At 48.1% G+C, this 72,089-nt stretch overlaps 1 protein-coding gene and 1 pseudogene across 1 annotated transcript; both read left to right on the plus strand.

The window, feature by feature from the left end:
* The first annotated feature begins 30,470 nt into the window (after window positions 1-30,470).
* Window positions 30,471-45,338, plus strand: LOC119931402 (vomeronasal type-1 receptor 90-like). Its single transcript, XM_038750047.1, has 11 exons — window positions 30,471-30,486; window positions 32,718-32,795; window positions 35,113-35,186; window positions 38,950-39,013; window positions 39,176-39,230; window positions 39,358-39,424; window positions 39,524-39,606; window positions 40,305-40,329; window positions 40,450-40,548; window positions 40,659-40,750; window positions 44,378-45,338. The coding sequence occupies exons 1-11, from the start codon at window positions 30,471-30,473 to the stop codon at window positions 45,336-45,338; spliced, it is 1,614 nt and encodes a 537-aa protein (XP_038605975.1).
* A 23,002-nt stretch (window positions 45,339-68,340) lies between these two features.
* LOC119931376 lies at window positions 68,341-69,283 on the plus strand (annotated as a pseudogene).
* Window positions 69,284-72,089: the final 2,806 nt, after the last annotated feature.

The raw sequence follows: 72,089 nt of genomic DNA on the forward strand, positions 1-72,089 counted from the left end.
GTCACACAGCAGACTTGTGGCAGAGCCGGGATTCGAACCCACGACCTCTGATTCCAAAGCCCGTGCTCTTTCCACTGAGCCACGCTGACTTGCCCAAAGTCACCCAGCTGACAGTTGGCGGAGCCGGGATTTGAACCCCTGACCTCTGATTCCAAAGCAGCATGGCTCAATGGAAAGAGCACGGGCTTGGGATTCAGAGATCATGGGTTCAAATCCCAGCTCTGCCAACTGTCATCTGTGTGACAGGGCAAGTCACTTAACTTTTCTGTGCCTCAGTTACCTCATCTGTAAAAGGGGGATTAGGACTGTGAGCCCCCCGTGGGAAACCTTGTAACCTCCCCAGTGCTTAGAATAGTGTTTTACACATAGTAAGCGCTTAATAAATGCCATTATTATTATTATATTATTATTATTAAAGCCCGGGCTCTTTCCACTGAGGCACACTAGGCTAAGGAGTTGGAAGAACGGAGGAAACTTCCCGTAACTGAGCAGGATCAAGTGGGTCATGCTGGGGGTGGGGGGGGGAAGAATTCCTCTGAGGAGGAGAAGGGGGATCCCGATCCCTTACCACAACTGGAACCAGCCTCTTTCCCGCGGGATTGGGAGGTGCCCCCTTAGAACCCCGAGGGGCAGCCCAAGCCCCTCTACTCCATTAGCAAGGAAGAGTGGAATTCTCAGGGGAAGGCCACCACCCAGATTACAAGCTTCAAAGCCACTGAGCTCAGGCAGGTCTCTAGAGAGTTTTCTCGGGACCCCGAGAGACCGGTGATAGGCTGTGTGGCCAAGGGATGGAAGGGAGCGGCCACCCGGGTGGACCTCAGCCCAAATAATAATAATAATAATAATAATGATAATGGTATTTGTTAAGCGCTTACTATGTGCAAAGCACTGTTCTAAGCGCTGGGGGGGATACAAGGTGATCAGGTTGTCCCACGTGGGGCTCACAGTCTTAATCCCCATTTTACAGTTGAGGGAATGGAGGCACAGAGAAGTGAAGTGACCGCCCAAAGTCACACGGCTGACAACTGGCGGAGCCGGGATTTGAACCCATGACGTCTGACTCCAAAGTCCGGGCTCTTTCCACTGAGCCACGCTGCTGAAAGCAGCCCCCTCGATTTGGGCCAGGGGTGGACGGAACCCACAGTCACACTCAAGGTCATACCCTCTGGACCCTCACGGTCCACTGGGCTCGGACAGTCCCCCAAAGTAAACAGGGAAGGGCCGGCACCCTCCGCTGGACCGACCCAGCTACATTAAACCAACATCTCCTGGTGCTTGGAATTGAACAACTCCCTATTGAGAGGGAGAAAACTCAGGAACCTAGCCAACCATCTTCTATTCATTCATTCAATCATATTTATTGAGCGCTTACTGTGTGCAGAGCACTGTACTAAGTGCTTGGGAAGTACCAGTTGGCAACATATGGACTGTGAGCCTGCTGTTGGGTAGGGACCGTCTCTGTATGTTGATCTACACGCAGTCCCTTGGTGACGTCATTCGCTCCCACGGCTTCAACTATCATCTCTACGCCGATGACACCCAGATCTACATCGCTGTCCCTGCTCTCTCCCCGTCTCTCCAGGCTCGCATCTCCTCCTGCCTTCAGGACATGTCCATGTGGATGTATGCCCCCACCTAAAACTCAACATGTCCAAGACTGAACTCCTTATCTTCCCTCCCAAACCCTGCCCTCTCCCTGACTTTCCCTACTCGTTCAAGCTCTCATCCTATCCCGTCTGGACTACTGCATCAGCCTTCTCTCTGATCTCCCATCCTCGTGTCTCTCCCCACTTCAATCCATACTTCATGCTGCTGCCCGGATTGTCTTTGACCAGAAACGCTCTGGGCATGTTACTCTCCTCCTCAAAAATCTCCAGTGGCTACCAATCAATCTGTGCATCAGGCAGAAACTCCTCACCCTGGGCTTCAAGGCTCTTCATCACTTCGCCCCCTCCTATCTCACCTCCCTTCTCTCGTTCCATAGCCCACCAGGCACCCCCCGCTCCTCTGCCGTTAATCTCCTCACGGTACCTCGTTCTCGCCTGTCCCGCCATCGACCCCGGGCCTGGAACACCCTCCCTCTGCCCATCCGTCAAGCTAGCTCTCCTCCTCCCTTCAAGGCCCTACTGAGAGCTCACCCCCTCCAGGAGGCCTTCCCAGACTGAGCCCCTTCCTTCCTCTCCCCCTCGTCCCCCCTCCATCCCCCCATCTTACCTCCTTCCCTTCTCCACAGCACCTGTATATATGTATATATGTTTGTACATATTTATTACTCTATTTATTTATTTATTTGTTTTACTTGTACATATCTATTCTATTTATTTCATTTTGTTAGTATGTTTGGTTTTGTTCTCCATCTCCCCCTTTTAGACTGTGAGCCCACTGTTGGGTAGGGACTGTCTCTATATGCTGCCAACTTGCACTTCCCAAGCGCTTAGTACAGTGTTCTGCACACAGTAAGCGCTCAATAAATTTGATTGATTGATTGATTGATTGATTGATGGGCTGCCCACCCTTATCATGAAGCTGCTCACTCAGTTAGGTGGACCAACGGCCCCAATCACCACGGAGCAGGGAAATTAGAAGGGGAATCCCGCGGGCCCGGCCCTCTCACACCCGAGTGCCCCCCGCATATGACCGTCCTAGTAAGTCATCGTCAGAAAATCTCCATACCGGTAGACACCAGGGCCCGGATATCTGTGATGAGGAAGGATGCTTGGCAAAGGAGGCCAACCATCAGTTACAGGAAATAATTCCATAATTGGGGTTCCTGGGAAACGGGAGAACCTTCATCATCATCATCATCATCAATCGTATTTATTGAGCGCTTACTGTATGCAGAGCACTGTACACAGCCAAGGTCAGATAGCGTGTTGAGGAGAAGGGGGTGGTCCACAGTGTCGAAAACAGCTGAGAGGTCGAGGAGGATTAGGACAGAGTATGAGCCGTTGGATTTGGCAAGCAGGAGGTCATTGGTGACCTTTGAGAGGGCAGGTTCCGTGGAATGTAGGGGACGGAAGCCAGACTGGAGGGGGTCGAGGAGAGAGTTGTTGTTGAGGAATTCTAGGCAGCGAGTGTAGACAACTCGTTCAAGCAGTTGAGAAAGGAATGGTAGAAGGGATATGGGGCGATAACTAGAAGGTGAGGTGGGGTTAAGAGAGGGTTTTTTTTAGGATGGGAGAGACATGGGCATGCTTGAAGGCAGAGGGGAAGGAACCAGTGGAGAGTGAGCGGTTGAAGATGGAAGTTAAGGAGGGGAGAAGGGATGGAGCAAGAGATTTCATGAGATGAGAGGGAATGGGGTCAGTAGCACAGGTGGCGGGAGTAGCACTTGAGAGCAGGGAGGAGAGCTCCTCTGAGGATACTGCTGGGAAGGATAGGAGAGTAGCAGAGAGTGTTGAGAGCCGGGGGGTTGGGGAAGCGGGGGAAGTGACTTTGGGGAGGTCGGACCTGATGGATTTAATTTTGTTAATGAAGTAGGAGGCCAGATCGTTGGGGGTGAGGGAAGGAGGAGGCGGAGGAACCGGGGGCCTGAGAAGGGAGTTGAATGTACGGAAGAGCTGGCGGGGGTGATGGGCATGGGTGTCAATAAGGGAGGAGAAATGGTTTTGTCTGGCAGAAGAGAGGGCTGAGTGAAGGCAGGAAACCTACCCATCACCCGAGCACCCAGCTCCTCGAGAAATTTGCAAGCTAAAGCATGGAGGTAGGAAACTTAACCATTTTGCCTTTAGGGCGAGAGTTATCAGACTGGGAGATAAAAAGGGAATTGCTTTGAGGGAAGGCACCTCCCTCCAGCAAGGGGTTTCCTCCCTGAGTCTAAGGCACCTCCCCCTAGAAACTACAATGGCGGTAATTAGGAGTGAATTGGAAGTGAACTTGCCATTGTTCTCCCAGATTAGAAACAGCTGGAGAGGTGGTGATTTAATCATTATTTCTGAACTGCTAACTTCAATTTCGCTATATTAGTAGAAGGTAAAAGTAAATCAAATACGAAAGTCATCCTGATATATTTGAAATGAATAATAATAGTATTAATAATAATGGCATTTATTAAGCGCTTACTATGTGCAAAGCATATGTGCATACTATGTGCTAAGGGCTGGGGAGGTTGTAAGCTGATCAGGTTGTCCCATGGGGGGCTCACACAATTTCAATCCCCATTTTACAAATGAGGTAACTGAAGCACAGAGATATTAAGTGACTTGCCCAATGTCACACAGCTGACAGTTAGCCTAGTCGGGATTCGAACCCACGACCTCAGACTCCTAAGCCCACACTGTTTTCCACTGAGCCACGCTGCTTCTCACAATCTCACTGGGAAAACCTGTACAGCTAAGACCGGTGAGGGCTGCCCACTAACTTTGGTAGAGGCTTGGAGACCCTCCAAGACCTATATAGACCCTTCTCTTTGGCAGACACCACGCCTGGGAGAGGGGGAATGACGACACATCGCTCTATGAAACGTCTTGGCCTGCTCGTCACTTAACGTGTTAAATCAATCAATCAATCAATCAATCGTATTTATTGAGCGCTTATTGTGTGCAGAGCACTGAACTAAGCGCTTGGGAAGTACAAGTTGGCAATATATAGAGACAGTCCCTACCCAACAGTGGGCTCACAGTCTAAAAGGGGGAGACAGAGAACAAAACCAAACATACTAAGAAAATAAAATAAATAGAATGGATACAAGTAAGATAAATTAATAAATAAATAGAGTAATAAATATGTACAAACATATATACATATATGCAGGTGCTGTGGGGAAGGGAAGGAGGTAAGATGGGGGGATGGAGAGGGGGATGAGGGGGAGAGGAAGGAAGGGGCTCAGTCTGGGGAGGCCTCCTGGAGGGGGTGAGCTCTCGGGCCTTGAAGGGAGGAAGAGAGCTAGCTTGACGGATGGGCACAGGGAGGGCATTCCAGACCCGGGGGTTGACGTGGGCCGGGGGTCGATGGCGGGACCTGCGAGAATGAGGTACCGTGAGGAGATTAGCGGCAGAGGAGCGGAGTGTGCGGTGTGGTCTATAGAAGGAGAGAAGGGAGGTGAAGTAGGAGGGGGCGAGGTGATGGAGAGCCTTGAAGCCCAGGGTGAGGAGTTTCTGCCTGATGCGCAGATTGATTGGTAGCCACTGGAGATTTTTGAGGAGGGGATTAACATGCTCAGAGCGTTTCTGGACAAAGACAATCCGGGCAGCAGCATGAAGTATGGATTGAAGTGGGGAGAGACACGAGGATGGGAGATCAGAGAGAAGGCTGATGCAGTAGTCTAGACGGGATAGGATGAGAGCTTGAATGAGTAGGGTAGCGGTATGGATGGAGAGGAAAGGGTGGATCTTGTTAATGTTGCGGAGCTGAGACCGGCATGTTTTGGTGACGGCTTGGATGTGAGGGGTGAATGAGAGAGCGGAGTCGAGGACGACAACAAGTTTGCGGGCTTGTGAGACGGGAAGGATGGTAGTGCCGTCAACAGAGATGGGAAAGTCAGGGAGAGGGCAGGATTTGAGAGGGAAGACAAGGAGTTCAGTCTTGGACATGTTGAGTTTTAGGTGGCGGGCAGACATCCAGATGGAGATGTCCTGATGGCAGGAGGAGATGAGGGCCTGGAGAGAGGGGGAGAGAGCAGGGGCAGAGTTGTAGATCTGGGTGTCGGAAGGCCTGGCTTACTACGTAGGCCCAGTTATTGATGGGCCAGATGTTAGGTCTGCCACAAGTCCCCCTTTTTGTTTTTGAAACAATTGCAAAGCATGGAGTTGAGTAAGAAGCGGGCGAAGGAAAACAGATAGCCATCGGGCAAGGCAGGGCAAGCAAAACAGGGCCAAGATCAACAAAATAATATATGGGAGACTATGAAGCAGCATTGAGAGCCAATTAAAAGGATTAACCGCCTCAAGGGCAGAAATGATCGGTGAAGCAATATCGGCAGGAATGGTCAAGGGAGGGGTATTTTGCATAGGATCGGAGAGTAAGGCAAGGTGTGACAAATCAAGGGAGACATTCGAAGAATGCCAGGCACCTTGGAGACGATTTCGGATCGCAGACCACGAAAACCCGGGAAATGTGGCATTATAATAATATGGGGTCACACAGGTATGAGGGTAACGATAATCACAACGTTGAAAAGAAAGTTGAGTGCGCAGAGCATCAACCTCATTTCCTAATTCTATAAGAGAATGCTGTAGAAGAGAGAGTCGAGCGGTAAAGGCTTTATCTAATAGTAACTGTGTTTGCAGAGCATCAGAAACATTTCTTGCAAGGGAATTAACAAAGGAGGCCTGTGTTATTTCAGTATGCAGGGTAATAGAGGATAAGGTGGTAGTAATAATAAGGGATGCCAAAGCGATAAACCCAGCAATTAACAATCCATCAAACCGACGATGTTGCCGTTTTGGAATACGAAAATGATCAGCTAGTATCTGCAGGGCAGAATCCGCAGGGGACTCAGCCCAAGGGTGGGATAATGAGGTGGGTAGTATAGCATGACTAGGTTTTTCTACTATAAGAATAGTAGCAGTGGCATCACGGGCAGAAATACATTGGGTAAGTCTACAATTATCACATGTAATATTCCAGAGGGAAGGGAAGGGGATAAGGGACGGGTAGCCAACAAGGAAGGCTTGCGGTGGCAATATACATGCTCTTATTTGCCGTTCTTCCATGTGGACTGGGATAGAATCGAAAGGGACCTGTAATCGAGCAAAAGCAAGTGTGATTGGACCCAAAGCAGCAAAAGCCCGCCAAAGGTGTAGGTACAAAAGGGAGGAAGTCCCTGCACGAGGGGAACCTAAAGCTTGGAAAGCTTCCGTGGGCAAGGACCCAAGATAACCATGCAAAGGGGATGAATAAGTAAGGTTATCATGTCCGCCCCAATTCAATAGCGTGGCTGAGAATACGTGGGAGGATAAATGAATAACCGTGGGAAAAGGTTGTCGACACGTTTGCCAAATAGGCAAAACCAACTCTGAAGGCGGCCAAGACGAGTTGGCAAACACACAAGAAGGAAGTTCGGGTACGGGGTGTGTGGTTCCCAGATGATGGGATACAGCAGTCAAACGGGTAATCCCACAGTACACCGAACGGGGCTGTGGTTCACGCAATTCTCTTTCTTGAGCCCAAGTAGTGAGGAGGAGCAGAGACAGACACGGACTTGGGGTCAGAGCTGCAGAGAAACATATAGGAGTGCGAGTAGCAAGGAGGGAGACATTGACAAGTGCCTTTTCCACTGGTCCTTCCCATGGAATCGCATCCCCCCCTACAAGATCAGAAGCATTAGTGAGAATATCTCCCACCGGGTCCTGCCACGTAACGGGCCGCAGCCACGGAGGGTACGGAATAAAAGTCCAATAGTCCTCAGTAATCACAACGGTGGAAAAAACTAGGATCAGGAAAGCGATCATCATTTTGGGGAACTGGGCCGCTGATCCTCCGGAGGAAAAGTCGCGGAGTCTGTCTCCTGGTTCTCGGTCAGCTCCTGAAGTACGCAGGGTGAGGGAGAACGCACTGTAGAAAGGACGCGGCGTATGTTCTTTGTAGGTATCCAGATCGGGCGGTCCTCAGTTTCTGGAAAGACACAAGCATAACCTCGGCCCCACGTTAATAAGGGATCTGGCCCTCGCCACTGTCGCATGAGGGGGTCCTTCCATTTTACTCTTTCTGGGTGTTCCTTAGTTTCCCTACCACCCCATTTTTCAGCGGGGGTGAGACCTTTGTCATCCATAGGTAAAACATTAAGGGTATATATAGCGGATTGTAATTGTCTATGGGGAGAGGTCAGTTCATCTCCCCCTTTCTGTTTTTCCAAAAAGGCTTTGAGCCAACGATGACGATTTTCGACAATGACTTGACGTGTGGGATTGTACGGAATACCCGTAACAAGGCGGATAGCAAAAGTATTACAGAAAGACCGGAACGCCTTAGAAGTGTATGCGGGGCCATTGTCAGTTTTAAATACCTGTGGGATTCTCTTAAAGGCAAAAGCAAGAAACAAATGATCCATAACATGTTTGGCTGATTCACCAGTGTGAGCCGACGCAAAAGTAAATAATGTACAGGTATCAACAGTAACATGAATAAAAGCCAATCTGCCAAAGGGAGGGTAATGCATGACGTCCATTTGCCACAGCTTTCTTGGCGCAAGACCACGGGGATTCGTGGCTTCAGAGGTCGCAGGTAATGTAGTAACACAGGAGGTACAAGCTTTCACAATAGCCCGCGCGCTTTCCCGAGAAATGCCAAATTGACGGCGTAACATTCCTGCCCCTTGGTGGAGGCGCCGGTAGCTTGCGAAGCTGCAGCTGTAGCGTCTAAAGGGAGAAGAGCCGGAGCCAACAGTGGTGCAACGAAAATAATCGCTCTTGGTACGCCAGCAATTTCCCTAGTAAGTAGGTCCGCACAAGCATTACCTTCAACCAATGGTCCGGGGCGGGACGAATGCGCCCTAATATGAGAAGTATAAAAACGATGAGAACGAGCGCGAATCATTGCTTGAAGTTCCTGGAACAAAGGAAAAATGGCTGCTTCGGAAAACCGGAGCGCAAGCAGTCTCAATGTAAAGAGTAACAAAGCATGCATACCGGCTATCTGAAATAATATTAAGTGATTGAGGGAAATCACGAAGGACTGACATCACAGCTACAAGTTCCGCATGTTGAGCGGAATGGAACAGAATGGGGATAACGCGGGAAGTGTCCGGAGGACAATAAGAGGCGGCTCGGCCTTTCTTTCCATCTGTAAAAACTGTGGTAGCCCCCGGTATTGGGTCCGGAACCGTGATGCAGGGGAATACCCATGCAAAAGGTGAGAAAACCTTTAATCGTGGAATATCTGGGAGACCAGTAACCCAAGCCCCGGTATGCATTGCCGAAAGGATCTGCCAATCGGGATCGTTGCCAAGAAGTGTGGCAAGTTGATCTGAAGTATATGGTTGGTATAATGCAGAGGGTCCGGTCCCAGAAAGGATGGTAATGCGCCTAATTAAACGACCCAATAACTGGGCTACCGAGGTCGGATATGGGGGAACAGAGCGGTGGGGCTGAGTGGGCAAATGCATCCACTCAACCAATTGTTGTTCTTGACATATAACCCCTGTTGGCATGACAGAGGTGGGAACGACAGCGGCGGATAAGGGTATCCCTGGGGTGACACGGTCCACCGTAGCCCGAGCCAATTTTTTGACTACCTGCTTTAACTCCTGGGCGGCTTGTGGTGAAAGGGAGTGGGGGGAAGAGAGCTCCGGGGCTCCTCGCAAGATAGCAAAAAGGTGAGATAATTGATCGGTGGGGATTCTAAGATAAGGGCGCACCCGGTTTAATTCCCCCAGTAATTTTTGGAAATCATTAAGGGGTTTTAATTTTGAAACATCCAAGGTAGGGGTCACAGGGGACACTGTCCGATCTGTCAAAATATGTCCCAGATAGGTGATCGGGGGCTTTGTCTGGACTTTCTCGGGTGCAACCCACAGCCCTCCAGATTCTAGAGCCGCCAGAAGAGCAGGCCGTAAGGCGTGTAGTTGGGTTGCGGTGGCACAAGCACATAATATGTCATCCATATAGTGAATAATATACGCCTCAGGATGCTTGACGCGGAGCGGCGCTATCAGAAGCGCAACGTAAGTCTGGCAAATTGTGGGGCTATTTTTCATTCCCTGGGGGAGGACCGTCCAATGATATCGTTCAGTAAGTTGAGTCCTGTTGACCACAGGGACTGAAAACGCAAATCGAATATGATCGTCCGGGTGGAGCGGAATAGAGAAAAAACAATCCTGAATATGTACTACTAATATCGGCCAATTCCTAGGGATCATAGCCGGGTTCGGGAGCCCAGGTTGCAGCGCTCCCATCGGCTGCATCATTTTATTAATTTCTCTGAGATCAGTCAACATCCTCCAGGCCCCCGAGCGCTTTTTTATCACAAAGACAGGGGAATTCCAAGGGCTATCGGAGGGTTCAATATGCCCCGCCGCTAATTGTTCCGCGACTATCACTTGTAAAGCAGCCAATTTCGGGGTTGGTAGCGACCACTATTAGATTCATTGTATAGGACGACTGTAACCCATAATCGCGAATACTTTTCCACAACTCCTTAATCAACTCATAAGAGAGAGAGTCCTACTGAGCAGGCCGCCCGGGAAGATACACCACCGGCATCGCTTGCAGTAGCTGTACATCCCCTGGGCGCAATGCCTCCTGCCGGCAGCCCGAAAGGGCCCCGATCTAGGCAGGCTGCGCCGTAGCAGGCACAGCATATACATACGGCGGCGCAGCAGACAAAGGGGGAGCAAGCGGGTGGAGGGGGAACGATCGACGAACGGGATACCGCCTGCAGGCACTGGGCCTGCAAAATGTCCTTTGCTGTGGGCACGGCAGCAGCCGTCGTTGTAAGAGGGGCTAAAAGCGGGTATAGATCAGATCCCTCCTCCCAGAGTCAGAAGGATCGCCAGAGTCATTATGATCCAGGTCCCGATACAAGTCCTCGGGATCCGGAACAGCAGCATACATCGGCTCCAATTCTTTTGTTGGAGGCAAAACGTCAAAGGACAGGGGATCCTCCTGATCACTCCCTGCCCCCAATTCGCGTGTCGCCAGCGCCTCCTGCAACACCCGTTCAGCGGGATGGAGCGCCCGCAGCGCCGTAAAAACAGTTTTCCATGTAATCAGTACCCCTTTGGGTAGGGACTGGGACACGCTTTCACGAGTCTGTAGCTCCCTGTAAGTCCTTGTAAGCATCTCGAAAGTGATTTGAACTGGAGGTCGGGTGCTATCATTGCGACGTGCTTGCTCCGAGCACAAATCAAAAAATTCTGCCTTCTAAAGCAAATAGTCTCTGCCATCCAGGACAGTCTTGGCTAAGGTTTGCCAATCATACGGGCAAAGGATTGAGGAAGCAATACTTTCTATGAGTGCTAGCATATAAGGAGCGGTGGGCCCACATGTCGTAGCACCCTGTTTCACTTCTTTTAATAGTTTGAAATTCAGGAGTTCGTGGGTACGTATTAATTGACCTGGATTAGCAGGGTCAGGTTGCTCCATCACAGGGAAACCCATCAATAATTCAATAGGTATCTCCTCTCCCCCTTCCATAGCAGCCCCCATCACTCGCTATAGAGGTGTTTGTGCTGGTTTTGGGACCCATGGAGGGGGTGGTGGAGGTGGTGGTGCGGAAGGAGCTGGCTCAGTGAAAGGATTCCACTTTCCTTCCTTTGGAAACCAAGGGCAGCATTTTTCCACACATTCCAAAAATTGTCCAATCTGGGCAGTGGTGATAATCAACCCACGAGCCTTTACGACATCCTTAAGTAATTGGATATAATGATCCCGAGAACGGAATTGAATTTGTCCCATTTTCTTCCCTGCTGTAAGCCTGGTGTTTGAAAATGAAAGTAAACTTAAATGCCCTCACCTTTTCGGTTCCTTAGTGAGTCACTGCGCAGTGATGAGTTGCTTCGTGAGGGTTGCGGTGCTGAGTCTGAGGGTCCAGGCTTCATGTCCCTGTCCCTGATCGGGCGCCATTTGTTGCCGTATGCCTCCACGCGTCCAGTGCAGTGGGGAGACGGGCACTCGCAACGGAAGAACGCAGGCCAGGCGAGTCTCAAGGTGGACAAGGAGACTGTTTATTGGATTAAGCAGCAAGACTTTTATATCTTTCAGTCACATTCTGTATTTTTCCATGTTGCTGTGTTTATAACTAACACAGCCATTCTGTAACCTTCAAAACCAGTAACAAGAACCACCCGTCTATGCAAGGCAATAGGGCCAATAACAAGGGAGAGCCTGTCCACAGCTCTCCTCTCAGTTCCTTGTAGGTCTTCCTGTGAGCACGGAAGGCCTGGCTTACTACTTAGGCCCAGTAATTGATGGGCCAGATGTTAGGTCTGCCACACTCTGGGCCTCAGTTACCTCATCTGTAAAATGGATATTAAGACGGTGAGCCCCATGTGGGACAACCTGATTACCTTGTATTCCCCCCAGCGCTTAGAACAGTGCTTCGCAAATAGTAAGCGCTGAACAAATGCCGTTATATGTACTGGATAAACCTTCGGCAAATCACTTCACTTTTCTGTGCCCCAGTTCCCTCATCTGTAAAATGGAGGTTAAGACTGTGAGACCCATGTGTGATCTAGACTTTATACAATCCGATTATCTTGTATCTACCCCAGTGCATAGTACAGCAACTTGTCTGCTATGAGACCTTGGGCAAGCCACTTAACTTTTCTGTGCTTCAGTAACCTCATCTGTAAAATGGGAATTAAGATTGTAAGCCCCATGTGGGGCAACCTGATTACCTTGTATCTACCCCAGTACTTAGAACAGTGCTTGGCACATAGTAAGTACTTAACAAATACTATTATTAGTAGTAGTATTATATTACAGTACCTGGCACATAGTAAGCCTTAATAAATACCATTTAAGAAAGAAGGAGACACTCACAACGCTGCACTTTGATTCTGGACCTCAGTCATTCTCACCGCTCTGTGGTGGCCAGGGTGACATTTATAAGGAAAGGTTTCATGTCCTTATCTCCCTCCAGGCCAATGATTTTCTTGTCACTACCAGGATCCTGACATTGTCACGTGCAAGCAGGAGATTGTTTGTCCCCAGTGCCCAGAAACCACTTGTGTCAGCCCATCATAATATTATTTTTACTATGATTGTTGTTAGTATCATTACCGTTATTGTCGTCATTACTTGACAACATTACTTGACATTACTTGACGTCAGCACTTGACCCCAGCTAAGGGAAGCGAGGCGGTATAGTAGGTGCTGTTGCATTTGGGATTTCTCCACTTGAGGGCACGGAGGGCAAACCGAAAGCCAGAATCTAAATTTGCTGCTCATCCCTGGGCAGACTCATCTAGTTCATCAGGCACTCGTACAGGTGGGTTTGAAAGCGGACAGGGACCGACCCATCTGAGCAGCAAGTATCTTAACCTGGAAGAGAGGCATGGCGATCTCACAGCGGGCTTTTCAGCCACCTTTGCATACATGGATAGGATCTTACCATCGGTAGAATCTTGGTTGGAAAGGAAGGACAGCTGGATTTATGTACCTGTGTCTATAATCCAAGAGTTAAGTACTTAGTACAGTGCTCTGCACACAGCAAGCTTTCAAGTCCTCTTGACTGAATCCACGGTTATGGAATGTGACTTGAGGCATTTTTCTGCCTGTCTGTGTCTGAGTTGCTCCACCCGTAGTCACTCAGTTGACAGCTGGGACTGAAGTCCTGTAGTACCTTGCACAGTGGGGAAACAAACTTTAGCCTCTGTCTTACAGGAAGAATATCCGGAAAATAGTGTATCATAATGGTAGCTTGTCCCCAGTGGTGCTAGAACTATCCCCCCTAGGTGATTAATTAACTTTCATTTTTCAATAATCAAATGTAAATTTGTCCATGAAAATGTATTTGAACAGTGAGGCTGTGTTTGCACCTCCTCTTGCCAAGCTTGCCACACCCCTGTCTTCAGTGCTAGTAGAGTTCCTTTTCCTGCTGGCCAACATATTCATTTCCCTTGCCAGTTCTTTCTGTCGGTGAAATTTGTGTTTTTGCCAGTATCACTGATCTGAGGCGTGGCTCATTTGGTCCAACTCCTCATTTGCAAAGACGGTCAGGGAACGGGCCAGAAGATAACATCATCGGGTCTAAAAGGATGTTTTCCTCCTCGGCCTGGGCCGCAGTCTCAGCCACTCGAGCCTCAGTGTTGTAAGAAGCGATCTAGGATCCCATAGGAATCTTAGAAAACTGTGCTCAACCAGACGAACAACACTTCCCCCCTCCTCACTTCCTCCCTCCTGATCCCTTGACTGGACTGACCATGGATTCGGTGTTCATTTCGGAGGAGTGTTTGTGCAGTGTGGGTGGGGCGGCATCGATGGAAGACCTTGAGGGAGCCTGGTCCAAGGGATGAGAGAAAGGAGGGAGCTGTTTTCTTCCCTTTTGTGTGTATCCGGAGGAAATAAAATCTGCACTGTGTCTTTGCCTTATTCCAGAGGCCCTGGCACGAATACGAGCACAACTTCCAGATCATGTACAAAGTGGGAATGGGGCACGAGCCACCTATTCCTGAGACGATAAGCCCTGAAGGCAAAGACTTCCTTTCTCACTGCCTGGAAAGTGATCCAAAGATGAGATGGTCAGCCAGCCAGCTCCTGGATCATCCATTTGTCAAGGTTTGGCCACTTGTTCTTTACAGCGTGGATTGTGGGGTTTTTCCAGGATCGTTACTGCCGGTTAAGCCTACGGGGAAATCTCTGAAGTTTTCCAAAGCTCTGTCGGCCGATCGCGTGGCCCAGTCGATGCAGCAGGGGCCTGGGAATCAGAAGGACCTGGGTTCTAATTCCGGCTCCGCCTCTTCTCTGTTGTGTGACCTTGGGCAAGTCACTTCTCTTCCCTGTGCCTCGGTTATCTCATCTGTAAAATGGGGATTAAGACTGTGAGCCCTGTGTGGGGCAGGGACGGGGTCTAACCTGATTTGGTTGCATCCACCCCAGCACTTAGTACAGTGCCTGGCACATAGTAAGCGCTTAACAAGTACCACAATTGAGGGCAAGAATGAAAGATCATTAAAATCCTGCCTGTGGGAGGAATATGTTTTAGCTTAAGGCCATAACTGGTGCAGTCACAATCACTTCATTCATTCAATTGTATTGAGTGCTTACTATGTGCAGAGCACTGTACTAAACACTTGGGAAGTACAAGCTGGCAACATAATCTGTTGGCAACTTATGTGCAGAGCACTGTACTATGCATTTGGGGGATTATTATACAGCAGAGTTGGCAGACCTGTTCCTTGTCCACAATGAGCTTACAGCCTAGGGAGGAAGTGAACTGGAAGTGACTTAAAAATCCCTACGCTCTCGAATAATTCCATATACTCTGGTGATTTTAGTCACACGGTACCTCCCTTTGGTTTTATAGACAGTGGAGCCTAAGGCAGTTCCAGCACTCATTCACTTTGCCCCCTCCTACTCTCCCAAGCACTGAGTACAGTGGTCTGCACACGATAAGCATTCAATAAATACGATTGAGAAATCTCTACGCTGAATTTCTCAGTTTCCCTCAGACCTGGTGAGTCTTCAGTTACAAGGAGAGTTATTTCCCCTTTCATTTAGCTGTGCTCTTATCTAGATATGATGACTTGTGATTCCGTGGAGGCTGGAGGCTGAGAATGCCACCGCCAATCATCTCCCCTTGCCTAACTACATGGCTCCCAATCAGTACAAGTGGAGATTTAGTCCATTCAATCAATGGTATTTATCGAGCAGTTACTGTGGGCAGAGTACTGTACAAAGCGCTCGAGAGAGTATATAGTACACCAAAGTTGGTAGAAGCATTCCCTGCCAACAACAAGCCTAACGTCGATTTTCTCTCATGTTTCCCCGTAGGTTTGCACGGATGAAGAATGAAGCTATTCAGTACGTGGACCCTTGTGTAAATACTCCGATGGATTCTCTCAATCACTTCTGTATGTAATATTTACATAAAGACTGTCAAGAAACAGTGTAAACATTTTTAACCTACCATGACTGAAGACTGCACAGGTGACAAGCGTCACTTCTCCTGCTGCTCGTGTCTATTTGACTTTGGCACATGATGCTCATATGATCGTGTCCGCAAGTTTAAAAGAAGCCTGCATGTTCAAGTAGAAGTGCCATTACTACTGTACATGGACCATTACCTTTTTCTCATCCTCTCCGTTTCTCACATGACTGAGAACTGTAATTATTAATATGTAGTATTTTTTGGTGACCTTTCTAGGTTCGAATGAAGTTGTAGTGTTATCAGGCTTCCTGGACCTTGTTTTTTAATCTCCGACTTGTTGAGTGCACTGACTGTGAACATTTTCTCCTTTTTTTGGCCTGCTGCGGATTTGTTACGCAAAAAGGCTCATTGATGAAATTGAAGAACAAGATGGGGTTTTTTTTCTCAATAAATGGTCTATTAAAGGAGGTTTGGGTAATGCTATTGTTCTTAATGTTTACATTCTTATTATTCTGGAGCCGTAGAGTCTGTCGGATAACCGATACATTGTGTAGCTTTTATTCACGACCTACCTCAACTCAGATAGCATTATCTAAAAGTGAAAGGGATCGAATCAGATACAAAATCTTTCTTGGAGTGAGAGGTTCTTGGTTTTTCTTACTTGCTTACAAAAATAAACAAAAATCAACAAACGGGTGTCGAGAGAATGGTTCCATTTTCAGAGACTTTAAGGTGCTCTTTCCAGAGCCAGCGGACATTGGACCTTTTATGCAATAGGGTCCTCTTCTACTCGTTTCGTAGGTCTGTAAAATAATGAATTTATCAGTTGAGTAATGCCAACAATAGATCTGACCTACAAATTAGACATAATATCTGTGATTGCTAAATACCTAGGGGGGGTAAGTATATTTTGAATTTGGGGAATTCAAATGCTTGGGCAAAGGAGTATCAAAGCTCCTGTGACTCTTCATTGGGTTTTTCCAGTGGCTAAGTGGAAAGAACAATCAAAGAGTGCTTCAACCCCTGGGCTAATGATAATTTCTTTTCTGAATGCCCTGACACTCCAACGAGAACGATAGCATGATGATGATGGTATTTGTTGAGCGCTTAGTAGACGTCAAGGACCGTACTAAGCTCTGAGCACTGTTCTGAGCACTGAGCACTGTTAAACCGTTATTCCAGTAAGATGACCTTCAGAGGCAAAGGTAAGCAGCAAAAGTAAGCAGAACTTCTAAAACAAAGCACAGTCGCGCCAACAACAGAACTGTTTGTTCCTGTTTGCCCCTCTTTCCACATGCCTTCCTTTTCCAGGTTTCTCAGTCTCCAGATCTGGGTCAGCAATGCCATAATACTAATAGTGCTATTTAACTGCTTTCCGTGTGCCAAATTTTGTAGTAAGTTCTGGAGTAGCAGATAAAATAATTATTACGGTACTTGTTAAGCCCTTAATATGTTCCAAGCACTGTACTAAGCACTGCCATTGTTGTGATGATAATCTTACTATGGTACTTAATAAGAATGGCATTTATTATGCACTTGCTATGTGCTAAGCACTGTTCTGAGCACTGGGGAGGTTACAAGATGATCAGGTTGTCCCTCGGGGGCTCACAGTCAATCCCCATTTTACAGATGAGGGAACTGAGACGCAGAGATGTTAAATGACTTGCCCAAAGTCACACAGCTGACAGTTGGCAGAGCAGGGATTTGAACCCATGACCACTGACTCCATAGCCCGGGCTCTTTCCACTGAGCCACGCTGCTTCTCTAAGTTCTTTAAGTGCTTATTATGTAACCACCACTGTGCTAAGCCCTAGAGTAGATACAATAGTACTTGTTAAGCCGATAATATGTGCCAAGCGGTGCACTAAGCGCTGAGATAGGTGTAATAATAAGAATAATTATAGTACTTAACTGCTTTTTATGTGCCAAGCACTGGGGTAGATAATGATAATGATAGTACTTAGAGTATTTTTAAAAAGAAAGGGAAGCAGAGAGGTGACTATCCTTGCCATCCTGGACAGCAAGGAAGCGCTTGGAACTTTGAACATAAAGGGTTGCTTTCCTCACAGGATCCTTTAACCCTCTTGGTACCTAACAACTGTGGTATTTGTTAAGCGCTTACTAGGTGCCAAGTACTGTACTTACCGCTGGGATAGATACAAAATAATTGGGTTCCACATGGGGCTCACATTCTAAGTATGAGGGAACACAGTCATTGAATCCCCATTTTGAGGATGAAGGAACCGAGGCACAGACAAGTTAAGTGATGTCCCCAAGGTCACACAGCAGGTAAGTGTCAGAACTGAGGTTAGAACCCTGGTCCTCTGATTCCCAGGCCTGTGCTCTTTCCACTATGTCACCCTGCTTCCCGTATTTGCTTGAAGGAAGAGCCTAGAAGGAAAACGAAGCTCCTCCCTGCCTTCCACACACATGACCGACCCCATGATAGGTTTTACATGTCAAATAGCAATTGCTATCCATAACGTTTGGGGGAAGTAGGGGGGAGGAGGGGGGAATTAATGTCCAGGCCGCTTCTTGGTACCATCTGACATAGTAGCTCAGCTGCTTATTTAGAGAAGCAGCGTGGCTCAGTGGAAAGAGCGTGGGCCTTGGAGTCAGGGGTCGTGGGTTCAAATCCCAATTCCGCCGCTTGTCAGCTGTATGACTTTGGGCAAGTCACTTAACTTCTCTGTGCCTCACTTCCCTCATCTGTAAAAATGGGGATTAAGACTGTGAGCCCCCCGTGGGACAACCTGATCACCTTGTCACCTCCCCAGCGCATAGAGCAGTGCCGTGCACATAGCAAGCGCTTGATAAATGCCGCTATTATTATTATTATTATTTTTCTTTTACCATCAGCTGCTTTCTGGAAAGTCAGTGAAACACTTAAGGCTCTTTCCGCACAGCTAATCATTATGCATTGATTATGTATGTATGAACCTGTATGAGGTTCATGAACTCTAACCCTTTAGTAACTTCTCTTGGAGAACTCTCACCGTTTAATAAACATCTCTTAGGAAATCAAGGTGAGGAAAAGATCCATTTCCAGGTGAGGCTTCAGGATACTTTTATCTAGTTTTCTGTATGCTACCTAATTACGGCAGGCTAGCCAATTCTCAGAAAGGTTGTGATGACTACAAATGTTTGGGGTGGTAAAGAAGTGTTTTTCTGTTGCTTCTTGAAGGATGAAATTGCTAGCATTAACCTTGCACACAAAGTAGTTTAACTGCAGTTACTGGGACAATTGTGTGAATTGCCTTTGGGATTAGCTAACTGCTATGCTATGTGCTTCAGTCCCCCAAGACTATATCCCTTAATGGAATTTCTTCTTGTTTTTCACCACCTTCCTGGCTCTCTTCTATAGGGAGCTAACAGTATTTCTGACAAGATGGTTCATTCATTTAATCATAGCTAGTGAGCACTTACTCTGGGCAGAACACTGTACTAAGCGCTTGGGAAGTACAGTTCAGCAACAGAGACAATCTGCCCACAATGGGCTCACAGTCTACAAGAGGGAGACAGTCATCAAAACAAGTAAACAGGCATCAGTAGCAATCAATCAATCAATCAATCATTCGTATTTATTGAGCGCTTACTGTGTGCAGAGCACTGTACTAAGCGCTTGGGAAGTACAAATTGGCAGCATATGGAGACAGTCCCTACCCAACAGTGGGCTCACAGTCTAAAAGGGGGAGACAGAAAACAAAACCAAACTAACAAAACAAAATAAATAGAATAAATATGTGCAAGTAAAATAAATAAATAGATAAATAGAGTAACAAATATGTACAAACATATATACATCAATACAGGTAGCAGTAGCAGCAAAGTAAGCGCTAAAGTATAGCTATATACACATCATTAATAATAAATAGAATTATAAATATGTCCATTTATACCCAAGTGCTGTGGGCGGGGAGGGGGTAGAGAGCAAAGAGAGCTAGTTAGGGCGTTGAGGAGGAGGAGGAGAGGAAAAGGGGAGCTTAGTCCGGGAAAGTCTGGAGGAGGTGAGCCTTCAGTAGGGCTTTGAAGTGGAGAAGTGTGATTGGTGGATTTGAGGAGGAGGGCATTATAGGCCGATAATGATTATTATAGGGGAAGGGTACTTCTTCCTGCCAGCAGTTTAGGGGGATTAAAAGCCTCATATACAAATCCATATACTCCATTCCTTCCCCGAATTTCCTTTCATGTCCGGCTCCTCCGTTGTTTGTTAAGTCTTGGGGATATGCGTTACAACTATCAAAGCCTTCCAAACACTTAGTAAGGTCCTTGAAGGTTACAAATCCAATTGCATAGGTGAAGGAGAGGGGAAAGGATGGGGGAAAAGGAGACCTTAGTCCAGGGCAGGACGAATTCATTTATTCATTCATTCGATCGTATTTATTGAGTGCTAACTGTGCAGAGTACTGTACTAAGTGCTTGAGGCAGCCTGTTGTTGGGTAGGGGCTGTCTCTATATAATAATAATAATAATGATGGAATTTGTTAAGCGCTTACTATGTGCAAAGCACTGTTCTAAGCGCTGGGGGAATACAAGGTGAACAGGTTGTCCCATGGGGGGCTTACAGTCTTAATCCCCATTTTACAGATGAGGTAACTGAGGCACAGGGACGTTAAGTGACTTGACCAAAGTCTCACAGCTGACAACTGGTGGAGTTGGGATTTGAACCCATGACCTCTGACTCCAAAGCCCCTGCTCTTTCCACTGAGCCACGTACTTCCCAAACACTTATTACAGAGCTCTGCACACTTCTTTCTCAGTCTCTTTTGCAGGCTCCTCCTCCCCCTCCCATCCTCTTACTGTGGGGGTTCCCCAAGGTTCAGTGCTTGGTCCCCTTCTGTTCTCAATCTACACTCACTCCCTTGGTGACCTCATTCGCTCCCACGGCTTCAACTATCATCTCTACGCTGATGACACCCAGATCTACATCTCTGCCCCTGCTCTCTCCCCCTCCCTCCAGGCTCGCATCTCCTCCTGCCTTCAGGACATCTCCATCTGGATGTCCGCCCGCCATTTAAAGCTCAACATGTCGAAGACTGAGCTCCTTGTCTTCCCTCCCAAACCTTGTCCTCTCCCTGACTTTCCCATCTCTGTTGACGGCACTACCATCCTTCCCGTCTCACAAGCCCGCAACCTTGGTGTCATCCTCGACTCCGCTCTCTCATTCACCCCTCACATCCAAGCCGTCACCAAAACCTGCCGGTCTCAGCTCCGCAACATTGCCAAGATCCGCCCTTTCCTCTCCATCCAAACCGCTACCCTGCTCATTCAAGCTCTCATCCTATCCCGTCTGGACTACTGCACCAGCCTTCTCTCTGATCTCCCATCCTCGTGTCTCTCTCCACTTCAATCCATACTTCATGCTGCTGCCCGGATTATCTTTGTCCAGAAACGCTCTGGACATATTACTCCCCTCCTCAAAAACCTCCAGTGGCTACCGATCAATCTGCGCATCAGGCAGAAACTCCTCACCTTGGGCTTCAAGGCTCTCCATCACCTCGCCCCCTCCTACCTCACCTCCCTTCTCTCCTTCTACTGCCCAGCCCGCACCCTCCGCTCCTCCACCACTAATCTCCTCACTGTACCTCGCTCTCGCCTGTCCCGCCATAGACCCCCGGCCCACGTCCTCCCCCGGGCCTGGAATGCCCTCCCTCTGCCCATCCGCCAAGCTAGCTCTCTTCCTCCCTTCAAGGCCCTGCTGAGAGCTCACCTCCTCCAGGAGGCCTTCACAGACTGAGCCCCTTCTTTCCTCTCCCCCTCGTCCCCCTCTCCATCCCCCCGTCTTACCTCCTTCCCTTCCCCACAGCACCTGTATATATGTATATATGGTTGTACATATTTATTACTCTATTTATTTATTTATTTTACTTGTACATTTCTATCCTACTTATTTTATTTTGTTGGTATGTTTGGTTCTGTTCTCTGTCTCCCCCTTTTAGACTGTGAGCCCACTGTTGGGTAGGGACTGTCTCTATGTGATGCCAATTTGTACTTCCCAAGCGCTTAGTACAGTGCTCTGCACATAGTAAGCGCTCAATAAATACGATTGATTGATTGATTGATTGATTGCACACAGTAAGCGTTCAATAAATACAATCGAATGAATGAATACAATCCGACAAAAGGCTCACTAAGGACCTTTTCCAGGTCCCTGTGTCTGCTGGGTTGTCCTGGGAGAAGATGGGGAAAGGAGGACAAACCACCAGGCTCACAGGCCACATCCCCTCCGTTTTCATCCCATCTCCCAACCCAACAGTTGTTCCTCTCTGGAGTCTTATTCACCAGGAGCAGTGACGTCTCTCAATTATCAGTTTCCTTCAAGCTCTGATCGTGTGTGTCTAGAATAACCCACCCTAAACAGATACCAAGCCCTCCCCTAAAAGACCAGTGATACCGATAACGAGGGCAAGGCCAACAAAGCAAACGGATCCCATTTAGAGCTTACTGACTAAGGCAATCCTGTAAACTGGCCCACTCAAAATCCCCCAAACTTCACCTTCCTGCCCAGGGCAAAGTTGAAATGGAAAGGAGAAGGAGGGAAGCAGGGAGGAATGAATGAAAGGAGGGGGGCTCAATCAGTGAATGCTGGCGGAAGGGGTGGGAAAATGGAGGCTATCAAAGGAGTGTGGGGGTGGAGTGGGGGGGAAAAGACATGTGTTTAGATGGAATTGGGGAATAATAATAATGGTATTAAGCGCTTGTGTGCCAGGCACTGTTTTTATGCTCAAGGGAGGGACAAGATCATCGAGTTGGACACAGTCCCTGTCCCACATAGGGCTCACCGTCTTAATCCCCATTTTATAAATAAAGGAACTGAGGCACCCAGAAGTTAACTTGCTCAAGGTCACACAGCAGACAAATGGCCGAAGGGTGATGAGAACCCATGGCCTGACTGACAGGCTTGTGCGCTAATCTCCGGTCTACTTATGTGGCCCTAAAAATGTGTGTTTTCACCTAGATAGCCCCTCTGAGAGGCGCTGAGGCCAATTCCATCTCCTCCCTGAGGCTTAATATCATTATCAAGGTAGGTTCCTTTCCCCTCCCCTCAGCACAGATGGGAGAGTCGGGCCTATAACCGATTTAGGGTCAGTCAGTTTTATTTTTTGAGCACTTGCCGTGTGCAGAGCACCGTACTAAGTTCTTGGGAGAGTCCAAAACAACAATAAAACAGAGATGTTCCTTGCCTACAGTGAGCTTACAGTCCTTGTGTCAAAGCCCGGCTCCAGCACTCGTCAGCTGTGTGACTTTGGGCAAGTCACATCACTTCTCTCGGCCTCAGTTACCTCATCTGTAAAACGGGGATGAAGACTGTGAGCCCCCCGTGGGACAAGTTTATCCTTTCCTGCCTTAACTCAGCCCTCTCCCCTGCCAGACAAAACTATTTCTCCTCCCTTATTGACACCCACGCCCATCGCCCCCGCCACCTCTTCCGTACATTCAACTCCCTTCTCAGGCCCCCGGTTCCTCCCCCTCCTCCTTCCCTCACCCCCAACGATCTGGCCTCCTACTTTATTGACAAAATTAAATCCATCAGGTCCGACCTCCCCAAAGTCTCTTCCCCACCTTCTCCAACCCCCTGGCTCTCAACACCTTTTACTACTCTCCCATCCTTCCCAGCAGTATCCTCAGAGGAGCTCTCATCCCTCCTCTCAAGAGCTACTCCGGCCACCTGTTCTTCTGACCCCATTCCCTCTCATCTCATGAAATCTCTCGCTCCATCCCTTCTCTCCTCCTTAACTTCCATCTTCAACCACTCTCTCTCCACTGGTTCCTTCCCCTCTGCCTTCAAGCATGCCCATGTCTCTCCCATCCTAAAAATACCTCTCTTGACCCCACCTCACCTTCTAGTTATCGCCCCATATCCCTCCTACCATTCCTTTCCAAACTCCTTGAACGTGTTGTCTACACGCGCTGCCTAGAATTCCTCAACAACAACACTCTCCACGACCCCCTCCAGTCTGGCTTCCGTCCCCCACATTCCACGGAAACTGCCCTCTCAAAGGTCATTGGTCACCTCACCAATGACCTCCTGCTTGCAAAATCCAACAGCTCATACTCTATACTAATCCTCCTCGACCTCTCAGCTGCCTTCGACACTGTGGACCACCCTCTTCTCCTCAACACGCTATCTGACCTTGGCTTCACAGACTCCGTCCTCTCCTGGTTCTCCTCTTATCTCTCCGGTCGTTCATTTTCAGTCTCTTTTGCAGGCTCCTCCTTCCCCTCCCATCCCCTTACTGTGGGGGTTCCCCAAGGTTCAGTGCTTGGTCCCCTTCTGTTCTCGATCTCTACACACTCCTTTGGTGACCTCATTCACTCCCACGGCTTCAACTATCATCTCTACGCTGCTGACACCCAGATCTACATCTCTGCCCTTGCTCTCTCCCCCTCTCTCCAGGCTCGCATCTCCTCCTGCCTTCAGGACATCTCCATCTGGATGTCTGCCCGCCACCTAAAGCTCAACATGTCGAATACTGAACTCCTTGTCTTCCCTCCCAAACCCTGCCCTCTCCCTGACTTTCCCATCTCTGTTGACGGCACTACCATCCTTGCCGTCTCACAAGCCCGCAACCTTGGTGTCATCCTCGACTCCGCTCTCTCGTTCACCCCTCACATCCAAGCCGTCACCAAAACCTGCCGGTCTCAGCTCCGCAACATTGCTAAGACCCGCCCTTTCCCCTCCATCCACAGTGCTACCCTTCTCATTGAAGCTCTCATCCTATCCGGTCTGGACTACTGCATCAGCCTTCCCTCTGATCTCCCATCCTCATGTCTCTCCCCACTTCAATCCATACTTCATGCTGCTGCCCGGATTGTCTTTGTCCAGAAACGCTCTGGGCATGTTACTCCCCTCCTCAAAAATCTCCAGTGGCTACCAATCAATCTGCGCATCAGGCAGAAACTCCTCACCCTGGGCTTCAAGGCTCTCCATCACCTCCCCCCCCTCCTACCTCACCTCCCTTCTCTCCTTCTACAGCCCACCCTACACCCTCCGCTCCTCTGCCTCTAATCTCCTCACCGTACCTCGTTCTCGCCTGTCCCACCATCGACCCCCTGCCCACGTCAACCCCCGGGCCTGGAATGCCCTCCCTGTGCCCATCCGCCAAGCTAGCTCTCTTCCTCCCTTCAAGGCCCTAGTGAGAGCTCACCTACTCCAGGAGGCCTTCCCAGACTGAGCCCCTTCCTTCCTCTCCCCCTCATGCCCCTCTCCATCCTCCCCATCTTACCTCCTTCCCTTCCCCACAGCACTTGTATATATGTATATACGTTTGTACATATTTGTTACTCTATTTATTTATTTATTTATTTTACTTGTACATATCTATTCTATTTATTTTATTTTGTTAATATGTTTGGCTTTCTTCTCTGTATCCCCCTTTTATACTGTGAGCCCACTGTTGGGTGGGGACTGTCTACATATGTTGCCAATTTGTATTTCCCAAGCGCTTAGTACAGTGCTCTGCACACAGTAAGCGCTCAATAAATATGATTGATGATGATGATGATGATGACAACCTGATCACCTTGTAACCTCACTAGCGCTTAGAACAGTGTTTTGCACATAGTAAGCACTTAGTAAATGCTATCATTATTATTACAACTGAATTAGCAGACGTTCCCTGCCCTGTACTGAGCACTTGGGAGAGAACACTACAAGTGAGTCAGCGGTCACGTTCCCTGCCCATAACAAGCTTACAGGCTAGAGGGACAGTGTATATCACTCAATCAATGGCATTTATTGAGTGGTTAGTGTGTGCAGAGCATTGTCCTAAGTACTTGGGAGAGGCCAATACAGCAGAGTTGGCAGACCCATTCCCTTCCCCTAAGGAGCTTCCATTCATTCATTTATTCAATCGCATTTAATGAGCACTTACTGTGTGCAGAGCACTGTACTAAGCGCTTGAGGAGTACAAGTTGGCAACATATAAAGATGGTCCCTACCCAACAACGGGCTCACAGTCTAGAAGGGGGAGACAGACAACAAAACAAAATGTGGTCCGGTGTCAAGTCATCAGAGTAAATAGAAGTAAAGCTAGATGTACATCATTGACAAAATAAATAGAATAGTAAATATGGACAAGGGCATCCAGTCTAGAAGCCCTGGCCACCACACACCCGCTCTCAAGCTCCTCCCTACTGACAAAGGCTCAGGGAGGTAGAAGGGTGTTGAACTCTCTGGTGTGATCCAGACATGACGTATCTCCATTCTGAGGTCATGAACTTCTCCTGGATTCGCCCAGATTATTTCCTGCCGGATTTGGCCCAGTCCATCGCTCCTGCCACACTCAGGATAGAAACGTTCTGTCTCGATGCTCGACGGAATAGTGGACAACGATGGAGAATCTTGCCTTCTCTCAGTTCAATCGATCGTATTTATTGAGCACTTTATAGAGAGCACTGTACTGAGCACTTGGGAGAATCTGATAGAACAAAATCGGGAGACACATTCCCTGCCCACAAAAAACTTACAATCTAGAGTGGGAGTCAGACATTCATATAAATCGATAAATTATGGATATCAATAATCAATAAATCAATCGTATTTATTGAGCGCTTACTGTGTGCAGAGCACTGTACTAAGCGCTTGGGAAGTACAAGTTGGCAACATATAGAGACAGTCCCTACCCAACAGTGGGCTCACAGTCTTACAGGATGTGTATATGAGTGATGTAGGGCTGACGGAGGGGTGAATAATCGGAGCAGATCAGGGTGATGCAGAAGGGAGTGGGAGAAGAGAAAATGAGGGCTTAGTCAGGGAAGGCCTCGTTATCTCCTCAGGAGATAACCAGCCCCAGCAGAACAATGTGTGGTATTTGTTAAGCGCTTACTATATGTCAGACACTGTACTAAGGGCTGGAGTAATCAGGTGAGACAAAGTCCATGTCCCACATGGGGTTTACAGTCTTCATCCCCATTTTAGAGAAGCTGCGTGGCTCAGTGGAAAAAGCACGGGCTTTGGAGTCAGGGGTAATGGGTTCAAATCCTGGCTCTGCCAATTGTCAGCCGTGTGACTGGGCAAGTCACTTCACTCCTCTGGGCCTCAGTTCCCTCATCTGTAAAATGGGGATTAAGACTGTGAGCCCCCAGTGGGACAACCTGATCTCCTTGTAACCTCCCCAGTATTTAGAACAGTGTTTTGCACATAGTTAGCGCTTAATAAATGCCATCATTATTATTATTATTTTACTAAGTGTGTGCTTCATGAGTGCAATTGATTGACTTTACAGATGAGGGAACTGAGCCACAGAGAAGTGAAGTGCCCCAAGACACATACCAGTCAAGTTGGCAGAGTCAGGATTAGAACCCAGATCCTTCTGACTCCCAAACCTGTGCTCTATCCATTAGACCGCACTGCTTCCCTTGAAGCCACCTACTTGCGAAGAATGAAACACAGAAACTGGGACATATGGGGAGAAGAATAAGGAAAAGCTGGAGGGGGAGAGCTGAAAGAACCGGCGCCTGGAAGTCAGAAGGACCTGAGTTCTAATTCTGGCTCTGCCGCTTGTCTTCGGGGTGATCTTGGGCAAGACACTTCACCTCTCTGGGGTCAGTTACCTCATTTGTAGAACAGAAGTGAAGACTGTGAGCCTGATATAGGACAGGGACTGTGTCCAACCTGATGAGCTTGAATCTTCCTCAGTGGGAAGAACAGTTTCTGGCACATAGAAAGTGCTTAATAAACAGGAATGAAGAGTTTGAGCCCCATATAGGACAGGGACTGTGTCCAACCTGATGAGCTTGTATCTTCTTCAGTGAGAAGAACAGTTTCTGGCACACAGTAAGCACTTAATAAACACCATTAAAAAAAGTTCAAGTGTTAGGCCCAGAACTGGGGACAGGCCCCAGCAACTTCAGACCTTGAGGTGGATATCCAGGATCTGAGTGCTATTGCTTAACTCACTAAACAGCTTCACTACACTTTGGTCAAGAAGAACGTAGACAAACACACCCTGCTTATGGATTATCTCCAGCACATCATGGAAAATTTCCACTTCTGTGAAGCAGCAGCGTGGCTTAGTGGAAAGAGCCCAGGCTTGGGAGCTGGAAGTCATGGGTTCTAATCCCAGCTCTGCCACTTGTCAGCTGTGTGACTTTGGGCAAGTTCATTCATTCATTCATTCATTCATTCAATCGTATTTATTGAGCGCTTACTGTGTGCAGAGTACTGGACTAAGCGCTTGGGGAAGTCCAAGTTGGCAGCATATAGAGACGGTCCCTACCCAACAGTGGGCTCACAGTCTAGAAGGGGGAGACGGAGAACAAAACAAAACATATTAACAAAATAAAGTGCCTCAGTTCCCTCATCTGTAAAATAGGGATTAAGACTGTGAGCCCCACGGAGGACAACCTGATTACCTTGTATCTTCCCCAGCACCTAGAACAGTGCTTGGCTCATAGTAAGCACTAAACAAATACCCTAAATATCATTAGTCCGAGCAGCATGGCTCAGTGGAAAGAGCCCGGGCTTTGGAGTCAGAGTTCACGGGTTCAAAATCCTGGCTCCGCCAATTGTCAGCTGGGTGACTTTGGGCAAGTCACTTAACTTCTCTGTACCTCAGTTACCTCATCTGTAAAATGGGGATCAAGACTGTGAGCCCCTCATGGGACAACCTGATCACCTTGTAACCTCCCCAGCACTTAGAACAGTGCTTTGCACATAGTAAGCGCTTAATAAATGCTATCATTATTATTATTGATATTATTGTTATTATTATTATTATTATTATTATCCATCGAGATGGCCAGCACCTGGCTTGGGACAAGGCAAGGTGTTTATCCTTTTATCTTTTTTCAATGGTATCTGTTAGACACCTAATATGTGTCAAACACTGAGTTCACAGTCCCCTCTACCCTTAGGCCACCCGGCCTCTCCCCTCAGCCAAGATCCCCAGGTCTTGCCCATTTTATGCCCGTCAGCCCAGGTCTCGGCCAGTCTGTCCCCTGACGAGTACCGATAAGGCACTGGACACAATTTATACCCATTGTTTTTCATTTTAAATTCACCAGGAGATTAAATCACTACAAACCAGGGGAAGCGGAACCGTTCTGGAGCATGGGCGTAGAGGCCGATCCATGGGGGCGAAGAGGGTGATGGAGTGATGGCTCCCAACTTTCCATGTCCCCGCTTGCCCAGGTCTCAGAGAGTTGCCAATTAAGGCTGAAAGGAAACCCAGGTGGCAACTTGCTGGCTCCTTAGCCCTTTGAGGGCAGGGATTGTATCTACTCACTCTAGTGGATGCTTCCAGTTGCTCAGTACAGTGCTTGACACAGGGAAAGTGCTTAGTAAATACTGTTGATTGACTGTTGTTGGATTGAAACCTGCCTAATATTAATAATTGTGGTATTTGTTAAGCACTTATTATGTACCACACACTGTTTTAAGTACTGGGATAGATATTTATTGTGTTAATATGTTTTATTTTGTTCTCTGTCTCCCCCTTCTAGACTGCGAGCCCACTGTTGGGTAGGGACCGTCTCTACATGTTGCCAACTTGTACTTCCCAAGCGCTTAGTACAGTGCTCTGCATACGGTAACTGCTCAATGATTACGATTGAATGAATGAAATGAATGAGACTGGACACAGAGTCTGTTCCACATTCATTCACTCATTCAGTTGTATTTAACGAGGGCTGACTGTGGGCAGAGCACTGTACTAAGTGCTTGGAACATAGTCTTCATCCCCATTTTACAGATGAGTTAACTGAGGCACTGTTGTGCTGAGAATCAGCGAATGAGACCCAGGTTGTAATTTAGAAGTGGATTTTATTAGCGTGCGGCTGCAAGGGGCCAGGAACCCAGATCAAGCAGCCCCGGTCAGGGATAGAGCCGGGGTTTATAAAGGCGCGAAACGCGTATTCACCATAGATGTGCAAGCGGAAAATTACAGAAGTTAAACTAGCGCTTTGTTTACTTCTCAGGAAGTCACAAGACTGGGCGTGGCGTTGTCTCCCCAGGCCATATGTGACTTTTCGCAGGAATGTCACCCGTGTTATCGCTTCCAGAAAAGTCACCCGTGTTATCGCTTCAGGCCATATGCTGATTGCTTATTCCATGAAATGGCGGCAAGGAAAATGGAGTGGGGCAGGCCATGGTGCAGGATGTGGCCTCGGGGGATTCTGGGTACAGAGAGTACAACATTTTCCCCACTTCTTTTAGTAAGGTGTCAAACCCTTGACACACGATGGACGGGGGCATCATCTAGGGAAGTTCCTTAACCAGCAGCAGTTTTACAGAGTTAATGCGGGATTTAACAAACTCAAGAAGGTGATTCACTAAGCAGGGTCCACCGAGCAGAGCAACTGTAAGGAGGAGCAAGGGACCTGCCAGGGCAAACACTAGAGTGGTTAACCACGGGGACGTCCGAAAAAGACTCTGATACCAGTTCTCGGTCCCCTCCCGCTCCTGTTGTCTGTCTGCTAGATTTTTTCGGACCAGAGAGAGGCTCTCCTGAACAACTCCGGAATTATTTGCATAAAAGCAACAGGCCTCTCCCAAGGCGGCACAGAGGCCACCCTGTTGCAGAAACAACAGGTCCAATCCTCTCCGGTTCTGGAGGACCATATCCGCCATGGAGTCTACCTGGCATTCCAGTGTGGAAATGGAGTGCTCAAGGTGGCTGAGATCAATATCCACCTGGGCACTGAGCTCTCTGTAACTAGCCTCTCCCCGGATACGTGTGGTGGTGCCTAGGGCAGCAGAGCCCGCTAAACCTAACCCCACTAGAATGGGGATGAGCAGCGGGGCGGCACGTTTATGACGGAGGGACAAATCATCCCTCGGGAAAAATAGTCCCAACCGTCGGCGCCAGGCAACAAGGACACTCTGGGGATGATGGAGACTAGCACACAGAGAGGGCCACCGGGATGAGCAAGGAAAACTCAAGCTGAAACACATCGAGTGATCCCATCCAAACATGCCCACCAGGTGCCCGGTGGGGCGGGGAAGTAAGCAGGACCGGAGGAGAATTGGACCATCACATTAAGGGAGCAGACAGGCGAGTATGGGGAAGCGTGGAGGTTCGTGTTATCCGAGATCAAGCAAATACCAGAGCCCTGGACATCCCCAAGAGTCAACCTGGGCTGGTCCCACTCACAGTTGTCAGAATCGGAGGTGGGGGAGACAGAGGTGTTGATAACCACTCCAACATAGTATGGAGGCTGGGCATCCATGCATAGCCAACAGCTCGGGCCCTGGTCTGGTCGAGTGGAGTTGACCACCCCATAAACGGCTCGTAAGAGGCCCATGACTGAAGGATGAGGGGGTTCTTGGCTGGAGGGCTCCCCCTCACCTGGCTCTTGAGAGCCAATTGCCCCGGCGGGTGTCTGATGGGATTGGACAGTGGAGGACGGGGCCCGAGGTAAGGACTGGACAGTGGAGGACGGGGCCCGAGGTCTGGGGAGGATTTTGGGGGCAGAGCTAATTCCCCAAGGGGGCCGATTGGCAAGTAGGATGTTACGGGGAATTGCTTAGCAATGGTAAAGATAATCCCAGGGTCCACCCAGGCCCTATTTCTGCCATCTAATCTCATGCCCCACGAATGGGGAGTATTCCAGAACCTACTCTCAGGGTTGCGAAGGGTGAGAAACAAGGTTGTGGATCCGGGGGTTGGGTCCTTCTGGATAGTCAAGTGCGGATCCATCCCCGCGCGGCCCTCTTTGGCCCCGCAAGCTGCCCCGCGGAACGAAGATACTACAGTGGCGGTCACACAGGCGCATTTCGGGAAGAAATGGGACGACCTATCCAGGCAACTGGCATCCAAGCCATCTGTAAGGACCCCTGGGCACATTCTTACTTCAGAAAACGGATTACTACAAGGGGAAGCGCCTCTGATCGAGGTGGGGAAGAGAGAGCATTAATCCAACCGGAAATAACGGCCATCATTCAAACCTTGGTTATGTGTCCATGTACCTTCTTCTGCATAGAATGTCCAGAGTACCTGATCCCCCTTCTTAATCGTCCAGGTGTTTTTGGGTTTTGGGGCATGAGGGTTGAATGACATAGAGGGAGAGGGGGTCATTAGGGAGGCGAGGAGGAGGAAATGCGGGAGAGTCTTAGCTTTAGGGGGTCGGCCTGTGCTTCCGCCTTCCATGTCGGGGCCGCGGCAGGTTTCACTCGACTGATGGAGCCAGACAGGAACGGAGTCAACCTTGACGGCTGTTGGCGTGGTCAGGACGACGGTGTAAGGGCCCTTCCACTTAGGCTCCAAGCCGGAGGCAGTGAATTTCTTGACCAGGACCGAGTCCCCAGCAGGGCGTTTCGGACAGATTTCAGGAGTGTTCCCTGTGTCTTCTGGAGACCCTGCAGGAACTTAATCAAGGAAGAATTAGTAACCTCCGCCCTGAGTTCCTCCCTGATTAGAGGGAGGATTGGCGGGGGTCTACCAAACAGAATCTCAAAAGGTGCGAGACCCGACTTATTGGGGGTACATCGGCTTCGGAGTAGGGCCAGTGGGAGGAGCATGACCCAATTTTCCTGAGTTTCAAGGACCAGTTTGGTGAGGAATTCCTTAAGAGTTCGGTCGGTCCTTTCTACCTGACCTGAACTCTGTGGTTGATAGGCACAGTGTAATTTCCATTCTATTCCTAAAGCTTTGGCTATGCCTTGGGACACTTTGGCTATGAATGCTGGACCATTTTCAGACCCGAGTCCCAGTAGGAGACCAAATCGCGGGAGAAGTTCATTTAGAATCTTTTTCACCACTACCATGGCTGTTTCGTGTTTAACTGGGAAAGCTTCTACCCACCCTTAAAAGTGTCAACAAATACCAGGAGGTATCGATAGCCTGCCGCGGGGGGTTTCACCTCTGTAAAGTCTACCTCCCAGTTTTCTCCTGGCTGCAATCCCGGCAATCTGACTCCTGAGGGAGCAGCCTTCCCCTGCTTCGCATTTACCTGTGCTCATGTTCCACACCGAGTGGTTATGCTAGCTAAGGGGCTGTCCAAGTGTGGGATAAAGTACCTATCTCTCAACAACAAGCCCATCTTTCGTGCCCCCAGATGGGTGATCTGGTGTAGCCATGTGATCCATTCTCTCCCTACTGCCTCAGGGACAAAAATTCTTCCCTCTGGAAGGACCCACCATCCTGACCCGTCTCTAGTCCCCCCTTTTTGTTTTGCGAAGGAATCATCCGAGGGGGAGTAGTGAGGGGCCGGTGTATCATTAGGGTCAAAAACAGGGCATAAGGGGGCAACGCCGGGAGGGGACTTTGCCGCCTCTCGGGCAGCCTCATCTGCCGCCTGATTGCCAGTGGCCTCGGGTGAGTCCCCGTGCTGGTGCCTGGGGCGATGGATGCTGGCCACCCGGGCCGGCATCCAGACTGCGTCTAGTAAAGACAAAATCTCCTTATTTTTAATGGTTTTTCCCGCCGAGGTTAAGAGCCCTCCCAACAAGTTTACCCCGGCTTCGGGTATGATCAGGAATTTTTCCGAGAAGTTTGACCCTAGGTATTCTAGTTCTAAGGTCTCTGTAACAGGGACAAAGAAGTTCTCCCTCTGCACCCCCGAGATCCTAATGATTTCCCTCTCGGTTCTGGCCCCAATCGGCAGTCTGGTTAGAGACGATCGGGTAGCGCCCGTGCCTATCAAAGATATAACATTGTTAATCTTGTTTTTCTCTGCCCACCTTCAAATTTGTCAAGGGCTCAGGGTGGGCTTGTTCTATGGGCTCCTGATCCCCCTAGTCTTCCCCGTCCACGAAGGAATTACTAAAATTATCTCCTGTCCCTTCTCTTTCTCCTTCACACACACTTACTCTAACTTTCATACACATACAATTTCCTTCAGAGGCAATCTTTCCACCCCTCATTCCCCCCTTATGGGACACCTGCTTCGCAGGGTGTAGATGCCTGAGCAGACAATTTCCTTCAACTGCAATTTTTTCACCTTCCCTTTTCCTTCATGTACCTAGAACTCTTTTCTTTTTCCCTCTGAGGACACTCTCTTTTCATATGCCCCTGCCGGCCGCAGGTGTAACAAGTCATGATCAACTTTGCCACCATCTGCACGATTTATATCATAATCTTTCTTTGCTTTTCCTGTTGTTTTGGAGTCTGCAACATCACTTTGGTGTGCCGGTTTTTCTCTTTCTTCCCCCTCTATCTTTCTTCTCATCTATTTCCTTCAGCACAAATTTACCCACCGACGGCCGCCAGACTGCGGCATACACAAATTCCCCATCATTCCAGGGTTCCCTCATAATTACATAGATGTTCAATTCTTGGCAAACCCAGTCCTCGGAGGATCCGTACTCTGGCCAGAAGACGTTCCCTCCGAGGTGGGCGCCAGCCCAAGTTAGGCAGTAATATGTAATTATTTAATAATAATTTTTATAATTAATTTCTTCTCTTTTCTCTTATACTTTGAAAGTTCATCGGACTGCCTTCCGGAATTTCCGGGAGGGACTTCCCACCACTCGGTTTTGACTGAGATTTTTCCTTTTCCCACCTTCGTTTCCTCAAGTCAAACAGACACTCCCGTCACTTTCTAGTATCTAGAGAACTTTAACCGTGCACTGACCACGGTACTAAGCGCTTATGGAAACACGTACAACAATAAGTAACCTCCCCCGTCCATATTTTGGAGGTCCATCCCAATACTCGAATCTGGGTACCTTTAATGGGGCCTATGCCACTCGACTCTCTCTGAGAGTCCAGGGCGGGCTCTCAAACTGCGGGACGTCCCGAAGGGCGCCCGGGTTACAAGGAGGGGGAAGATCATCCTCCTAGGACTCCTGGAGGACTTTTTTGGGGGGGTGTCCCTGGAAGGGGGCCCTTTTTTAGGTTGGGCAAAAAGAACTCGGATGCCCCTTTTCAGGGAGCAGTTTTTCAACCAGGGAGGGGGGTGGGTAATGAGGTCCAGCCAAACGTCAATATAGGGGAACTGATCGGGGTGGCCAGGGGTCCCAGTCACAATTCTCCAAACCTTGTTTACAATTTGCTTATCAGAACTACCCTGAGGGGGCCACCCCAACCCGAAGGTGGGCCACTCATTCATGCAAAATAGAATGAGCTTCTGTTTCTTTAGGGTAATCCCATAATCATACCCATCCCGGTATCCTTTTTTAAAGTGACTGAGCATACAGTTCAAAGGCGTTTCTGGCGTGCTGGCTGAACCTCCCATTCATACAACACAGAGACACAAACAAACAACAACCTGGAGGCGAACACATCCTTCCAGTAGACATTGGAGAAGTTGCCCTGAAGATATTCGTCCCCGATCCAGGTGGAAACCTGCCTGGCGGTCTGTGAGCGAGGAGGTTTCAGACAGACGATCGTAAAACAGAATTTCCTAAAGGCAACGCTTCCACATATAGAACAGATTCATAGACAACCGCGGAATCAGAATCAGAACCAGAATCGGGCAGTGACCCAACGTCTTGGGGTGCCCGGGGAATCGAGGTGCAAAGCGCTAACTGCCGCGTCCGGCACTCATTCCCTCCAAAAAACAGAAACCAGCTTACCTCCGGAAGTTGTTGATCGTTGCCGATCCCAGGATCCACCAGGCCGAAATGAGGTTCAGTCGGCGTCAGGGGACAGTTTAGACCTCTCAGCCTTGAGTTCCGGGGCCCTGGAACGTCTCAGGGGCCGGCCCCCCTAGAAGTCACAGCAGAATGGTCTCCTTCCCGTGAGGCCGATGTCCTCCCAGGTTGGGTCTCCACGGTGACACGGGACACCGTGAATCTCGCTGGGGCCTCCAAATGTTATGCCGAGAATCAGCGAGTGAGACCCAGGCAGTAATTTAGAAGTGGATTTTATTAGCGCGCGGCTGCAAGGGGCCAGGAACCCAGATCAAGCAGCCCCGATCAGGGGTAGGGCCGGGGTTTATAAAGGCACAAAATGCAAGGCTAACGGTCAGGAGTTGCGAAGCAGTGTAAAGTTTACAGAAACAGAGGCTTGCAATTGGTTAATTTTCGCTTGGGGTCATAAACGGCCCTGAACAGGGTGGGGGAGGGCTTTTGTCAGGCAGGTCAGGGTGGGGGAGGCCTTTTGTTAGGCAGGTTTTGTGGTGGGAAGTTTTGGCGGGCATTCTTCTTCCGTGAAGACGGGTGTACAAAGGGATGGGAGGAAGGGATGGGAAAACAAAATGGAGATCAGAAAAACCCAATCACAACATGAGGAAAGCAACCCTTTATGTGTTCAAAGTTCCAAGGGCTTCCTTGTTGTCCAGGATAGTCACCTCTCTGCTTCCCTTTCTTTTTAAAAATACTTTAACAAGTACTATCATTATCATTATCTACCCCAGTGCTTGGCACATAAAAAGCAGTTAAGTACCATAATTATTCTTATTATTACACCTATCTCAGCGCTTAGTGCACCTCTTGGCACATATTATCGGCTTAACAAGTACTTTTGTATCTACTGTAGGACTTAGCACAGTGGTGGGTACATAATAAGCACTTAAAGGACTTAGAGAAGCAGCGTGGCTCAGTGGAAAGAGCACGGCCTTTGGAGTCAGTGGTCATGGGTTCAAATCCCTGCTCTGCCAACTGTCAGCTGTGTGACTTTGGGCAAGTCACTTAACGGCTCTGCGCCTCAGTTCCCTCATCTGTAAATTGGGGATTGACTGTGAGCCCCCGTGGGAGAACCTGATCACCTTGTAACCTCCCCAGTGCTCAGAACAGTGCTTTGTGCATAATAAATGCCATTCTTATTAAGTACCATAATAAGAATTATCATCACAACAATGGCAGTGCTTAGTACAGTGCTTGGAACATATTAAGGGCTTAACAAGTACCGTAATAATTATTTTATCTGCTACTCCAGAACTTACTACAAAATTTGGCACACGGAAAGCAGTTAAATAGCATTATTAGTATTATGGCATTGCTGACCCAGATCTGGGGACTGAGAAACCTGGAAAAGGAAGGCATGTGGAAAGAGGGGCAAACAGGAACAAACAGTTCTGTTGTTGGCGCGACTGTGCTTTGTTCTAGCAGTTCTGCTTACCTTTGCTGCGGAAAGCCTCTGAAGGTCATCTTACTGGAATAAAGGTTTAACAGTGTTCAGTGCTTAGAACTGTGCTCAGAGCTTAGAAAGGTCCTTGACATCTACTAAGCCCTCAACAGATACCATCATCATCATGCTATCGTTCTCATTGGAGCATTCAGAAAAGAAATTATCGTTAGCCCAGGGGTTGAAGCACTCTTTGATTGTTCTTTCCACTTAGCCACTGGAAAAACCCAACGAAGCTTTGATGCTCCTTTGCCCAAGCATTTGAATTCCCCAAATTCAAAATATACTTACCCCCTCTAGGTATTTAGCAATCACAGATATTATGTCTAATTTGTAGGTCAGATCTATTGTTGGCATTAGTCAACTGATAAATTCATTATTTTAAAGACCTATGAAATGAGTAGAAGAGGACCCTATTGCATAAAAGTCCAATGTCCGCTTAAAGTCTCTGAAAATGGAACCGTTCTCTCGACACCCGTTTGTTGGTTTTTGTTTATTTTTGTAAGCAAGCAAGAAAAACAAAGAACCTCTCACTCCAAGAAAGATTTTGTATCTGATTCGATCCGTTTCACTTTTAGATAATGCTATCTGAGTTGAGGAAGGTCATGAATAAAAGCTACACAATGTATCGGTTATCCGACAGACTCTACGGCTCCAAAATGATAAGAATGCAAACATTAAGAACAATAGCATTACCCAAACTTCCTAAAATAAACCATTTATTGAGAAAAAAAAAAACATTTTGTCCAATTCCATCAATGAGCCTTTTTGCATAACAAATCCGAAGCAGGCCAAAAAAAGGAGAAAAAGTTCACAGTCAGTGCACTCAACAAATCGGAGATTAAAAAACAAGATCCAGAAAGCCAGATAACACTACAATTTCTTTCGAACCTAGAAAGGTCACCAAAAAATACTACACATTAATAATTACAGTTCTCAGTCAGGTGAGAAACGGAGAGGATGAGAAAAAGGTAATGGTCCGTGTACAGTAGTAATGGCACTTCCTTCTTTTAAACTTGCAGACACGATCATATGAGCATCATGTGCCAAAGTCAAATAGACACGAGCAGCAGGAGAAGTGACGCTTGTCACCTGTGCAGTCTTCAGTCACCGTAGGTTAAAAATGTTTACACTGTTTCTTGACAGTCTTTATGTAAATATTACATACAGTAGTGATTGGGAGAATCCATCGGAGTCTTTACACAAGGGTCTACGTACTGAATAGCTTCATTCTTCCTCCGTGCATATCCTTTTAGACTGTGAGTTCACTGTTGGGTAGGGACTGTCTCTATATGTTGTCAATTTGTGCTTCCCAAGCGCTTAGTACAGTGCTCTGCACATAGTAAGCGCTCAATAAATACGATTGATTGATTGATTGATTCTTCATCCGTGCAAACATACGGGGAAGCATGAGAGAAAATCGACGTTAGGCTTGTTGTGGGTAGGGAATGCTTCTACCAACTCTGGTGTACCATATACTCTCTCGAGCACTTTGTACAGTGCTCTGCCCACAGTAACTGCTCGATAAATACCATTGATTGAATGGACTACATCTCCACTCGTACTGATTGGGAGCCATGTAGTTAGGCAAGGGGAGATGATTGGCGGTGGCATTCTCAGCCTCCAGCCTCCACGGAATCACAAGTCATCATATCTAGCTAAGAGCACAGCTAAATGAAAGGGGAAATAACTCTCCTTGTAACTGAAGACTCAACAATTTTGAGGGAAACTGAGAAATTCAATATAGGGATTCCTCAATCATATTTACTGAATGCTTATCGTGTGCAGAGCACTGTACTCAGTGCTTGGGAAAGTAGGAGGGGGCAAAGTGATTGAGTGCTGTTACTGCCTTAGACTCCACTGTCTATAAAACCAAAGGGAGGTACCGTGTGACTAAAATCACCAGAGTATATGGAATTATTCGAGAGTGTAGGGATTTTTAAGTCACTTCCAGTTCACTTCCTCCCTAGGCTGTAAGCTCATTGTGGACAAGGAACAGGTCTGCCAACTCTGCTGTATAATAATCCCCCAAATGCATAGTACAGTGCTCTGCACATAAATTGCCAACAGATTATGTTGCCAACATGTACTTCCCAAGCGTTTAGTAGAGTGCTCCGCACATAGTAAGCACTCAATACAAATGAATGAATGAATGAATGAAGTGCTCGATAAATACAACACTTTGATTGGTGATTGTGACTGCACCAGTTAATGGCCTTAAGCTAAAACATATTCCTCCCACAGGCAGGATTTTAATGATCTTTCATTCTTGCCTTCAACTGTGGTACTTGTTAAGCGCTTACTATGTGCCGGGCACTGTACTAAGTGCTGGGGTGGATGCAACCAAATCAGGTTAGACCCAGTCCCTGCCCCATACAGGGCTCACAGTCTTAATCCCCATTTTACAGATGAGATAACGGAGGCACAGGGAAGCGAAGTGACTTGCCCAAGGTCACACAGCAGAGAAGAAGCAGAGCCAGAATTAGAACCCAGGTCCTTCTGATTCCCAGGCCCCTGCTGTTTCGACTAGGCCACGCGATCGGCCGACAGAGCTTTGGAAAACTTCAGAGATTTCCCCGTAGGCTTAACCGGCAGTAACGATCCTGGAAAAAGCCCTCAATCCACGCTGTAAAGAACAAGTGGCCAAACCTTGACAAATGGATGATCCAGGAGCTGGTTGGCTGACCATCTCATCTTTGGATCACTTTCCAGGCAGTGAGAAAATAAGTCTTTGCCTTCGGGGCTTATCCTCTCAGGGATAGGTGGCTTGTGTCCCATTCCCACTTTGTACATGATCTGGAAGTTGTGCTCGTATTCGTGCCAGGGCCTCTGGAATAAGGCAAAGACACAGTGGAGACGTTAATTCCACCGGGTACACACAAAAGGGAAGAAAACAGCTCCCTCCTCTCTCCCCTCCCCTGGGCCGGGCTCCCTCAAGGTCTTCCATCGATGCCGCCCCACCCACACTGCACAAACACTCCTCCGAAATGAACACCGAATCCATGGTCAGTCCAGTCAAGGAATCAGGTGGGTGGATGCGAGGAGCGGGGAAGTGTTGCCTGTCTGGTTGAACACACTTTTCTGAAATTCCTATGGGATCCTAGATCGCTTCTTACAACACTGAGGCTCGAGTGGCTGAGACTGCGGCCCAGGCCGAGGAGGAAAACATCCTTTTAGACCCGATGATGTTATCTTCTGGCCCGTTCCCTGACCGTCTTTGCAAATGAGCAGTTGGACCAAATGAGCCACGCCTCAGATCAGTGATACTGGCAAAAACACAAATTTCACCGACAGAAAGAACTGGCAAGGGAAATGAATATGTTGGCCAGCAGGAAAAGGAACTCAACTAGCACTGAAGACAGGGGTGTGGCAAGCTTGGCAAGAGGAGGTGCAAACACAGCCCCGCTGTTCAAATACATTTTCATGGACAAATTTACATTTGATTATTGAAAAATGAAAGTTAATTAATCACCTAGGGGGGATAGTTCTAGCACCACTGGGGACAAGCTACCATTATGATACGCTATTTTCCAGCTATGCGTCCTTTAAGACAGAGGCTAAAGTTTGTTTCCCCACTATGCAAGGTACTACAGGACTTCAGTCCCAGTAGTCAACTGAGTGACTACGGGTGGAGCAACTCAGACACAGACAGGCAGAAAAATGCCTCAAGTCACATTCCATAACCGTGGATTCAGTCAAGAGGACTTGAAAGCTTGCTGTGTGCAGAGCACTGTACTAAGTACTTAACTCTTGGATTATAGACACAGGTACATAAATCCAGCTGTCCTTCCTTTCCAACCAAGATTCTACCGATGGTAAGATCCTATCCATGTATGCAAAGGTGGCTGAAAAGCCCGCTGTGAGATCGCCATGCCTCTCTTCCAGGTTAAGATACTTGCTGCTCAGATGGGTCGGTCCCTGTCCGCTTTCAAACCCACCTGTACGAGTGCCTGATGAACTAGATGAGTCTGCCCAGGGATGAGCAGCAAATTTAGATTCTGGCTTTCGGTTTGCCCTCCGTGCCCTCAAGTGGAGAAATCCCAAATGCAACAGCACCTACTATACCGCCTCGCTTCCCTCTGCTGGGGTCAAGTGCTGGAATAACCACTGGATAATGACGACAATAACGGCAATAAGAATAACAACAATCATAGTAACAATAATACTATGATGGGCTGACAGAAGTGGTTTCTGGGCAATGGGGAAAAACAATCTCCTGCTTGCACCTGACAATGTCAGGATCCCGCTAGTGACAAGAAAATCATTGGCCTGGAGGGAGATGAGGACATGAAACCTTTCCTTATAAATGTCACCCTGGCCACCACAGGGGGGTGAGAATGACTGAGGTCCAGAATCAAAGTGCAGCATGGTGAGTGTCTCCTTTTTTAAAAAAATGGTATTTGTTAGGGCTTACCATGTGCCAGGTACTGTAATTATAATAATAATGATGGTATTTGTTAAGTACTTACTATGTGCCAAGCACTGTTCTAAGTGCTGGGGTAGATACAAGGTAATCAGGTTGTCCCACATGGGGCTTACAATCTTAATCCCCATTTTACAGATGAGGTTACTGAAGCACAGAAAAGTTAAGTGGCTTGCCCAAGGTCTCATAGTATTCAAGTGGCTGTACTATGCACTGGGGTAGATACAAGATAATCAGTTTGCATACAGTCCACATTTCACATGGGTCTCACAGTCTTAACCTCCATTTTACAGATGAGGGAACTGGGACACAGAAAAGTGAAGTGATTTGCCGAAGCTCACCCAGTATACATAATGGCATTTGTTCAGCGCTTTCTATGTGCGAAGCACTAAGCTCTGGGGGGAATACAAGGTAATCAGGTTGTCCCACATGGGGCTCACAGTCTAACCCCCATTTGACCGATGAGGTAACTGAGGCCCAGAGAAGTTAAGTGACTTGCCCAAAGTAACACATCTGACACGTTGGTGGAGTCGGGGTTAGAATCCAAATCGTTCTGGCTTCCAGGGCAGTGCTCTATCCACTAGACAATGCTGCTCCTCTCTAGGCCACCCTGATTATTGCTGACTGTATGGTCAGAACAGAGAGAAGATTATCTTTATTGTAAGCCAAAGGGGCGTTGGAGACCTGGGCCAAGAGAGGACTGGTAAGCAGCATCAGAGGGAAAATGACTGTTAGAAGTTACTGTTCCCCCATACCCTGACCATGAGACACCCTCAGTCCCGTCGCAAAAGAGGTGAATTTCCCATCCTGCCCCAGTCTCCCTACTCATTAGCTATGGTAAAATAACTCCCTGCTGCTGGCCAAATTTTGAGTCCCTTCCTCCATCCAATTCCTGCCTCCCAGCTGGATACTCAACATGGGGTTCTGCCTCCCAGATTTGAGGAGCTCTCTGCATAGGGTCAGCCCTGCTCCCTCAAGCCCCAAGCCCCCACCTTTCAGCAGATCTCTTCTATTCAGGGTAGGGACATCCCCTTTCTCTCATCTCCCCAACCACCTCCTGGTCTTGGAGCTGCAGAACTGTCTCCACTGGAGCTGACACCAGGTTGGTCAGGGGAACAGGTTGGGGCTTTTGGGCCCGAGACTGGGTGTTTTGCTGAAATAAAAAAGATTTTTCCTACCTTTCTGTCTCTTGTCCCCTGAGAGGCAGGCAAACCTTCTCCCCATATTTCTCCAACACAGACAGTCTCATACACACACACACACATTCAATCAATCAATCGTATTTATTGAGCACTTACTGTGTGCAGAGCACTGTACTAAGCGCTTGGGAAGTACAAGTTGGCAACATATAGAGACAGTCCCTACCGAACAGTGGGCTCACAGTCTAGGTTTCATTCATCTCCCACCAGAAGCAATCTAATTTGTTAACAGTTCACTGGAAAAACTCTTCCCTGATCTCCACAAGAATTATTTCATTTTTAAAATTTTTAAGACTTGCATTGAAGGCTTGTAATTAGATTCAAACAATCTTACAGTCTGCTGTTTTATAAAAAAAAACCAGTCCATTTCTTCCTATTTACTTTTGTACTGTTTGCACTTTCCCCGGCAAGATGTGAATATCCTCACATCTTCCTTTAATGCTGTTCCTCCCCAATCGGTGTAGTTTGCATTTGCTATTTAATCCTCATTCGATATAAATTTAAATATTCCCAATGCCTTCTGACCATCTGCTCCTGCAAATTATAACGTCCTGAAGTCATGTGCCACCTTCCAAAAAAGACCTTTATTCCCCCCGAATACTTTGATTGTACTCAAAGAGGAGTAAACTACATTAAGAAATTATTGACAAACTGGTCAGTATTAGACTAGAGTAAATTCAAGACAGATTACACACATAAACATACATTACTCCCTTCTTTCCTTCTACAGCCCACCCCGCACCCTCCGCTCCTCTGACACTAATCTCCTCACCGTACCTCGTTCTCGCCAGTCCCGCCATCGACCCCCGGCCCACGTCCTCCCCAGGGCCTGGAATGCCCTCCCTCTGCCCATCCGCCAAGCTAGTTCTCTTCCTCCCTTCAAGGCCCTACTGAGAGCTCACCTACTTCAGGAGGCCTTCCCAGACTGAGCCCCTTCCTTCCTCTCCCCCTCGTCCCCCCTCCATCCCCCCCATCCTACTTCCTTCCCTTCCCCACAGCACCTGTATATATGTATATATGTTTGTACATATTTGTTACTCTATTTATTTATTTATTTTACTTGTACATATCTATTTATTTTATTTTGTTAGTATGTTTGGTTTTGTTCTCTGTCTCCCCCTTTTAGACTGTGAGCCCACTGTTGGGTAGGGACTGTCTCTATATGTTGCCAACTTGTACTTTCCAAGCGCTTAGTACAGTGCTCTGCACACAGTAAGCGCTCAATAAATACGATTGACGATTGACGACACATACCTCACAATCTAAATTGGGGTAGATCGCTATGTAGAGCAAATTGAAATGATCTTAAACAAATGAATTGGCCAATAAAAAATAATTCTTATAGAAAATCCCTTGGCCTTTCCTCACCATCCTCAAGAGTATTTCTTGAGTGCTTCCTATGTGCAGACACTGTACTAAGCACTTGGGAGAGTATACTACAAGAGAGTTGACGGACACATTCCCTGCTCACAATGAGCGTATATCTCACACATTTCCCTTCCCCAGTACTCTACTTATGCTGCATGCATCCTGCTGTCTGTTTCCTTACCCCTCAGCCTCTCAAGGATTCCCAGGTCTTAGGTCCATCCTCTCCTGATTCTTCTGTCAAGATTTTCTGAGACCAGGGCAAAAGGCCTTCTAGTCCACAAGATCATTTTCCTGCCCCTCAGATAGTTTCCTGAATCTTCAGGGATTTTAACCTCTTAAATGCTTCTCATATCCCTTGTCTCCCCAGGATTATTCAGGCCCCTCGCTTACTCAAAATGCTTGAGGGGCATCCCAATTAATTAACCTATTCCTCTTTTTGCACTCTTCACGAGATGGCCGCTATCATCTTACTGAGTTACTCCTTACCTCTTACTCAATTCAATTACCTGTCCCTCAGGGAGGAGGTCATCTGGAGTGAACTACTACTGGCTCTAGCAATGTCTGACACTTTCCCTCGGACCACTTTGCGTGAGGTTAGCTGGAGTGAATGTGTCACCCTGGCACATCAGTGCAGTCTGTAAGAAGGTTTAGGCCCAGTGGGCCCATGGAAAATCACTCTCTGCTGGGGGTAGGTTAACAAGGCACCCATTAAGAGGAAATTGTGCCCTACTCATTGGGTGGAGTTTTTTAAATTGACCAGTAAATATGTAGATTTAGATTTTCATAAAGGCTTTGACACTAATGGTTTACATACAAATGGATTGTGGCGTTATTGAATAAACATGACCATTCCCTACCAATTTGACTGACATACTCACTTCATTCTGGATTCTTTGCCAATTTGCTTTTCAGCTCCAGGAATGAACTGCCACAGTCTCTGGCCCATCCTTCCTCCAGTGTTGCTGCAGATATTTGTATCAGAAAGCAGTGAGCATTGATGTGGCTCAGGAAGTCTGTTTCCTCTTCCAGTCTGGAGTAGGTATCATGGGGAACTCCCTTCTCAACATGTTTTACCTCTCCTCATTCCTCTTGGGTTCCAAACCAAAGCCCACAGACCTGGTCATCATTCACCTAGCTCTGGTCCACACCGTGATGCTTCTTACCAGGTGGATCACCAGAACAGCAGTAATACTGCGGCTGCGGCTCATACAGACCAATGCTGAGTGTAAGCTGTTTGCCTATGTCTGCCGCATCACCCGGGGCCTCTCCATCTGTACTACTTCTCTACTGAGCATGGTCCAGGCCATCACCATCAGTCCTACCACCTCCTACCTGTTCCAGCTTAAGATTCAGATCCCAAACTTCATCCTCCCGGTCTTAGCCATCTTGTGGATTCTGAACATGCTGATAAGCACCCAACGTTTGTACCAAGTGGTTGCTTCACATAATGCAACCACCATTGCGATCAATTGTTATACTATGCCCTCAAACACACTCCTCCAGAGGCTGATTGTCACCCTCATGGCTCTCCGTGACATCTTGTCTCTGGGGCTCATGAGCTGCTCCAATGGCTTCATGGTCCTTCTTCTGCACCGACGCAGGCTCCAGGTCCAGCATATTCACAGTACCGGCCAAGCCCCTGAAACATTACCAGAGAGACGAGCCACCAAAATCATTATGCTGCTTGTGAGCTGCTTTGTAGTCTTGCACTGCGGAGACTTTGTCCTTTCCCTGTTTCGAGGGACATACATCAAGAATAATGTCACGCTCGTGAATGCAAGCATGTTTGTGGTAAATGGACATGCCACTATCAGCCCCTTTGTCTTGCTCACCTGTGACACCAGAGTCATCAAGTTCCTGGGTGATTTTCTGGGGAATAAGACCCGAAGGTCTTCTCAGACCATGCTGCTATCTGCCATCCCACTTTGAGATGGGAACCCAGTGACGATCCTGTGTTTCAAGCAAGGTAGACCATGGAAGAGCAATATCACCATTAAACCAAGGACATTCCTAGCTATAGTCATTCATTCATTCATTCAATCGTATTTTTTGAGTGCTTACTGTGTGCAGAGCACTGTACTAAGCACTTGGGAAGTACAAGTTTGTAACATATAGAGACGGTCCCTACCCAACAGCTGGCTCACAGTCTAGAAGGGGGAGACAGACAACAAAACTAAAGATATAAACCAAATAAAATAATTAGAATAAATATGTACAAGTAAAATAAATAGAGTAATAAATATGTACAAACATATATACATATATACAGGTGCTGTGGGGAAGGGAAGGAGGTAAGGCGGAGGGGATAGGGAGGGGGAGGAGGGAGAGAGGGAGGACAGGGCTCAGTCTGGGAAGGCCTCCTAATCCCGAGAAATCCCGAGAAATCCCGAGATAGGCATAAACTAATCAGGTTGGACAGAGTCCCTGTCCCATGACCTCTCGCTCCAAAGCCCGAACACTTTCACTGAACCATGCTGAAAATCAATGAGGATGATGATGTCTCCCACTCCCTGTCACTCCTCCCACAATAAACTCATTTCACACTTACCTCCGCTCCCCTCTGTAATATTGCCATGTTCACACTTGCTCACCCTAGGCCAGCAGGAGGGTGGGGGGAACCGCGAGGACTCCCAGTAATGACCTGAGAAAACGATAATCCTAGGAATTTGTGGTGACATCGCCTTTAAAGGTCTCGGTCTCCGCTTCAGGTCAGGAGATAAAGCTCAGTCAGCCAGAGAGCTTGGCCACCCTTTTGGATCTCGCCTGCAGGATGGCCAGCCCCGCTCACCACCGACCGAGCCCCACAGGGAGCCGTGGGAAGGGGTCTCTATCCCTAGGAAGCAGGAGCCATGGTTCCCTAGGATGGCCCCTGTAGCCAGCCCTGCTAGCGTGGAAATGGGTTCTCCCTCCAAGAGCAGGATCTGCTCTCCTGGAATTCAGGCGAAACAGAAACTAGGTCCAGGAAACTCCCCCAGGCCCGAGAGGGAACAATCCCCTCCATTCATTTTTTCCTTCCAGCTCTGACAAGGATGGACTGCAGGCTCCCAAGCACAGCTGTGTCTGGATCTCTCCGCTGGCAGCAGGTAGGTCCGGAGCAAAGCACCCGGGCCTCTTTCTCCTTTCCTCCCTCATTTCCTTTGGCTCCATTTTTCTCCCTCATCCGTTTCTTCCTCCCCTCTCCTTCCTGTGAAGCAAGCACCTCTCTCCTGCATAAGACAGCAGGGGCTATAGGCTTCCCCTCTCTCTTGCTCTATCTCTGTCTCTCTTTTTCTATGCATCTCTGTCTCTTCCTCTCTCTCTGTCTCTCCTCTTGCATAGTTTAATTTAGACACCTCCTAGCCTGCTGCTCCCGTAGCCCCGTTCCTTCGCCTGCCCCTGTCAGATTTCTTTTATAGTTTCTCTTGGGCTGTTCCCAAGGCCCTTGCAATGCCAACCTCAAAGCCAAGCTTCTTCGTCCAAACTCTTCTTCATCCTTGGCTTGCCAGATCTGTGCCCAGGCGGCTCCAGATACATAGCAATCATTCTGTCCTGTTGCTTTTCCTTATCTCTTACCTCCTACATCCTCTTTTCCCTTGAGGGTCAAGTCCCAATTCCTCCAGAAAGCAACCCTCCCTCCGGCCCTGTCTGCTTTCCTTTTCTTGGTCCTGCCATGTGGAAATGGGTATGGATTTATTGGTCCAGGACCTGATACTATCTCAGAACGATTTTTTCATTCATTCATTCATTCAATTGTATTTACTGAGCGCTTACTGTGTGCAGAGCACTGTACTAAGCGCTTGGGAAGTACAAGTTGACAACATATAGAGACGGTCCCTACCCAATAGCTGGTTCACAGTCTAGAAGGGGGAGAGAGACAACAAAACAAAACATATTAACAAAATAAAATAAATAGAATAAATATGTACAAATAAAATAAATAAATAGAGTAATAAATATGTACAAACATATATACATATATACAGCATGACTCCAGAACTCCAAACAGCTAACACCATCCTTAAAACACTCGGACCTCATTCATACTTGGCCCTCATTCTCCACCACCATTCCAAATACCATAATTATTAATGGTTATTATTATTTCACTCCAATCTGGCATACACCATTGGAAGCCATTTTCTGTCTACTACTGACCTATGACTGGAGAGAGAGCTGATCTCAGAAAGTTTTCTGTCCCACCATGTGCTCAAACACAAGACCCAAGGACATACCAGAAAACAAGTCAGAGAGACTTCCAGGTTATATAAGAAATACGATTTGAAAAGCATTTTGCAAAAGCTTAACGTTGAGCCAAGTATTAAGTAAAATCATAAAATTCAATCTATACTGAATAAGGTCATATAACTACACAAGTTTGCACCAGTTCAAGATCAAAGAACAGATAGAGTTCAGCCACAAAGCAAATCCTGTCTTTGAATTACTCACGTAGTTCCTGGTACAGTTTAGAAGTGAATGTAAATATGTTCTACACATATTATTCCCGATCCCGATCTCCTACTACAACTGGAACCAGCCTCTTCCCCGCGGGATTGGGAGGTGCCCCCGCAGAACCCCGAGGGGCAGCCCAAGCCCCTCTACCCCACTGTCAAGGAAGAGCGGAATTCCCAGGGAAAGGTCACCACCCAGATTACAAGCTTCACAGCCACTGAGCTCAGGCAGCTTTCTAGAGAGTTTTCCCGGGACCCCGGGGAACCGGTAATAGACTGGCTGGCCAGGGGATGGAAGGGAGCAGCCGGCCTGGTGGACCTCAGCCCTAATAATAATAATAATAATAATAATAATAATAATAATAATAATAATAATAATAATAATAATAATAATAGTTAAGCGCTTACTGTGTGCAAAGCACTGTTCTAAGCGCTGGGGGGATACAAGGTGATCAGGTTTTCCCACGTGGGGCTCAGTCTTAATCCCCATTTTACAGATGAGGGAACTGAGACACAGAGAAGTGAAGTGGCTCGCCCAAAGTCACACGGCTGACAATTGGCGGAGCCGGGATTTGAACCCATGACGTCTGACTCCAAAGTCCGGGCTCTTGCCACTGAACCACGCTGCTGAAAGCTGCCGCCTCGATTTGGGCCTGGGGGGGGGGGGTATGTGACCCCCACTCTCACTCAAGGTCGTACCCTCTGGACCCTCGCTGTCCATTGGGCTCGGACAGTCCCCCGGAGTGAACGGGGAAGAGCCGGCACCTTCAGATGGACCGACCCAGCTACATTAAACCAGCATCTCCTGGTGCTTGGAATTGAACAACTCCCGGTTGAGAGGGAGAAAACTCAGGAACCTAGCCAAACATCTTCTATTCATTCATTCAATCGTATTTATTAAGCGCTTATTGTGTGCAGAGCACTGTACAAAGCGTTTGGGAAACACCAGTTGGCAACATATGGACTGTGAGCCCACTGTTGGGTAGGGACCGTCTCTATACGTTGCAAACTTGTACTTCCCAAGCGCTTAGTACAGTGCTCTGCACACAGTGAGCGCCCAATAAATACGATTGGATGAATGAATAACCCCATGTCTCTCCCCACTCAAGAGGGCTGCTTCCTCGAGAAGCAGCGTGGCTCAGTGGAAAGAGCCCGGGCTTTGGAGTCAGAGGTCATGGGTTCAAATCTCGACTCCACCACTTGTCAGCTGTGTGACTTTGGGCAAGTCACTTAACTTGTCTAGGCCTCAGTTCCCTCATCTGTAAAATGGGGGTTAAGACTGTGAGACCCCCGTGGGTCAACCTGATCACCTTGTAACCTCCCCTGTGCTTACTGAGAACAGTGCTTTGTACATAGTAAGCGCTTAATAAATGCTATCATTATTATTATTATTATTAGGGCCTACTTCGTGCAATGGGAATGGGTGCACCCCCAGGGCCGGAGCACGGGCTGGCCCCTCCGTTTGAGGTATAGGGCCACAGGGGTACAAACCTGGAGCACTTTGGCCAATATGGTCAACAGTGACTGGTCCCTATTCCAGTCCCCTGAGGTGCCAGCGTGTAGCAGCCATGATTCGGAAAGGCCTGGGGTTCGGGAGGGTAAAGCCGGTTCCAAGGAAGAGGAAAAGGGACACCCACCGACCCCCACAGCGGGTCGGCTCAGGAAGATTGGGCCCAGGAGAATGGGTGGCCAGATGGCGGGAGTTAAGGGACTGGGGATTTCCTATGGATGAGCTGGATGGGCTGCCCACACATAGCCTGAAGCCACACATATCCCAACCACCACGGAGCAGGGAAATTAGAAGGGGAATCCGGCAAGCCCGGCCCTCTCACAACCCGGGTGCCCCCACATAGGACCGTCCTAGTAAATGATCGTCAGAAAATCTCCTTACCGGTAGACACCAGGGCCCGGATATCTGTGATGAGGAAGGATGCTTGGCAAGGAGCCCAACCACCAGTTACAGGAAATAATTCCATAATTGGGTTTACTGGGAAACGGGGGGATCCTTCCTGTCACCCGAGCACCCAGCTACTCAAGAAATTTGCCAGCTAAAGCATGGGAGTAGGAAACTTAACCACTTTGCCTTCAGGGCGAGAGCTATCAGATTGAGAGATAAAAAGGGAATTACTTTGAGGGTTAGGCACCTCCCTCCAACAAGGGGTTGCCTCCCTCTTAGTGAATGGCTGTCTTCCTCAATCTAAGGTATCTCCCCCTAGAAACTCCAATGGCGGTAATCAGGAGTGAATTGGAAGTGAACTTGCCATTGTTCTCCCAGCCTAGAAACAGCTGGTGGGGTGGTGATTTAATCATTATTTCTGAACTGCTACCTTCAATTTCGCTATATTAGTAGAAGGTAAAAGTAAATCAAATATGAAAGTCATCCTGATATATTTGAAATGAATAATAATAGTAATAGCAACGATGGCATTTATTAAGTGCTTACTGTGTGCAAAGCACTGTTCTAAGCGCTGGGGAGGTTCCAAGGTGATCACGTTGTCCCACAGTGGGGGTGTTCACAGTCTTTTTCCCCACTTTACAGATGAGGGAACTGAGGCCCAGAGAAGTAAAGTGACTTGCCCAAAGTCACAGAGCTAACAATAATAATAATAATGTTGGTATTTGTTAAGCACTTACTATGTGCCACTCACTGTTCTAAGCGCTGGGGAGGTTGCAAGGTTATCAGGTTGTCCCATGGGGGGCTCACACAATTTTAATCCCCGCTTTACAGATGAGGGAACTTAGGCACAGAGAAGTGAAGTGACTTGCCCAAAGTCACGCAGCTGACAGTTGGCGGAGTCGGGATTCGAACCCACGACCTCTGACTCCCAAACCCACACTCTTTTCCACTAAGCACGCTGCTTCTCACAATCTGACTGGGCAAACCTGTACAGCTAATACCAGTGAGGGTTGCCCACTAACTTTGGTAGAGGCTTGGAGATCCTCCAAGACCTATATAGACCCTTCTCTTTGGCAGACACCACGCCTGGGAGAGGGGGAATGACGACACATCGCTCTATGAAACTGCTTGGCCTGCTCGTCACTTAACATGTTAAGTATTCCTAGGACACGCAAAGTCCAGATTTAATTGCTGCATATTATAAATTGAATATATTAGAACTGGAGTTTGTTCATCTTTTCTTGTTAAATTGGTTCAAACTGTCTTTAATATAAAATTTTCATTATGTTAAGGGTTGAAAATGCAAGTTCTGTGTGTTGTCTCTGCTATAGCCTAGCTAAGGGGCAAAAAGCAGTTGTATGTTATTCGTATCACACATATGTACAGACCTGGATGTCTACTTTTTCTTTGCGATTATTTCCTCTTAAGGGACTGGAAAGGTTTAGTCATCAGATCCTAAGGGTTTGGAAAGCGACAGAAGAATAATTGAAAAATGTGTTAAAATTTTTAGTAGTTTTTTAAATAGTAATGTTGGCATTTGTTAAGCACTTACTATGTGCAAAGCACTGTTCTGAGCACTTGGGGGGATACAAAGTGATCAGGTTGTCCCACGTGGGGCTCACAGTCTTAATCCCCATTTTACAGATAAGGTAACTGAGGCTCAGAGAAGTTCAGTGACTTGCCCAAGGTCACACAGCAGACATGTGGTGGAGCCAGGATTCGAACCCGTGACCTCTGACTCCAAAGCCCATGCTCTTTCCACGGAGCCACGCTGCTTCTCTTCTTTTTAAGAATGAGTTAAGAGTAATTGTTTAATATTATTAGGAAAACGCTATCATTTCAAACCTTATCAATCGTACCTGGCTATATGATGCTCCTGGGTACTTCTCTGCCTCACAATTCTATGGTCAGGATTGCCTGACTTCCAGACAGGTCCAGCAAAGGAATCATCATTGAACTGCCTCCCGGAGAGCCTGTCTTCAGTCTTAGCCGTGGTGTGACAGCATCAGGGAAGGGAACCTATTTCTACCAGGCGACCTGTTCCTGTTTCAACATGACTGGTGCTTCTCGCCCCCTCATTCTAGTAACTCTGGACAATTGGACATGATGACCTCTGGCAGTGTACCATGCAGCTAACGAGGAGTCCACACTACCAGACGAGTTTCGTACAAGCTTGGCAAGCCAGGGAGGTCATCGGTCCACGGGTTCAGGGGAGGGACAGCGCCGGAAGGCCCAGCTTCCAGTGCAACCCCCACACTATGTGACCTGGAGGGGACGCAGGAAGAAGTGAGGTCAGGTGAGCACGGATGGCGAGGGCCAAGGGGTGGTATGCTAGAACTGCTAGATTGACAGCCCAAGCCGGGAATACAGATGGTGTCCCTTGCCCCTGTGGCAATCAAATTAGGTATGGAGGAGTGGGGAGGGCAGAGATTGGATAAACTGAGGCCGGAAGCTGAAATGGCTTGGGGCACAGGTGATAAATACCTGTCGCCTCTGACCTTCAGGGTCAGAACATGAAGACATAGCAGCAGCAGCAGCAGCAGCAGCAGCAGCAGCAGCAGCAACCCACGTCTCTCTCTACCCAGAAGGCCAGATGCCCGCTCCGCAACGAGATCCAACACACTTAGGCAAGGGCCGCGGGATAAGGGACTCACGCAAGGGACGGGTGAGTGTCTCGTGGGTGGGACCCAGGTTCCCCGCTGCTGATGGGAATCATGAGTGGATTCCTCCCCCGTAGGGACAGCACATGGTGAGAGCTAGCCTCCCACCACGTGCGAGGGGAACGGAATGAATTCTTCCCATGGGGGAAAGTAAGTGGATTCTTCCCAAATGGGAAGTGCACATGGGTGAGAGCTAGCCGCCTCACTCACGCGCGATTAACGTATGATTGTGTTCTTCCCGTGTAGGGAAGCTCTAATATTGCTAATTGATTATATTCCTCCTGAAAAGGAAGTTCAATCCATTGCGCCTAAACGATTACATATATTCAGTACGCCTCACGGAATAAATTTTATATAAAACTCAGGCTTTCCGTCCCCGGCCTCTCTCTCTTGCCTCGCCTATCACTGAACGAACCCGTCCCCGGACGACAAGTGACAAAGAGAGAGATAATATATTCCAATTTCTTTGAGAGAGAATGAGGTATGTACCTGTATATAAGTATATATGTTTGTACATATTTGTTACTCTATTTATTTATTCATTTATTTTACTTGTACATATCTATTCTATTTATTTTATTTTGTTAGTATGTTTGGTTTTGTTCTCTGTCTCCCCCTTTTAGACTGTGAGCCCACTGTTGGGTAGGGACTGTCTCTATATGTTGCCAACTTGTACTTCCCAAGCGCTTAGTACAGTGCTCTGCACACAGTAAGCGCTCAATAAATACGATTGATGATGATGAAGATGATGAGGTAGAACAGCATGAAGTAATGCATTTACATCCAAACGGAAGATCTGTGGAAAAGTAGCGCATATACTGAGCACTTACTGCCTGCCTAGCAGTAAGCAGTGTGGCCTAGTGGAAAGAGTCTGGTGACTGGGAGTCAGACCACTTCATCATCATCATCATCATCATCAATCGTATTTATTGAGCGCTTACTATGTGCAGCGCACTGTACTAAGTGCTTGGGAAGTACAAATTGGCAACATATAGAGACAGTCCCTACCCAACAGTGGGCTCACAGTCTAAAAGGGGGAGACAGAGAACAAAACCAAACATACTAACAAAATAAAATAAATAGAATAGATATGTACAAATAAAATAAAAAAATGAATAGAGTAATAAATATGTACAAACATATATACATATATACAGGTGCTGTGGGGAAGGGAAGGAGGTAAGATGGGATGGAGAGGGGGACGAGGGGGAGAGGAAGGAAGGGGCCCAGTCTGGGAAGGCCTCCTGGAGGAGGTGAGCTCTCAGCAGGGCCTTGAAGGGAGGAAGAGAGCTAGCTTGGCGGATGGGCAGAGGGAGGGCATTCCAGGCCCGGGGGAGGACGTGGGCCGGGGGTCGATGGCGGGACAGGCGAGAGCGAGGTACGGTGAGGAGATTAGAGGCAGAGGAGCGGAGGGTGCGGGCTGGGCTGTAGAAGGAGAGAAGGGAGGTGAGGTAGGAGGGGGCGAGGTGATGGACAGCCTTGAAGCTCAGGGTGAGGAGTTTCTGCCTGATGCGCAGATTGATTGGTAGCCACTGGAGATTTTTGAGGAGGGGAGTGATATGCCCAGAGCGTTTCTGGACAAAGATAATCCGGGCAGCAGCATGAAGTATGGATTGAAGTGGAGAGAGACACGAGGATGGGCGATCAGAGAGAAGGCTGATGCAGTAGTCCAGACGGGATAGGATGAGAGCTTGAATGAGCAGGGTAGCAGTTGGGATGGAGAGGAAAGGGCGGATCTTGGCAATGTTGTGGAGCTGAGACCGGCAGGTTTTGGTCACGGCTTGGATGTGAGGGGTGAACGAGAGAGTGGAGTCGAGGATGACACCAAGGTTGCGGGCTTGTGAGACGGGAAGGATGGTAGTGCCGTCAACAGAGATGGGAAAGTCAGGGAGAGGGCAAGGTTTGGGAGGGAAGACAAGGAGTTCAGTCTTCGACATGTTGAGCTTTAGGTGGCGGGCAGACATCCAAATGGAGATGTTCTGAAGGCAGGAGGAGATGCGAGCCTGGAGAGAGGGGGAGAGAGCAGGGGCAGAGATGTAGATCTGGGTGTCATCAGCGTAGAGATGATACTTGAAGCCGTGGGAGCGAATGAGGTCACCAAGGGAGTGCGTGTAGATCGAGAACAGAAGGGGACCAAGCACTGAACCTTGGGGAACCCCCACAGTACGAGGATGGTAGGGGGAGGAGGAGCCTGCAAAAGAGACTGAGAAAGAACGACCGGAGAGATAAGAGGAGAACCAGGAGAGGACGGAGTCTGTGAAGCCAAGGTCAGATAGCGTGTTGAGAAGAAGGGGGTGGTCCACAGTGTCAAAGGCAGGTGAGAAGTCGAGGAGGATTAGGACAGTGTAGGAGCCGTTGGATTTGGCAAGCAGGAGGTCATTGGTGACCTTTGAGAGGGCAGTTTCCGTGGAATGTAGGGGACGGAAGCCAGACTGGAGGGGGTCGAGGAGAGAGTAGCTGTTGAGGAATTCTAGGCAGCGAGTGTAGACAACTCGTTCAAGGAGTTTGGAAAGGAATGGTAGGAGGGATATGGGGCGATAACTAGAAGGTGAGGTGGGGTCAAGAGAGGTTTTTTTTAGGATGGGAGAGACATGGGCATGTTTGAAGGCAGAGGGGAAGGAACCAGTGGAGAGTGAGCGGTTGAAGATGGAAGTTAAGGAGGGGAGAAGGGATGGAGCGAGAGATTTCATGAGATGAGAGGGAATGGGGTCAGAAGAACAGGTGGCCGGAGTAGCACTTGAGAGGAGGGAGGAGAGCTCCTCTGAGGATACTGCTGGGAAGGATAGGAGAGTATCGGAGAGTGTTGAGAGCCGGGGGGATGGAGAAAGGGGGGAAGAGACTTTGGGGAGGTCGGACCTGATGGATTTAATTTTGTTAATGAAGTAGGAGGCCAGATCGTTGGGGGTGAGGGAAGGAGGAGGGGGAGGAACCGGGGGCCTGAGAAGGGAGTTGAGTGTATGGAAGAGCTGGCGGGGGTGATGGGCATGGGTGTCAATAAGGGAGGAGAAATAGTTTTGTCTGGCAGAAGAGAGGGCTGAGTTAAGGCAGGAAAGGATAAACTTGAAGTGAACGAGGTTGGCATCGTGTTTAGACTTTCGCCAGCAGCGTTCGGTAGCTCGAGCATAAGAGCGAAGGAGGCGGACAGTGGCAGTGATCCAGGGCTGTGGGTTAGTGGTGCGAGAGCGGCGAAGGGAAAGGGGAGCGAGTGAGTCTAGCTGAGTAGAAAGGGTAGAGTTGAGAGCAGTAATCTGATCATCAAGACTGGGTAGAGAAGAGAGGGCGGCGAGGTGGGGTATGAGGCGCTCCTAAAGATGGGTGGGGTCCAGAGAGCGGAGATCTCTGTGAGGGAGTAATACGGATTTACAGGGGAAAGGAGTGTGAGTGAGGAGGCAGGTGAGAAGATTATGATCAGAGAGAGGAATTTCAGAGTTGGTGAGGGTGGACACAGTGCAGCGGTAGGAGATGATGAGGTCGAGGGTATGACCAAGTTGGTGAGTGGGTGAGGTGGGGTGGAGGAAGAGGTTGGCAGCGTCAAGGAGAGATAGAAGGCGGGCGGCAGAGGAGTCGTTAGGGATATCCATGTGGATATTGAAGTCTCCGAGGATCAGAGTGGGCATGGAGAAGGAGAGAAGGAAGGTGAGGAAGGGGTCAAAGTCGTTAAAGAAGTTGGAAGTGGGGCCGGGAGGGCGGTAGATGACCGCTACAAGAATCTGGAGGGGGTGGTAGAGGCGAATAATGTGGGCTTCAAAGGAAGGGAAGGAAAGGGAAGGGGGAGGAGGAATAGTGCGAAAGCGACATTGGGGGGCGAGAAGGAAACCGACACCTCCTCCTTTTCCGGTGAGTCTGGGGGAATGGGAGAAGAAGAGGCCTGCACCGCAGAGAGCATCAGAGGAGACCGTGTCGTCTGGAGACAGCCAAGTTTCAGTTAGGGCGAGGAGGAGTAGAGAGCTGGAAAGGAATAGGTCCAGGATGAAAGGGATCTTACTTAAAACGGAGCGGGGGTTCCAGAGGCCACACTTGGAAGCACTGTCGAGGGAGGCGAGGGAGGGGGAAGGTTGCGAGGGGTGGGGAGGGTTTGAATTGGGATGAGTTTGCGGGGGCCTGGGCGGGGAGAGTGGGAAGGGGGGTGGCGATGGGACAGGAGAACTGGGATGGGGTTGGGGCGGGGAGAAGGGGAGGAAGGGGGCCGGGAGGGAGGAGCGGAGGACCTGCGCTGGTACAGAGGAATCCTTGGTAGGGGGTGAGGGGAAGTGGTCTTGGTGGGGGAGAGGGAGGGAAAAAGCTGGGTGGGAGAGGGGAAGGGGAAGGTGAGGAATGGGAATGGCAGTTGGGAGCAAGGGAGTTGGGAGCAAGGGAATTGAAAGTTCATGGTTCAGCAGGGCGAGTGACAGTACGGTGGGAGGTTAACAATTGAGATGCAGAAGCAATAAAACAGTAGCAATGATATAAGTAGGCGATGGCATCACAGGGTGTAGTTAAACAATCAATATGCTATGGCAATAATAAAATTGGCAGATAATGATGTCACAGAGAGCAGATACGAAATATTAAGTGCTGGAGTAGGGTGGGCCTGTTAAGGGGGGTCAGGGAGCAGAGATACCTGGGGAGAGGAGCGAACAGTCAACTAGCATGGGAGGGCTGAGGAGGTGTGAATGAGGTTGTCGTTAATGTAACATGGTGCTAACAAGGGCTTTTTACCTGGGGGCGGGGGGAGAGTCAGTCAGGACCTGATCGGGAAGGGGGGGATGAGGGGCACTTTAAGGAAGTTCGCCTAAGTAGCGGAGGGTGGAAGCAGGGGGGGGGGGGGGGCGTCCGTGGGGGCGCTGTGAGGGCGGGAGGCGGGCCTCTCGGGAACGGAGTCCCGGGCGTCTATGGCGGCGCTCTGAGGAGAGGAGCCTTCCGGGAGCGGCAAGACCGCGTGGTGTGACGGCGGGCGGGCCACTCGGGAACGGAGTCCCGGGCGTCAATGGCGGCGCTCCGAGGAGAGGATCCTTCCGGCAGCAGCAAGGCCGAGCGGTGTGATGGCGGGCGGGCCTCTCGGGAACGGAGTCCCGGGCGTCAATGGCGGCGCTCCGAGGAGAGGATCCTTCCGGCAGCAGCAAGGCCGAGCGGTGTGATGGCGGGCGGGCCTCTCGGGAACGGAGTCCCGGGCGTCTATAGCGGCGCTCTGAGGAGAGGATCCTTCCGGGAGCAGCAAGGCCGCGCGGTGTGATGGCTGGCGGGCAGGCGGGCCTCTCGGTAACGGAGTCCCAGGCGTCTATGGCGGCGCTCTGAGGAGAGGATCCTTCCGGGAGCAGCAAGGCCGCGCGGTGTGATGGCTGGCGGGCGGGCGGGCCTCTCGGGAACGGAGTCCCGGGCGTCTATGGCGGCGCTCTGAGGAGAGGATCCTTCCGGGAGCAGCAAGGCCGTGCGGTGTGATGGCGGGCGGGCGGGCCTCTCGGGAATGGAGTCCCGGGCGTCTATAGCGGCGCTCTGAGGAGAGGATCCTTCCGGGAGCAGCAAGGCCGCGCGGTGTGATGGCGGGCGGGCGGGCGGGCGGGCCTCTCGGGAACGGAGTCCCAGGCGTCTATGGCGCCACTTGAGTTCTAATCCTCCTATTGCCATTTTCCTCTTCTGTGAACTTGAGCAAGTCACTTAATTCCTCTGCGCCTCCATTTCCACATCTCCAAAATGGGTTTCGATACCTGTTCTCCTTCCTAATTATATTGTTAGCCCCATGGAAGATAGAGGCTGTGTCCCACCTAATGATCTTGCATCTCTCCAAATGTTGAATACATTGCCTGGCACTAAGTAAGAGTTTAACAAATGCCACAGTTATGGTTGTTATTGCTATTATTGTTTTTTTTATCACTGAGGGGGATAGTCCAGAAATTGAGAAAAGAGGTGTGTCCCAGCTGCTTCTCGCTTGCTACTATGATGGGCTGACCCAAGTGGTTTCTGGGCACTGGGGACAAACAATTTCCTGCTTGCCCCTGACAATGTCAGGATCCCGCTAGTGACAAGAAAATCATTGGCCTGGAGGGAGATGAGGCCATGAAACCTTTCCTTATAAATATCACCCTGGCCACCACAGAGGGGTGAGAATGACTGAGGTCCAGAATCAAAGTGCAGCGTGGTGAATGTCTCCTTCTTTTTTAAAAAATATTATTTATTAAGCGCTTACTATGTGCCAGGTACGGTAATAATAATAATAATAATGGTATTTGTTAAGTACTTACTGTGTGCCAAGCACTGTTCTTAGTGCTGGGGGAGATACAAGGTAATCAGGTTGTCCCACATGGGGTTTACAATCTTAATCCCCATTTCACAGATGAGGTTACTGAAGCACAGAGAAGTTAAGTGGCTTGCTCAACATCTCATAGCAGACAAGTGGCTGTACTATGCATTGGGGTAGATACAAGATAATCAGATTGGATACAGTCCACATCACACATGGGTCTCACAGTCTTAACCTCCATTTTACAGATGAGGGAACTGGGGTCCAGAGAAGTGAAGTGATTTTCCGAAGGTCACCCAGTATATATAATGGCATTTGTTAAGTGCTTACTATGTGCGAAGCACTGTTCTAAGTGCTGGGGGGAATACAAGGTAATCAGGTTGTCCCACATGGGGCTCACAGTCTTATTCCCCATTTGACAGGTGAGGTAACTGAGGCCCAGAGGAGTTAAGTGACTTGCCCAAAGTCACACAGCTGACAAGTGGTGGAGTCGGGATTAGAATCCAAATCCTTCTGGCTTCCAGGGCCGTGCTCTATCCACTAGACAATACTGCTTCTCTCTAGGCCACCCTGATTATTGCTGACTCTATGGTCAGAACAGAGAGAAGATCATCTTTTTTGTTAGCCAGAGGGGCGTTGGAGACCTGGGCCAAGAGCATCAGAGGGAAAATGACTGTTAGAAGTTACTGTTCCCCCACACCCTGACCATGAGACACCCTCAGCCCCATCGCAAACGAGGTGAATTTCCCACCCTGCCTTAATCTCCCTACTCATTAGCTATGGTAAAATAACTCCCTGCTGCTGGCCACATTCTGAGTCCCTTTCTCCATCCTATTCCTGCCTCCCAGCTGGATACTCAATATGGGTTTCTGCCTCCCGGATTTGGGGACCTCTCAGCGTAGGGTCAGCCCTGCTCCCTCAAGCCCCAAGCCCCCCACCTTTCAGCAGATCTCTTCCATTCATGGTAGGGACACCCCCTTTCTCTCATCTCCACAACCACCTCCTGGTCTTGGAGCTGCAGAACTGTCTCCACTGGAGCTGACACCAGGTTGGTCAGGGGAAAAGTTTGGGGCTTTTGGGCACGAGACTGGGTGTTTTGCTGAAATAAAAAAGATTTTTCCTACCTTTCTGTCTCTTGTCCCCTGAGAGGCAGGCAAACCTTCTCCCCATATTTCTCCAACACAGACAGTCTCATATGCACACACAAACACACACGCGTCCTTAGGAACTTGGCAAACCAATTTAGGTTTTATCCATCTCCCACCAGAAGCAATCTAGTTCGTGAACAGTTCACTGGAAAAACTCTTCCCAGATTTCCACTAGAATTATTTAATTTTAAAAATTTTTAAGACTTGCATTGAAGGCTCGTAATTAGATTCAAACAATCTTACAGTCTGCTGTTTTATATAAAACAGTCCATTTCTCCCTATTCACTTCTCTATTGTTTGCACTTTCTCCAGCAAGATGTGAATATCCTCACTTATCTTCCTTTAATCCAGTTCCTCCCAAATCCTTGTAGTTTGCATTTGCTATTTAATCCTCATTTGATATGTTTAAATGTTCCCAATTCCTTCTGTCAATCTGCTCCTGCAAATTATAAAGTCCTAAAGTCATGAAGCCACCTCCCTAAAAAGACCTTTATTCCCCCTAAATACTTTGATCGAACTCAAAGAGGATTAAACTACTTAAAGTAATTATTGACAATCTGGTCATAGCTCAGATTTCTCATTCCACCTCTGCTCACCATCTTCTATTCCACTGGCTTAATTTCCATATTTGCTGGAAAATTCATTCTGACCATGGCCAATTTGATCATTTAATATGCTAAGCTTGGCAGGCCAAGTTTGAAAGTATTCTTTTTATCATTATAATAATATGTGTAGAACAAAATTACACTCACCTCTGAACCGTAACAGGCGATGAACAACTAATTAAAAGACAGGACTTTCTTTGCAAATGAACACTAATTTTTGTTCTTTGATCTTGTATTGGTCAGTTACTTAGTAGTATTTATTGAGCAGTTACTGTGTGTTGAGCAAGTGGTTGGGAGATTACAGTATAACAACATAGCAGATATTCCCTTGCCCCCAACAAGCTTACAGTGTATAAGAGGAAGTCAGACATTAATATTAATAAATAGGTTACAGATATGTACATGCATGCTGTGGGGCTGGGAGGGGGTTGAACAAAGGGAGCAAGTCATGGTGACACAGAAGGGTTGGAGTTAAAGGGAAAGAAGGCTTTGTCAGGGAAGGTGTTTTGGAGACGATGTGCCTTCAATGTTGGATGTGAAGAGGGAGGGCATTCCAGGGCAGAGGCAGGATGTGGGTGAGGGGGCACAGGTGAGATAGATAAGATCGAGGTACAGTGAGAAGATTAGCATCCTCTAGGAGCTAAGTATGTGGGCTGGGTTGTAGTAGAGGAGTAGAGAGGTGAGGTAGGAGGGGGCAAGGTGATTGTGTTGAAGTTTCTGTTTCATGTGGAGATGGATGGAGAACAACGAGAGGATCTTGAGGAGTGGGAAAACATGGGCTGAAAGTTTCTGTAGAAAAATTATTCAGGAAGCAGAGTGAAGTATGGCCCAGAGCCATAAGAGACAGGAGTCGGTGGGGTCTTCAAGGAGGCAGATACAAGGCAGGATAGGATAATTTCTTTGATGAACATGGTAGCAGTTTGGATAGAAAGGAAAGGATAAATTTTAGCAATGTTGTGAAGGTTGAACAGACAGGATATAGTGATGGATTGAATATGTGTGAGTTGAATGAGAGAGGAGTCAAGGATAAAGCCAGGTTGACAGGCTTGCGAGACAGGAAGCATGGACGTGCCATCTACAGTGATGAGAAAATCCCGGGAAGGACAGAGTTTGGGTGGGAAGACAAGGGCTTCTCTTGTAGACATGTTAGGTTTGAGGTTTGAGGCTGGCAGAGAGATGGATGAAGTCTACGTATAGTGTGTAGATTGGCATTAGAGGAGAGAAGTGAGCAGACTAAATAATATTGATACAGCACTGAGGTTAAGTAGGAGAGGTCAAGGTCATGGATTGCTTTAAAGCGAAACATAAGGAGTTTCTGTTTGATACAGAGGTGGATGGGCAACAACTGGACGTTCTTGAGGAGTGGAGAAACATAGACTGAACTTTTTTGTAGAAAAGGAAAGGAAAACTCATTTGCAGGATGCAACTGTTAATGCTTTGTGAGGGGACCATCCTTCTTTTAAGTAATGATAATAATATTTTAGCATTTGTAAAGCACTTGCAAAGGTGTCAAGTGCTGGGGTACATGCAATGTAATTAGATAATGAATAATTGTTAAGTTGTCCTCTCTCCAGCACTTAGTACATTGCTCTGCACACAGTAAGCACTCAATAAATATGACTGGATACAGCACAGGCCTGGGAGTCAGAATTAATTAATTAATTAATGATGGCCTTTATTAAGCGCTTACTATGTGCAAAGCACTGTTCTAAGCACTGGGGAGGTTACAAGGTGATCAGGTTGTCCCACGCGGGGTTCACGGCTTAATCCCCATTTTACAGATGAGGGAACTGAGGCCCAGAGAAGTTAAGGGACTTGCCCAAAGTCACACTGCTGACAATTGTCGGAGCTGGGATTTGTACCCATGACCTCTGACTCCAAAACCCAAGCTCTATGCCACTGAGCCATGCCCCTTAGGGTTCTAATCCTGGTTTTGCCACTTGAATGCTGTGTGACTTTGGGCAAGTCACCTCTCTGTGTCTCAGTTCCCTCATCTGTAAAATGGGGATTAAGACTATGAGCCCCACATGGGACAACCTGATTACCTAGTTTCTCCCCCAGCGCTTAGAACAGTGCTTGGCACATCAATCAATCAATCAATCAATCGTATTTATTGAGTGCTTACTGTGTGCAGAGCACTGTACTAAGTGCTTGGGAAGTACAAGTTGGCAACATATAGAGACAGTCCCTACCCAACAGTGGGCTCACAGTCTAGAAGGGGGAGACAGAGAAGAAAACCAAACATAGTAACAAAATGAAATAAATAGAATAGATATGTACAAGTAAAATAAATAATTAAGTAGAGTAAAACTATGTACAAACATATATACATATAAGCAGGTGCTGTGGGGAAGGGAAGGAGGTAAGACGGGGGGGATGGAGAGGGGGGTAGGGGGGAGAGGAAGGAGGGGGCTCAGTCTGGGAAGGCCTCCTGGAGGATGTAAGCTCTCAGTAGGGCCTCAAGAGAGCTAGCTTGGCGGATGTGGGGAGGGAGGGCATTCCCGGCCTGGGGGATGACGTGGGCCGGGGGTCGACGGCGGGACAGGCGAGAACGAGGCACAGTGAGGAGATTAGCGGCAGAGGAGTGGAGGGTGCGGGCTGGGCTGTAGAAGGAGAGAAGGGAGGTGAGGTAGGAGGAGGTGAGGTGATGGAGAGCCTTGAAGCCGAGAGTGAAGAGTTTCTGCCTGATGCGCAGATTGATTGGTAGCCACTGGAGATTTTTGAGGAGGGGAGTAACATGCCCAGAGCGTTTCTGGACAAAGACAATCCGGGCAGCAGCATGAAGTGTGGATTGAAGTGGGGAGAGACACGGGGATGGGAGAACAGAGAGAAGGCTGATGCAGTAGTCCAAATGGGATAGGACGAGAGCTTGAACGAGCAGGGTAGCGGTTTGGATGGAGAGGAAAGGGTGGATCTTGGCAATGTTGTGGAGCTGAAACCGGCAGGATTTGGTGATGGCTTGGATGAGAGGGGTGAGTGAGAGAGCGGAGTTGAGGATGACACCAAGTCTGCGGGCTTGTGAGAAGTTAAGGATGGTAGTGCTGTCAACAGTGATGGGAAAGTCAGGGAGAGGGCAGGGTTTGGGAGGGAAGACAAGGAGTTCAGTCTTGGACATGTTGAGTTTTAGATGGTGGGCAGACATCCAGATGGAGATGTTCTGAAGGCAGGAGGAGATGCGAGCCTGGAGGGAGGGGGAGAGAGCAGTGGCAGAGATGTAGATTTGGGTGTCATCAGCGTAGAGATGATAGTTGAAGCCGCGGGAGCGAATGTCACCAAGGGAGTGAGTGTAGATCTAGAACAGAAGGGGACCAAGAACTGAACCTTGGGGAATCCCCGCAGTAAGGGGATGGAAGGGGGAGGAGGAGCCTGCAAAAGAGACTGAGAATGAACGACTGGAGAGATAAGAGGAGAACCAGGAGAGGAAGGAGTCTGTGAAGCCAAGGTTGGATAGCGTGTTGAGGAGAAGGTTGTGGGCTTGTGAGACGTTATGGATGGTAGTGCCGTCAACAGTGATGGGAACGTCAGGGAGAGGGCATGGTTTGGGAGGGAAGACAAGGAGTTCAGTCTTGGACATGTTGAGTTTTAGATGGCGGGCAGACATCCAGATGGAGATGTCCTGAAGGCAGGAGGAGATGCGAGCCTGGAGGGAGGGGGAGAGAGCAGTTGCAGAAATGTAGATTTGGGTGTCATCAGTGTAGAGATGATAGTTGGGAGCGAATGAGGTCACCAAAGGAGTGAGTGTAGATCGAGAACAGAAAGGGACCAATACCTGTACCTTGGGGAACCCCCACAGGGGATGGGAGGGGGAGGAGGAGCCTGCAAAAGAGACTGAGAATGAACGACTGGAGAGATAAGAGGAGAACCAGGAGAGGACGGAGTCTGTGAAGCCAAGGTTGGATAGCGTGTTGAGGAGAAGGGGGTGGTCCACAGTGTCAAAGGCAGCTGAGAGGTCGAGGAGGATTAGGATAGAGTATGAGCCGTTGGATTTGGCAAGCAGGAGGTCATTAGTGACCTTTGAGAGGGCGGTTTCCGTGGAATGTAGGGGACGGAAGACAGACTGGAGGGGGTCGAGGAGAGAGTTGGTATTGAGGAATTCGAGGCAGCGCGTGCAGACAACTTGTTCAAGGAGTTTGGAAAGGAATGGTAGGAAGGAGATGGGGCGATAACTAGAAGGTGAGGTGGGTTCAAGAGAGGGTTTTTGTAGGATGTGAGAGACATGGGCATGTTTGAAGGCAGAGGGGAAGGAACCAGTGGAGAGTGAGCGGTTGAAGATGGAAGTTAAGGAGGGGAGAAGGGACGGAGCAAGAGATTTCATGGGATGAGAGGGAATGGGGTCAGAAGCACAGGTGGCGGGAGTAGCACTTGAGAGGAGGGAGGAGAGCTCCTCTGAGGATACTGCTGGGAAGGATGGGAGAGTAGCAGAGAGTGTTGAGCAGAGAGTGTTGAGCAGAGAGTGTTAAGCGCACATAGCCAGCGCTTAAATACCATTGAGAAGCAGCGTGTATGGCTCAGTGGAAAGAACACAGGCTTGGGAGTCAGAGGTCATGGGTTCTAATCTTGGCTCTGCCATTTGTCTGCTGTGTGACTTTGGCCAAGTCACTTAACTTCTCTTTGCCTCAGTTCTCTCATCTGTAAAATGAGGATTAAGACTGTGAGCGCCACTTGGGAAAACCTGAATACCTTATATATCCCCCAGCCCTTAGAACAGTGCTTGGCACATAGTAAGCACTTAACAAATATCATTATTATTATTATTATTCTCTGGGCCTTAATTACCTCATCTGTAAAATGGGGACTATGACTGTGAGCCGTATGCGGGACAGGGACTGTGTCCAATCAGATTTGCTTGCATCCACCCCAGCGTTTAGTACAGTGCTTGGCACATGGTAAGTGATTAACAAATACCTCAACTGTCATGTTTATTAAGCCTTTATTGTTTGACATGGACTATATTAAGCACTGGGGTAGATACAAAATCATTAGTTCCGGCACAATGTCTGTCTTACATGGGGTTCACAGTTCAAGGGTGAGGAAGTAAAGGTATTTAATCTCCATTTTACAGATGAGGTAACTGAGGCACAGAGAAGTTAAGTGACATGTCCAAGGTCACACACCAAGCAAGTGGTGGAGCATGATTAGCACCCAGGTCCTCTGACTCTCAGGCCTAACCTCTTTCCACTAGCTCCTGTTGCTTTCCAGTGTGGAATCAGTGCTTCTTTCAGGTTATTCCTCCATCCTAAATATTTGTCTCATGACCTTGTCCCAAGATGAACCCGGGGTACCCCCTAGAATAATGATTATGGTATTCGTTAAGCGCTTACTATGTGCCAAGCACTGTTCCAAGCGCTGGAGTTTATTCAAGGTTATCAGGTTGTCCCACGTGGGGCTCACACTTTAAGTTCCCATTTTACAGATGAGGTCACTGAGGCACAGAGAAATTAAGTGACTTGCCCAAGGTCACACAGCAGGCAAGTTGCAGAGCCGGGGATTAGAACCCACATCCTCTGACTCCCACGCCCGTGCTCTTCCCACTAAGCCCTGCTGCTTACAAATGTTATCTCGTGACTGCCCGAGTCAGCAAGGCGGAACTCGGAAGTGTGGGTAGGTTACTGCCCCCACAACCAAAACTGCTAAATTGACAACCCAAGCCGGGAATTCAGAAGGTGTCCCTCACCCCCGTGCCCATCAAATTAGATATGGAGGAGTTGGGAGGGTGGAGATTGGATACACTGAGGCCGGAAGCTGGAATTGCGTAGGAGCACAGATAATAAATACCTTCTGTGTAGCAGATCGACACTTGCAGCAGCTGACTGCGGGTCACCCCTGCCCAGAGCGTGGGATGCCCACTCTCCCTGCACCAAGTGAGGAGTCGTGGGATGGGTGAGTGTCTCACTGAACGCTCGTGGGGCTGGAAGCTGGGTGCTTCACCATGGATGTGTAACACCTGAATGGATTCCTCCCAAGTGGGAAGTGCCTGTGGCTGGGAGCTGGCTGCCTCATCATGTGCAAAAAAAGCATAAGTGAATTCCTCCGGAAATGGGACTTAGGTGTTTTGCCACACGTGAGTAACATGTAATTATATTCCTCTGGATAGAGAAGCTCTAATTCCATTAAATAGTCATAGTCCTCCAGAAAGGGAGGTTCAATTCACTGCGTCAAAAATAATAAAATAATGCAATTGCCCTCTTGGAATAAATTTTGAATAAAACTCAGCCTTCTGTCCCCGGTTTCTTACTCTCGGGTGACAGACTTATTACCTCACACCCCTCGCTCACCTTCCAGACCCCTTTGCAACCCAAATACCCCAAACCTTATATCACCAGAAGCATCCCCCAATCCAGCCCCAGAGCACTTATGTTCATAACTGTAATTTATTTCTTGGTATTAATGTCTGTCTTCCCCTCTAGATTGTGAGGTCATTGTGGGCGGGGATTGTGTCTGTTTATTGTTATAAAATACTCTGCCAAGCGCTTAGTACTGTGCTCTGCACACAGCAAGTGCTCAATAAATATGATTCAATGAATGACTGTTCATTAGGAATGGTATTTGTACACTAAGTTCTGGCAGGATGCAGCATGGCCTATTTGCCTAGTGGCAGGAGATTGATCCTGGGAGTCAGAGTCAGGACGATCCTGGGAGTCAGTTCTAAACCCAGCTTCATCACTTAGTGCTATGTGACCCTGGTCAAGTCACTTAATAGCTCTAGGCTTCAGTTTCCCCATCTGCAAAATGGGGATTTAATACCTGTTCTCTCTCCTACTTAGACCTGGAAGCCCCATGTGAGATCTGCTTATCTTCTGCTTACCTAGTGCTTAGCAGAGTGCTTCACACAGAGTAAGACCTTAACAAATACCTCAACTGTTACTATTATTATTATTATTAGAGTACATTCAAAACAGATTACACACATACATCACAATCTAAATTGAGGTAGATCGCTATGTAGAGCAAATTCAAATGATTTTAAACAAATGAATTGGCCAATACAAAATCATTCCTATAGAAAATCCCTTGGCCTTTCCTCACCATCATCAAGAGTGCTTACTATGTGCTGAGCACTGTACTAAGCACTTGGGAGAGTATATTACAAGAGAGTTGATGGACACATTACCTGCTCACAGTGAGCTTATATCTCACACATTTCCCTTCCCCAGGACTCTACTTACCCTGTATGCATTGTGCTGTCTGGTTCCTTACCCCTCAGCCTCCCAAGGACTCCCACATCTAAGGTCCATCCTCTCCTGATTCTGTCAAGATTTTCTGAGACCAGGGCAAAAGGCCTTCCGGTCCACATGATCATTTTACTGCCCCTCAGATAGTTTCCTGAATCCTCAGGGATTTTAACCTCTGAAATGCTTCTCATATCCCTTGTCTCCCCAGGATTGTTCAGTCCCATCTCTAACTCAGAATGCTTGAGGGGCATCCCAATTAATTAGCCCCTTCCTCTTTTTGCAGTCTTCAGGAGATGGCTGCTATCATCTTACTGAGTTATCCCTTACCTCTTACTCAATTAAATTACCTGTCCCTCAGGGAGGAAATCATCTGGAGTGAGCTACTACTGGCTCTAGCAGTGTCTGACACTTTCCCTCTGACCACTTACTGTGAGGTAGCTTGAGTGAATGTGTCACCCTGGCACATCAGTGCAGTTTGTAAAAAGGTGTAGGCCCAGTGGGCCCATGGAAAATCATTCTCTGCTGGGGGTAGGATAACAAGGCACCTGCTAAGAGGAAGAGTTCTTTGAACTGACTAGTAAATACGTAGATTTAGATTTTCATAAAGCCTTTGACACTAATGGTTTACATACAAATGGATTGTGGCGTTACTGAATAAACATGACCATTCCCTACTAATTTGACTAACATACTCAATTCTTTCTGGATCCTTTGCCAATTTTCTTTTCAGCTCCAGGAATGAACTGCCACAGTCTCTGGCCCATCCTTCCTCCAGTGTTGCTGCAGATATTTGTATCAGAAAGCAATGAGCATTGATGTGGCTCAGGAACTCTGTTTCCTCTCCCAGACTGAAATAGGTATCATGGGGAACTCCCTTCTCAACATGCTTTACCTCTCCTCATTCCTCCTGGGTTCCAAACCAAAGCCCACAGACCTGGTCATCATTCACCTAGCTCTGGGTCCACAACATGATGCTTCTTACCAGGTGGATCACCAGAACAGAAGGAATACTGGGGCTGCGGGTTGTACAGACCCATGCTGAGTATAAGCTGTTTGCCTATGTTTGCCGCATCACCCGGAGCCTCTCCATCTGTACTACCTCTCTACTGAGCATGGTCCAGGCCATCACCATCAGTCCTACCACCTCCCACCTGTTCCAGCTTAAGAGTCGGATCCCAAACTTCATCCTTCCGGTCTTAGCCATGTTGTGGATTCCAAACATGCTGATAAGCACCCAGCTTTTTTACCAAGTGGTTGCTTCACATAATACAACCACCACTGAGAGCAATTGTTACGTTGTGTCCTTAAACAAACTCCTCCAGAGGCTGATTTTCACCCTCATGGCTCTCCGTGACATCCTCTTCCTGGGGCTCATGAGCTGCTCCAGTGGCTACATGGTCCTTCTTCTGCAGCGACACAGGCTCCAGGTCTAGCATCTTCACAGTACCGGCTAGGCCCCTGAAACATCACCAGAGAGACGAGCCACCAAAATCTTTGTGCTGCTTGTGAACTGCTTTGTAGTCTTCTACTATGGAGACTTTGTCCTTTCCCTGTTTCTAGGGACATCCTTGAAGAATAATGTCATCCTCTTGAATGCAAGCATGTTTGTGGTAAATGGATATGCCACTGTCAACCCCTTTGTTTTGCTTACCTGTGACACCAGAGTCATCAAGTTCCTGGGTGACACTCTGGGGAATAAGACCCGAAGGTCTTCTCAGACCATGCTGCTAACTGCCATCCCACTTTGATATGGGAGACCCGTGACGATCTTGTGTCTCAAGCGAGGAAGCCCATGGAAGAGCAACATCACCATTAAACCAAGGACATTCCTAGCCGTAGTCCCTGGAGACAATCAGAGTTTCATTAAAGGGTGAGGGTTTGTAGTACTGATAATTTCTATTGTAGACATCCCTCCTCTTTACCAGACTCCTGGCTACAGTCCCTCCATCTGCTATTTTTCTTTGCCATATCTTTATGTAATGTCTGATGGCTGGATCTGTGCACAGCACTTTCTATCTCCTCAGTTGTTCTTTGTATGGATAGCAACCTGGCCTAAAGGAAAGAACTAGGGGCTGGGAGTCAGTGGACCTGGACTCTAATCCCAGCTCTACCACTTACATGATGTGTGACCCTAAGTATGTAACTTAGCACTTCTGTGCCTCTGTTTCCTCCATTGTAAAATGGATATTTAACACCATTTCTCTCTCCTACTTATATTGTGAGTTTCCTGTGAAGACTGTGCCCAACCTGATTAACTTGTAGCTACCCAGCACTTAGAACAGTGTACGACCCAGAGGAAGCACTTAGCAAAGATCATATCATTATCATCACCATAATTATATTATTATTATTATCATTATTGTTGTAACAAGATCCATGGTGTAACCAGGTTTTCATACTCCCTCATATCTCCTCATCCTTTGTCATCTTCCCCATTTTCCTCCGTTAAAGGAAGATACAGAGACAAAGAGTTTAACAAAGTTAAGAACAATAATAATAATGATAATAACAATAATTGTGGTATTTGTTAAGGGCTTAGTATGTGCCAGGCACTATACTAAGCACTGGGGTGGATACAAGCAAATCGGGTAGGACACAGTCCCTGTCTCACCTGGGGCTCTCAGTGTCTTCATTCCCAGTTACCTCTCAGGAGGTAACTGAGGTACAGAGAAGTTAAGTGACTTGCTCAAGGCCACACAGCAGACATATGGCAGAGTCAGGATAAGAACCCATGACCTTCTGACTCCCAAGCCTGTGCTCTACTCACTACACCATACTGCGTCCCCTGGCATATCCACACCTAAGAATACTCATTTGGTACTAACCCCGTGAGAGTCCAGATGTGTCTTAATTCCCATCTTATGGAAGAGGAGGTAACTGAGGTACAGAGAAGTTAAGTTACTTGCTCAAGGCCACACAGCAGACATATGGCAGAGTCAGGATAAGAACCCATGACATTCTGAATCCCAAGCCTGTGCTCTACTCACGACACCATACTGCTTCCCCTGGCATATCCACACCTAAGAATACCCATTTGGTACTTAACCTGTGAGAGTCCAGGTGTAGAGGTAAATGCATTCTTTTCACCACTTTTCTTTGGCAGTATTACGGCCAATCCCATGAACATAAACTGAGAGATTCATCATACAGCCAAAAAACAGTGAAAAATTTCCAAGGGAAATGAGAAAACCCCAAATCTGATTTGGTATTTGTTGAGTGCTTACTATGTGCAAAGCACTGTTCTAAGCACTGGGGGGATACAAGATGATCAGGGTGTCCCACGTGGGGCTCACCGTCTTAATCCCCATTGTGCAGATGAGGGAAAAGGCTCAGAGAAGTTTAGTGACTTGCCCAAAATCACACAGCTGACAAGCGGCGAGCAGGGATTTGAACCCATGACCTCTGACTCCAAAGCTCTTTCCCCTGAGCCACGCTGCTTCTGTTTGGATCTGTACCCTTTCAGAACTTGATATTCACCCAGTCCTCAGTCCCAGTCAATCAATCGATCAATCAATAGTTCTTAGTTAGCAGTTACTATGTGCGGAGCATTGTTCAAAGCACTTGGGAGAGTACAATGCTTACAGGATTTATATCCATATTGTAATTTATTTTCATGTCTCTCCCAATCTAGACTGTAATTTCCTCGTGGGCAGAGAATATGTCTTTCTAACTCTGTCATATTGTACTCTCCCAAGCAGCGTGGCTTAGAGGAAAGAGCCCGGGCTTGGGAGTCAGACGTCATGGCTCCACCACATGTCTGCTGTGTGACCTTGGGCAAGTCGCTTCACTTCTCTGAGTCTGTTACCTCATCTGTAAAATGGGGATTAAGACTGTGAGCCCCATGTCGGACAACCTGATCACCTTGTATCCCCCTCCAGCGCTTAGAACAGTCCTTTGCACATAGTAAGCACTTAACAAATGCCATCATTATTATTACTATTAATACAGCGCTCTGCACAAGCTAAGCCCTCAATGAGTGCCACTGATTGATTGCTTAATATTTCCAACACACTTCAAAGTCTCAGACATGGAAACCAGAAATAAATAGGAAATTAGATGCACATCTCTGAAAAGCAGAAGGTAAAACCCATGGGATTTCAGAATAAAGGGGCCTTCATCTGGCTCCCTGTAAGCTCCCTCTAGACTGTAAACTTGTTGTAGGCAAGGAATGTGCCCATTATATTATGTTGTAATCTTGCAACCATTTGAGCCCACTGCTGGGTAGGGACTGTCTCTATATGTTGCCAACTTGTACTTCCCAAGCGCTTAGTATAGTGTTCTGTACATAGTAAGCGCTCAATAAATATGATTGATTGATTTAGTGCAGTGCTCTGTACACAATGAGTGCTCAATAAAGTCACTAACTGACTGACTTCAGGGGATTTGAATCTCTACAGCTGAGCTTCTCATTTACATCCAAAGAAAGTCTCTGTCCAAGGTTGGGAATGGGGGATGGGAGTGCTGAATCGCTCCTGTCCCTGTTCTCTGCTCCTCTGGGAGTGAAGTTCTCATCTCCTCAGATAGCTACCAAAGCATCAGAGCGCTCTGGATTCT

Source organism: Tachyglossus aculeatus, chromosome 8, assembly GCF_015852505.1.
Source record: "Tachyglossus aculeatus isolate mTacAcu1 chromosome 8, mTacAcu1.pri, whole genome shotgun sequence".
Classification (NCBI taxonomy): Eukaryota; Metazoa; Chordata; class Mammalia; order Monotremata; family Tachyglossidae; genus Tachyglossus; species Tachyglossus aculeatus.

Coding starts and splice junctions, on each gene's coding strand:
- LOC119931402 (XM_038750047.1), top strand. Junction 32,796..35,112: donor CGGCATCCAGACTGCGTCTA/GTAAAGACAAAA, acceptor ATGTCCTCCCAG/GTTGGGTCTCCACGGTGACA. Junction 35,187..38,949: donor GTTATGCCGAGAATCAGCGA/GTGAGACCCAGG, acceptor TGTTTCGACTAG/GCCACGCGATCGGCCGACAG.